Source organism: Eurypyga helias, unplaced genomic scaffold, assembly GCF_000690775.1.
Source record: "Eurypyga helias isolate BGI_N326 unplaced genomic scaffold, ASM69077v1 scaffold2062, whole genome shotgun sequence".
NCBI classification, from domain to species: domain Eukaryota; kingdom Metazoa; phylum Chordata; class Aves; order Eurypygiformes; family Eurypygidae; genus Eurypyga; species Eurypyga helias.
In genome coordinates, this window is record NW_010237610.1 from 2,281 (window position 1) to 60,343 (window position 58,063).

The 58,063-nt window shown below is 41.5% G+C and overlaps 2 protein-coding genes across 3 annotated transcripts; one reads left to right on the forward strand and one right to left on the reverse strand.

Annotated features, from left to right (window-relative positions):
* The first annotated feature begins 6,826 nt into the window (after positions 1–6,826).
* FAM13B (family with sequence similarity 13, member B) lies at positions 6,827–43,056 on the forward strand. Of its 2 annotated transcripts, none has more exons than XM_010147495.1 (23): positions 6,827–6,994; positions 7,954–8,144; positions 8,571–8,783; positions 12,482–12,659; positions 13,283–13,427; positions 19,251–19,354; positions 22,269–22,310; positions 23,316–23,471; positions 25,386–25,521; positions 25,754–25,777; positions 27,934–28,001; positions 28,756–28,810; positions 29,201–29,348; positions 33,076–33,286; positions 35,050–35,179; positions 35,631–35,712; positions 35,992–36,221; positions 36,578–36,661; positions 38,058–38,153; positions 40,483–40,566; positions 40,663–40,835; positions 41,238–41,339; positions 42,555–43,056. In XM_010147495.1, the coding sequence occupies exons 2-23, from the start codon at positions 7,988–7,990 to the stop codon at positions 42,676–42,678; spliced, it is 2,742 nt and encodes a 913-aa protein (XP_010145797.1). In that variant the 5' UTR covers positions 6,827–6,994; positions 7,954–7,987; the 3' UTR covers positions 42,679–43,056. The 2 variants fall into 2 exon arrangements, with proteins under 2 accessions (XP_010145797.1, XP_010145796.1); XM_010147494.1 differs by lacking the exon at positions 19,251–19,354 and adding an exon at positions 15,738–15,895 and having other exon boundaries at positions 6,828–6,994.
* Positions 43,057–47,593: 4,537 nt separating this feature from the next.
* Positions 47,594–57,986, reverse strand: PKD2L2 (polycystic kidney disease 2-like 2; the record flags this gene model as incomplete). The annotated part of the gene is made up of 11 exons (XM_010147496.1): positions 47,594–47,675; positions 49,205–49,284; positions 50,427–50,528; positions 51,074–51,194; positions 51,549–51,730; positions 53,186–53,356; positions 53,860–54,088; positions 54,686–54,907; positions 55,652–55,908; positions 57,522–57,652; positions 57,885–57,986. Coding segments are annotated over 11 exons (1,679 nt in total), but the record flags the coding sequence as incomplete, so codon positions are not given.
* Between the last annotated feature and the right edge of the window lie 77 nt (positions 57,987–58,063).

The window sequence follows — 58,063 nt, forward strand, 5'->3', positions numbered from 1 at the left end:
GCTGTATGTCTCAAGTCCAGACTGTATTCAGGCAGAGAATACAAGAATTTTGCACTGCTCCCTGGAAAGGTAGTAAAATTGGGCAATTCATTTTTGAGTCTCTTGTTGTTATTTTCTGTAAATTATAAATTTTACCTGAAAAACTTTTTTAACTGTGTCAGGGCTTTGCTAAATTCAGATTCAGCTTTGTAGTTTTTGTACTGGCTTCATAGCCAAATGCTGGGATTTGTGACAGTTCAGTCAATTCAGATGAATTATGTTCTTACAGCCTGAATGTAATGTATTTGTTACTGCATCTTCTACCAGGCTTTTTTTTTTTTTTAGGAGCTGATTTGTTTTGAAATCTTAAAAAGCCCTGTAGTTTACAGTGCTGAAAACCTGCTATGTTTGCAACTTATGGGTGGAGTCATTCAGTACAAGGAAAGGGTAGTATTTTGCAGCTGGTTCTAGGACCATATTCTTATTATAGTGAAACGAATAGTGCTGTTGTGATAGTAACAAACAATTCTGTTCTTACCGTCTCTTACCTGTGAATGTGAGAAATTTTATCCTGTATATTTGTCTTAAAACAAGAGAAATATGACAAAATTGAGCTTAAAATAAAGATACTGCATTACATTTGTGTTCAAACAGCTTGTAACAAAGACCGTGGTTGCAGAGGCGCTTTTTTTTAAAAAAAAAAAAATTGAGATGTGTAAATGGTTTATTTTCCTCGCTATCTAGACCTTTGTGAGGGCTTTTGGGTGGGGCAGCTGCTGGATGGTAACAGTGTCTGCTGGGAACCCCGCACTGGTTGTCCAGGTTCCAGTCCTGCTGGCTGCTCTCTCCGTTCATCCCTGCTCTTCCATGTTCCCTGCAGGGTGTTCAGGATTAAAGGTTGTGCTCAGCTGTGTGGGATAATAATACTTGAACAAAATTGAAAAGATGAGGGCTGGAATGTTACCAATGTGGTTCTTTTTTCCTTCATACTTTTTTTAAACGTGTATATTGAAAGGTTTTCTGTTTTCCCCTTTTTTCTGAACTTAACATTTCATTAGATCTTTTGCTGCCGCTCTTTCAGTGTCATCAGTTTACCTAATTTTAGTCTGCAGTATCTAACCTTGTGATTTCTGGTGGCATCATCAGAATCGGTCATGATAGAGATGTGGCAGGAATTGGCTGTGGAGGAGCCCTCCCTGGCAGTCCTCTCTTTTTCTTTCCCCTCCTTGCCCCTGAAATTCAAAGAGTCATTGCTGCAGAATTGGACTCTTCACTGACATGCCTTACCCCTTTGGTGGGGGTGCCAAGACTGCCCTTTATTTTGGTGGCACGTGCTCATCGTTATGACAGGGGCAGTGTTTCTGCAGTGAATGGCCTCCTATTAACATTCTGTAATGTTTTCAGTTCCACTGTGTGTTTCTACCTACCTGTTTGGGAGGGGGAGAAGCAACCTGATGATAAATGTATGTAATAGGATAACTTATGTATAATAAATTAAATGCATTATATATTTATAGTTTGCTTTTTTGGTGTCTCTGAGGTAGCTTGACTTCTGTTCCAAAGTCAGCCTTAACTGCAGTGACAGTTGTTAAACTGCTTTGCTTTTATAACGTGAACCTCTCAGGTTGCATAGTTTTACTGACAATTTCTTCCTGTCCGTGACTTCTTCCATAATGCCATTGCACTTAAGTTCCGTATGGTCTGATGTCGTGGCAGTTACACATGTGTGGTTGGTGGAGTACAGCTTCACTTTGGGGGGGAGGCAAGTAGGATGAATATAGCTAGCTGTTATACAAGATACAAAAGCCTTTTTATTTATTAACTACTGTTGTTAAGAATGTGATGGGATCTGTGCGAGCAGGAAGTTCCTTTATAATTCTGCACATGTGCACTGGCAGCAGCTGAGAGCAAATCTGGCAGTGTTCAGTGTGGGTGTGAAGCAGTGAGCAAACATCTACATTCTGCTGTCGCTGATGGCTTTATTTAATTCCTCTTGCTACAATATAGTTGTAGAAGGGTCATGAGTTGCTGTAATGCTGTTTAAAAAGCCTTTGGATTTTATCTAGTAAGTGCATATAAAATGTTATCTTTGCCTATAAAAATAAAATCAGCTAAAATATTTTGGTGATCTCTTGGGTTGCTCTGTTAAAATATATTTTTTTTTTTACAGTTGCTTAAATCAGTCACTGTCTTTTGAGGCTTTACTAGTGTTATTGTAATACTGTTGCTAAATGCTTTTCATTTGTTGCTTCAAATACGAAGTTTTGTAAGGTTTTTTTCCTAAATTTGACATTTAGCCTACCTAAAACATGTCTACTTTTCTGGGTGTTGGACATGCCTCTCAAAGATCTGTAGATGATGATAATGATGGGCTTTTTCAGAGAAAGAGTAATCAAGTGCTGTCTGCTGAAATTGTAGACTGATGGCTGGAAAGTAACTACTGATCAAAACTATGGTTTCTTGTAAATTTTAAAAATAAAATCCAAAATTCTATTAATTTTGGTAATATCTTTTTCAGAGAAGCTTTCATGCATTATTTTGGTGCTTCCTTCCACGGTAAGGACATAAAGGCTTAATTTGAATTGGTAGAATATATAAATTGAAGGCTTGCTCCTGCATTTCCTGGAAACAAAAATTGCATTATTATTGCATTCTACTTAATCTGACTTATTTCTGGTGCTTTTATTTGCTTTGTTAGTATAACTAGTATTTTGTCAGTTGAGTATTTTTCTGAGGGTGTCTCAGAAGTGCAAGTGGCAGATGATGGAGAATTTCAGCTAATTTAATAGAGGTCGTGTGCGTGAGTGCACATGGGAAGGCATATACGTGCAAATAGCAAGCTTATTAATTAAAGAGCGGGTGGTGTATGTTGCTTCTGACTCTCTGATTGTGTGCAAAACTGCAAGCTTTTTCCTTTTGATTCCCATTTAATGAGGAAAAAAACTTATCGGTGGAGAGTTAATAACCAGACTGAGGAACAAGGGGAGCAGAAAAGTTGCATCTGCTTGAACAGAGATTTGTTCTACATGGTTTCTGTCAACATTGCAAGCTAAATTCTGTAGTTACGCTTATTTTAAGACGTTATGCCTTTATGGGGATGGGGAATGTATTCTTAAGAAGACCAGCTTGTTAAATTTAAAATAATACCTGAACCCCATTGTCTGAATTGCCAATCCAGACTTTTGGCTAAAATGCCTTTCAAAAGCTGATTTCACTGACAGTCAGAAAGAGGAAATCTTGCTTTAAGAATCTATTTTAAGCTAATCTTGCTGGGTTTAACTTCTTTCCTTAAATAATTTTTGCTTTGACTACTCAAATATATTAATGAGTTCTTAAATGTAGTTTTAAAATTACTATTCTTTTTGCATAGAGGATATTCTGTGTCTCATCATACCCACACCCTTGCAGAGCTCTGCGTGCATTTAACTCTGCTCTTGAGACAAGTATCGTTTGTCCTTTCCTCTCTCCTGAGTTTGGTGGTCTGTTTGCTTAAAGCTTGGGGCTGGGTTTTTTCAGTTTTGGGGATTTTTTTTATTTTCCTCCAAGCTGTGTCCCCCTCCCCAACCCAGCCATCTTTTCAGTTTTGACTGGGTTAATTCAAATGAGCAAAATATTCTATTTTTAATTGTTAACTGAACAAAAGCTGAGAATCTGGTGAGAAAAGGCTCTTCTGCCCAAAAGCATTTAATCCTTTGGGAGTGCTAACAGTAACTTGAGTATACAATGCCATAAAAGTCATCAGTTAGTGTCGGTTCTTATGATCATGAAATTACATTCAAAAAAAAAAATCATTCCTTTTGTCTCGTTAAGACTTAGGAGCAAAGAGAAGAGTCCTGGTTGCCATTTTTTAGACCGCCCATGAATTAAATAGTAGGTAGTACAGCGGTTGCCAAGTAGGCCTGCAGGTTCTCCAGCGAGCTCCTACACACAAGTTCCCCGTGCAAGCCTTGCTCATGCTCACACCCGGCAGCTGACTCTGGATGATGTCGTTACGTGAGGGAAGTTTCTGTGATTCTACTTTGGAAATTCTGCTTACTATTGCTTAGCATTGTAAAAGACTAGAAATAATTCTGAAGGTTATATATTGTCATAGTTTTTACACGTGTCTACACTGAAGTGGTGTATATCCTGAGTCGGCGAGGACAAGTGGGAAAGTTGTAGAACAGTGTAAAAAGTGGAGATATAATAATTAAATATTAACAGATTCTGAGCCTCTACTTCAGTTTTACAGTGTTGGAATTAACAGGAAATAAAACTTGCTGGAAGTCAGATAACTTTAGGAAAAGGTAGAAACTCTTTTTTGACTTGGTAAATATCAGATGCATTTTATCACAGCCTTTGAAGATCACACCAAAGCCTGGACTGAATGACAAAAGACTGAAATGCACTGAAAAGAGACTATAGTGTCTATAATGATCTATTGAAATGTGTGTATCTGATATGGTGAAAATTAGCCTTTCTCATATCTTCTAGGTGATGATAAGCCATATAAAACTTTGTTTAAAGTGTAAGCTTGGGTTGTAAATCCGGTTTTGCCCTAACAATGAGACAACCAGGCTGTTTCAGCTGCATTGTTACATTGCCAAGCTAGTTAAAATAAGAGTCTGTCTCTTTTTGTTTTCCCCATAGCTCCTGAATGAAATTAATATTCAGGTAGCTGAATTGTCGGCAGCACCTGGAAAAACGGCTGTGCTTTTATGTCAGCTGACTACACACAAAGTTATCTTTGCTAAGAAAGCTGGACTTCAAGGTTGTTCATTTGATGCTGAATTATGAAGAAGTGGTTGCTTCTAATTTGCTCTTTTTATTAGGTGATGTTTGTTTGTTTGTTTGTTTTAGCAAGGCAGCCTGAAGCGTTGTGGCAGATCCAGCAAAGGCTTTTTTCCCCCAGCTGCCATTAACCCGGCGGTGGGCAATCATGGGTCTGTCTGGTTCATCGTGGACAGGTTGACTTCAGTAGCTCTTGTGAAATTAAACCGTGTGCGTCATCACATTTTAAAAACTGCATGATATATTGGGATTAGCTCAAATCTACTTGCATGCAAAGATTCTGTTGACTATCAATACGCTAAAATAATAAGAAAAATGGCTGGGCAGTGTCTTCATAGGTGAGTCATGAAGTGCGACTGCTTCGTTGCTGGAATCTGGCACGACCTTTTAGTAACCAAGAATATGCAATGACAGATTTGAACATGATTGGTAAAAAAACCCCAAAAAACCCTAGAGGCTGCTGACTGGAGTATAACCCTTTACTTTCTGTTGTCAGCTCACCTGGAGTCCTGATCTCAGACTAGGATCCACTTGTGTGAGACACGTAACACTTACAGCCTGTGTGTAATACAAGGTGGTAGAGACAGATGACAAAGAACATGAAAGAATATTGGTCAGTATTGCTTACATCAATAGGCAGATTTAAACACTTTTAGGCCGGGAATACTTTTTCCTCGAGGTCTCAATGCAAGAAAATTGTGAGGAGGAGGAAGCAGTCTTGTACAAGAGCTTATAGCCAACTCCCTTAACACATAGGTGCAGTTTGGAGAGAATTTGGAGCAGGGAAACATTATTTATCAAACTGTTGGAAGGACTCTGGATTCCTGGTGTCATAGGCTAACAAAAGGTTTGGCATTTTGATACTGAAATGGGAGTAGTAGGTTGTCAGGACTTGGAAAGTGAGAATGAAATTGGTTTGTTCTGATGTGGAATAGAAGTAAGAGCCAACGTGGGGGAACAAGGAGAGGGGAGGTACTTTCCTTGAGTCTGCCAGCAGAATTCTCATATTGATCTCAGATTATGAAACAGAATGTTTCAGTATGCATACTTTAAAGCCAGGGAAAGCCTTTTTATTGTCTGGTTTTCACGGTGTGTGTTGTGTTTGTGTGTGTACATGTGTGTCACGTGCTGTTTTGCCCAGTTACATTTGCTTGGGTGTAATTAGAACAGGTAATGGGTGAGATGAGGGGACTGAGCTGACCCTTTGACTGTATCTGGACATTAAATCAGCTCCACTGGGTCATGAAACTGCAATTTAAATTTTTAGTACCACAGGAAACCTAAAAGGATATTGCTGTGGTTCATAGCTCTTTTGACTGCTGAGAACATGAAAAATATCCAGATAAATCTGGATTCTAAAAGGTGGCAAAAAAGTGGGTGGTTCTAGGGAATCTGATTTTGGGAAGACTGCTTCCTGTATCCAGATTTGATGATAACTTGGACTTTGAACTGCCTGTTTAGGACACATAATCAACTTCATAGAAAAGATGATCTGTACCACTGAAAACTGGTTGACTCTCTGTGTTCCTTGGTTAGGGCTTTCGTTTTGGTTGTGACATTTGAAGATGGTGGTGTTAGAAGGATCTCAGGTGCTCGTTTAAAAATTTTATAGTCATTAGATGTTTTAGTGTGGAAGGTACTATAAAACACTTCTGTCTACCCTACTTTGTGTTCTTTGGAAGAAGAATGAATGAGTATGAAAAATATTTCTTAATTGTTAAGACTTAGATGTCCCATACTAAGTTTCTCTGAGTTTCATAGAATCATAGAATGGTTAGGGTTGGAAGGGACCTTAAAGACCATCTAGTTCCAACCCCCCTGCCATGGGCAGGGACACCTTCCACTAGACCAGGTTGCTCAAAGCCATCAAAGTTTGATTAACTCCTAAGTGGAAAAAGGAATTTACTTTTTTGCATGCTCTCCCGTGAGCCATGCTAATATGGTCTTCATGCTTTCTTCTTCATAACAAGAAACTGACGATTGACAAAGAGAATTCCTCAGACATGATGTTTAGACTTGTGACTGAGTTTAAAAATGGTGAAAACTGTATGGTCTAATAATATTTTCTTTATTTTCAGATTAACTGCTGAAGTACTGATCGAGTTCTGCTATTCTTCAATGAGGAACTACAGGCTGATCTTTTGCCATAATCTTAAACAACCATAAATGACAAAAGAATGCTTGGTCAGTGAGGGCAGCTGGCGCAGAAAACGTTTTTCAAACTCGGCTGTTTAAGTACTCTGAGGTAGGCTTCTTAAACTACTTTATTTGGGTTAAAAAAAAAAAACCAAGAGGAAGTTAAGATTTCAGAATGTCTAATCTAGAATTCATCAATCCATTAGTAAACAGAGAATTAAGTTTGGTTGCAGTGCTTTGACTAACAGTATGTACTTCATGTTTGGTGTGCCATCTTCTGTGACAGCGATTGCATTTAAGCAAATCTGTGTTTTTATTATTTACTTTAAAAAGACTTTTTTTTCTTTACTAGAAGAAATATTTTGGTTTTGAGAGGACAACAGTTTAACTGAGTGCCTTACACTGCCTTTGGCAATACCTTTGTTATCTAGATCTTTTATCAAGCAAAAACTTGCAAGTAAAGCTTGAGCTTCTGCTTGATAAGAAGAATGGTATCACTGAGCATCTAGAAACTAGTTTTGGAGGTTTTATGGTCAGTAAAATTTTTAATTTGATGCAGGTGTTGAAAATTTTGTTGGGTAAACCAGAAAATGCCAAATATGTTAGAAGCTGATTGCAGTACAGTTGCATATCACAAAGCACTTAATCATTTCCTCTAGCTAAAATGGGAGTTTTGGTTTGGTAGTATCCACCAGTTTAATTTCCTCTTGAGAGGCTTTTGTATTGGATTTTTGAAGCCTGACTGATAAATACTGTCAGAAAATGTACTGAAGAATCTAGCTCTCCCAAAGTACTTTAGAACCAAAGTAACAATGCCGTAACTGGAATTTTCTGATTTTTCTTTGCTGTTCTCTGGGGATTGAGCAGAGCACCTTGATGTTAATAGTCATTTATTTGGTTAGCTGCATCTGGGGTCTTTACAGAACTCTCTGTTAAACGGTGAGCTGGTTGAGAGAGACTGGAAAGGATTTGCATTAACACAATTAAAACGCATTGTGTTACAGATCAATACGTTCCCCAGTGTGCACTGAAGTATGATTTTTGGTTTTAATTCCCCTTCTTTGACAGAAAAGACAGCTTTGATTTTTGGCCGCAAAAAGATATGAGGAAGAGCTCCTCCCCTTCCTTGAGTAACTGCAACTCTGTTCTTGCTAACAAAATATTTGGAATTCCACTTGATGAGCTGCAGCAAGAAGGGCAACCAGACAATGAGGTTCCGTTCATAGTCCGCCATGTCGTGGACTATATTGAGGAACATGGTATGTACTTGCTGTTCTTACAGAATAATTGTGGTTTTTTGAAGAGTGCTTGTGTTCTGAAGTTGCTTATATTTAATTGGATGTGGTTTAGTGGTTTTTTTTATTTGGTGATACACACCTATTTTCTTTGTTCTGTCTGTCATGTTTGATTGTCACTGTTTTCTAGATAACACTGACGCAGTCAGCTCAGCAGGGTACTTCATAGGAAATGGTGTGATTTAGGTACTGCTAACATTTACCTTATTAGTGTATCGTTAGCTGGGCATAAGAATGTGTTTGCTGGGAAAGGACTACTCGAAGTCTTGCAAAACTGTTGTCCAGAAAGTGTTTCATTCCGTATGTGAATTGTGTGTATCTGATTATTTTCTGATATATTTGGCCATGCTAGATCTAAAAGTTGATTTCTGCAATTTCTTTCTAACTCAGGAGGTCTGGAACAAGAAGGACTTTTTCAAGTCAATGGGAATGCTGAGACAGTGGAGTGGCTTCGGCAACGATACGATAATGGAGAAGATGTGGACCTGGTTAAAGAAGCAGATGTACCCTCAGCTATTAGCCTTCTTAGGTTTTTTCTTCAAGAACTTCCAGAGCCAGTTATCCCAGGCAGTTTGCACATACATTTGATGCAACTTTCTCAAGGTAATAATTATTTTTGTTTCTGTGTTTTTACTTTATTATTTAAGAGTGAAAACCAGTATTTAGTTAAAGTTTGTAGTGGTACTAGGGTGTCTTTGGTGTTCTCTGTGATGATGTGTGTATCAGCAGGCATTCAAAATACACCTTTTCCTAACACAAAACCCAAACAAATAGCTCTTTTTTTAGGAAACTCAGTCTGGGTTCCAAGAAAGCTTTTTCCTGCATGGGGGATATAGTGAAGCTCCCACATATTATGCTGATTAGTTCTGAATAGTCCATGTTATTGTCCATGAATACTGAGACACTGGTCAAAGCCACTGGAATCAGTTGCTTGACAATTTCCCACCACTGATGGTTTAAAAGTGCTAGGGAATGCTTTTGTCTGTTTTTGTCTTATTTCCTCTGAATTTCACTTACTCTGCCTATGCTTTTGTGGCACTTTTGTGGAAGCCTTTGTATACTAGTATACTAGAGAAGAGATCTGAAGCCCTATACTCGTGTCGTATTTGCTGTCCTACTGTGGATTTTTTCAGTTTAAAATACATTTGTAGGAGGAAAACAAACACTTCAGCATATTGTTGTTGCTAAGTATGTTTCTTCATGTACTGCAAAACCTTGCCCTTTCAAATTGACAACCATATGCTGGCACACTGTTGTCTTTACCAGTTCCCAACTTGTCTGTCTGTATCCACTCTCCTGTGTCTTTTGGCCTGTGCTGTGTTGAGTGGTGTTGGAGTTGATTCATAACTTGAGTAGTAAAAACGCTTGTTTTACAACTCTGCGTGTGGTGGTTTAACCCCAGCTGGCAACTCGGCACCACACAGCCGGTCGCTCACCCACCAACCTCCAGGTGGGATGGTAACGAGATTCAGAAGAGTAAAAATGAGAACTCATGGGTTGAAAGCGGGACAGTTTAAGAAGTAGAGCAAAAGCTGTGCACACAAGCAAAGCAAAACAATGAATGCCTTCCCACTTCCCATCTCAGGCAGATGTTCAACCATCTCTAGGAAAGCAGGGCTCCATCACGCCTAATGGTTATTTTGGGAAGACAAACACCATCAATCTGAGTGTTCTCCCCTTCCTACTTCTTCCTCAGCTTTATTTGCTGAGCATGAGTCATATGGTCTGGAATATCCCTTTGGTCAGTTGGGTCAGCTGTCCTGTGTCCCCTCCCAGCTTCTTGTCCCCCCTATCCCAGCCCACTGGGGGGTGGGGCGAGTGGCAGAAGAGGCCTTGACTCTGTAAGCACTGCTCAGCAGTAACAAAGTCACCTCTGTGCTATTGACATTGTTTTCAGCACAAATCCAAAACAGAGCCCCTTCCTAGGTACTACAAAGAAAATGAACTCTACCCGGCCCAAAGCAGCACAGCACATCAGCAATGTCCTCAAAGGATGCGTTGATGTTGGAGCGCCGCATCCTGTGACACAGCTGAGGGTTTTGCTGGTTGTCACTCTGCAGGAGTGTTGCTTGTTTTCATTACAGTTTGTACTTCTCTTCAAGTGCTGGGCTTGTTTTGCTTTGTAAGATGCACATTTTTGTTTGAATTAATTTTCTGTTGTTGAATTGTAAAATAAGGTGGTTTCAGAAAGATTTAAAGTTATCTGTACCAAGGAAATAAAAAGATAGAAACTTTAAACGTTGTTTCCTGATACTAAAATTAGAGTTTCGATTTCCTCTTCTCAGGTTTTGGCTTTTGATATTTTGACTGTCTGACAGACATAGCTCAGTTACTTTCCAGAACTCCAGTATCAGCTGCATTTTATGCAAAGGAATTGCTTACAGAAGTGCAGAAGGTTGTAGTCATTTTGGATCCATGTGCCACTTCCAGTATTTTCCCTCTTTAGCAGACCTTCTGTGTAGTCATATTAAGCTTAGTTCTCAAAACAACTTGGTTATACAACAAGGGGTGGCCTATTGCATCTTTTGGCCTCGTTCTGTGCTGGCCTAAGGGTGGTTCTTCAAATGCAACTGATTTTGATCCCAGTGTGCTAGGTCATATGTCCCAGAAGTGTGTATCCTTTGTGTACTGTCAGGGGACTTCAGTTGCGAGTAGGAAGGTTCTCACTTCAGGTCTCTGGCTGTTGTTTTAGAACCTAAATTTTATGACAGTTTGCTTAGAGAAGACATCTATCTGTGTGTGTGCGAGGTGCTGTCATTATCACCTTTCTCTTACTGAAGGTCTATTTTGTGAAAGTATGTTTTAAGTTCTCCTTTGCTGTTTTGTTTCCTAAATGCATTTTTACAGCAAAAAACAACAATAATACATTCATTTTATTGTGTTACTGTGTTGGGAGAGCTATTTTTCTGGTTACCTGTATTCAGGTGCTGTAGATGTGACGGTGTCTGAGCAAATGAAGTCCTGCACAGTTACTGTTTGGTGTTACTGTACAGACCCAACAGGGAATTTACTCGCTGCTTTGATTTGCTGTTAAAGGAGTAGGATGTCAGCTCTCATCTAGAGGGGCAGAGTGATTGCTCATCATCTTCAAACATCCTTTTCCCTTTCTAACTGATCTAAGAAGAGTTTTCAAATGCCTGAGATAGAAGGGGTGGCCTGTTAGTATCAATTTTTCTCCCATTTTGCTGTCCTGACATGTCCTTTTTATGGGATTTCTCTGTTAGGTACAAACAATTGCACCTTCTCTGAACCTTGTTGCCTGTAAGGCTGATAATGTAACAAATGAGATTTATGGGGAGATATTTGGATGAAGGATATAGTTAAATGTGGGGTGAGAATGAGGAAGTTTTATGGTGACCCTTTTTCAGGTCGGAAATTGAGTCAGCAACCTTCAAGCAAGTATGTGTTAAGATGATTGCGTTGAGATTACTTCCTTTTATAATACTTAACTGATGAATACAGGCAGAGTGTTGAGAATGGGATGCTTGTAGTGGAAAAATTGTTGAAGTAGCTTGTCTGAAAAGGGAGACTGACTAGCTTTTAGCTCACTATTTCTGGAGCTGTTGCTGTCTCTAGAGCTCTTCTGTAACACAATTGTTCTAACAGTGGTAAAATGACAGGATACGGAGAAGCTAGCCTTGTGTAATCAGAAACTTGAGTGAGCATTAATTGTGGAGAACATGCTGAAAACTACTGATTGGACTCGGAGAAGAGAATGTGGTGGAAACCATTGGTTTAGGTTATCCATTTCTGCTTCATGTAAGAAATTAAATTTATAGTTTAAATTTATTATTAGGGAAAGTAATCTGATAGTACTGTGCTATGGAAACCAGACTGGGGGCGGTTTATTCTATGTTCCTCTGCCCCTTCACCACCCCTCCAAACCTCTGACATCATTGAAGAAGAGTGACAGGATAGGAAATGAGTTGTCAGCCTCTTGGAGACCTCAGAGAGGAAGAGACTAATCCAGAGAGTGAAGTGAGAGAATGAGATGCTGGGACAGGTAGAGGGTTATGAAGTACAACCACTATAAATGCTTTTCAGATATGTGGGCTGAGTCCTCAGTTCTTGGGTTTGGTGTTTTTTTTTTTCTTTTCACTTTTTCCATGGGGGAATTTAGTATGAGAATCTCAGACTGAACAACTGCAAGTCAAATTCTGACATTTTAGGCTCTGCTCTGACCAAAGTAGTTGCACTTCAGAAGTAAGTGGTGATTGTTGTTAGTGAAAATGTTGATGAATATCAAATTTGTAAAAGATATTTTATTTTTGTGATTAAAATATTTTTATTACATTTTTCAGATTATAATAATGAAGATGAATTTGGAAGAAAGTTGAGGTTCCTCTTGCAGCAGCTTCCACCTGTTAATTACAGTTTGTTAAAGTTTCTGTGTAAATTTTTAGCTAACGTAGCATCGCATCATGAAGAAATCTGGTCGGCAAGTTCTTTAGCTGCAGTCTTTGGCCCGGATGTTTTTCAGTGAGTTACTTATAAAGGTTCCTGTGGTGTTTTTATGTGAATTTGACAGTGCACATCTGTGGTCTAAAGTCTTTCCTAGTCTGTGAGTGACAGTAGCAAGCACACAGTTTGTTTTGGGCAGTATCTCCTTGTTCCCCTCCCTTGAGTCCCTCACCCCAGTTTTGTCCTACGTGTTTGCTCCAATTTAAACAACAGCTTGTCTATGAGCTGTGGCATTAGAAACCACTGATTTGATTGTTGCCTTATTGTAATTATGCTGAGGGTCAACATTTTTTAGAGCTAGTGTGTGAGATCATTATTTGTAGCAAGAAAGCAGTTCTGGGAGAAGGCTGTTGAAGTACAGATGTGCACTGGAGTTTCCTCTCTGCAGGAAAATGATTTTAAATGTTCCTCATGAAAAGTTAATTGACTAAATGGTTGTTACGTCATTACTTTAAATATAAACTAACATAAATCTTTATACTGCTGTAGTGGGAAGGTATGCTTGAAGTTCTGTATGTTCAGAATGAGTTAGGGAGAACACTGTGAAGTGTAGCCCTTAGTCATAGAAGTAGTTCACAGGAGTTCTTTGGGAAAACAGGTGGATTTAGATTTTTAAACTAAAATAGTGTTGTAATCCTTAGCATTTACACAGATGTGGAGGATCTGAAAGAACAAGAAATAGTTAGCAGAATAATGGCAGGACTTCTGGAGAACTACTATGAATTCTTTGAAAATGAAGAGGAAGATTTTTCATCTACTAATGATTTAAGCTCAATAACCGAGCAGGTAAGAGTATTTTAAGTGTCACTGTTATCACTGAACTGTTAAACACATTTGTGCTTATGAAAGATATGTTGAAATAGTTTCCTTTAGTATGTCTTTCGGCAGTTTCTTTTAAACTGACAAAACTTGGTGTTTCCTTAGATGCGTTTTCTTAACATAGGCATGCTTGTGAAATTGTTGCTTTGTAGTAAGCATAGCTGTGCTACATAGGAAACACGAAAGAACTAAGCCAACGATGATGATGTACTACATAAACAGTGTAACTGTTTGATTACCTTTTTAGGAAAGGAGAACTGTCTAGGCAAATGCAGATCCATGCTGTTGTTGGTCTTGGTCAATAATATTTCTAGGTGTGTCTTACAGAAACATGCAGGGTCTCGCACTCCACTTCATGATACTATCAGGGGTGGTTTCCTATGCCAGAAGTTTGGAGTGGTGTTTCTGATTCCGAGACTTCAAAATACCATCTTGGCATTAGTGAGGAGAAGTGTTGAAATTAAAGAAACAAAGTTGAATAGAATAGAAATACTCTGGGTCCTAGGATTCAACTGCCAGGTCTGGCAGGTTCACCTGTCTAGGTGACATTATCACTGTTACACCCTTCCTCACAATGAATTTAAGTTTGTGAAGTAAACTACCATGTCATGCCTTGATAACCAGAGATGGAGAGTTGTTAGGGAAATGAAAATGTTGTATTGTGATACAACCGTCTTCTCTTGGCAGACATTTTTAATTCTAACAAGTCATGGTTTATTAATGATAATGCACGGAAGAAATAGTTCTATCATCAAAGCCAGGTTAATTAATAAAATCTTGGCTCAAACCCTCAAATATGGAAAGCTATAAGCTGAATTTTCTCATGTTCAGTTGGCTTAACAGATGATATATTTTCTTTAAAGAGGAAAAACAGTAAACAACCAGCAGTTGCTAAGGAAAGTAACAACAAATATTGATTTTTGGATCTTAAATATCTCACAAACCCCTCCTCTAGCAAGACAGGTAAGGCAAGTATTAGGGCAGCTGCTTGCTTCCTCTTCACTGCAGTAGACACCTCACCCATTGGTCTGGTCTGCCAAGCGTGGGCAGCAAGTTCTGGAGCGAGCTGCTTGTGCACGGCTCGCTCCTCCAGCAAAGCGCTGCAGCCTTGCAATGTCTGCCGTCTCTTCAGCTCTCTGCGGAATATGTCTCGCGCTGGGAACTGACGCAGCCCTGCTGCAGGCAGGAAGCTGTGAGGTAAGGCTGGGCTGTAACTTCTGCAACCCGAGGCTGAGCACTGCTGTCGCAGGCTGGATGAGCGCTCTTTGAAGTACAGTTAGTTCATCTATACTCTCATTCTTTAAAATTAGTGACTTGTCTGTGGGTCATGATACGCTTTCCCAAGCATAACAGCCTGTGTGTTGTGTTTGGGGATTTTTCCCGGTTTGAGGCTTGGGGGGGTGTCTCTCTTTAATTTCGTGGTGTCTCCAGCAGATGTCAACAGTGCACTTCTGTTGGGTCCTGCTCCCTCCTGGGCTGATGCGTGGGGGGTACAGAGAGGCCGCTGTCCCCAGTGGGGACATGTGGCAGGCATTATAAAGTATATTTTCTTGAGGCTGTTGCTGCTGCTACTTTATTTTTTGGGTTTGCAGGTTTGGGAGGTCAGTAATCAATCACAGAGGGGCTTTGTGAATCAAACAATCATGTTGTGTTCACCTCTTTGTTTTAGACATAAGTGCTTTTTGAAAAATGAAGGTGGCTGTATTGAGTTGTCAGTTGGCTATATTGTTTCACTTTTTAAACTGGCTGTATTTTACTGCTTCAGTAAAAACACCTGTGTTTGAAAACAAAGAAACAAAAATAGACAAGAGGCTTCACAGAAAGTTCTCAGTACTCTTGCTCTCACACTTGCCTTTAAGTATTCAGTACTGTGAAGTTTGGATTCTTAGACTTACGTATTGCCTTCCATAGAAGGGTTTGAAAAGGCTTCTCTTTTATGGATACGACTGCCTGTGGAATAGAGGAGAATTACCTGTTTTGTATGTAGAGGAAGAAAGGTTCTGTGCCTCATGAATTCAGTGTGGCTAGGGTTTTGTTGTTTCTTGATTCTGCTTGTGTTCCTTTACTGCATCAAAGGTGCTTCTCATTTTCAGTTTTTGTCCAGTGTTTCAAAAGGGCTATGTAGCTTTTTAATGATGTGGAATGTAATATTTTAAAAGCAAGTCAAGTGCCTGTTTTTCTACAATTGAAAAAATTTTATACCTGTCATGCTCTTAATGCCCTGGACCTCTTAAAAGGCCTTTTCAAGCCATTAACTGTGAATAAATCTTTTTTTAGATCAATGATCTCTTGGAAGAGGAAGAAGATGTAAAGCTTGAGCAGTCTGAAGAACTTCCAGAAGATGGTACAGAGAAACCGGTTGAAAGGCCAGCTGTGGTGCATCTAGATGTGACAGGGAGTCTCTCGGATTCCAGGAGTGTTACAGCATCAACAAGGTAGCTTGTTTCTGCCTTGGAGTTTGGATTTCAAGTTTGGAGTATAGTCTGTTTTGTCTGGGAGGGAGAAGCTGTCAGGCTTTGAGGTAGATAAATGGTGGTGTCTACAAACTGAAGCTTTAGAAGTAGGTGCAGTTCTTGTAGTAAAATACAGGATAACTGTTCCCAAATTCAGAAGAGGAATGCCTGTAGAACTCAGTTTGGATTAAATATGGTGATTTCTGCAGAGAAAAGGGGAAAAGGGCATATTTTCGTGAAACTGTAAAGTGGTATTTAAACAGTAAATTTTGTAGCAGAAACAAAAGGTATCTGAATATTGGTAGATGCAAGCCCATCCTGTGCATCTGTCCACCACTTCCTTTCAGTGGGAAATCTTAGGACTATTGCTTGTCACGTGCTAGCGAGCAGAGATGTGTCCTTACATGACTCGAATTCATTTCTAAACCTGCGAGAATTTGTTTGTCCAGGTTTGTTTTGTGCCCAGATTGGTCAGGTGTTAAATGAGGGAAGTACTTCCTTACTTCACTGGAGTACAGTTGAATATTAAACAATTGTAATGAAGACTGGGTAGAGTGATTACTTCATGAAAATATGCTAGAGAGACAGAACACCAGGGATGAAGAGAACTGCATATGACCAAAAGAATAGTGGAGAGCAAGTGGGATAATAATGACCATTACTGATTTTTAGTTGCAATTTAGACGTTCAAGAAAGGCCTTTAGTAGGAGCAGTGTGGAGGAAATTTGGAGTGCCTGAAAGATGGCATTTTGTAAAGTTACATATAACTTTGTAGAGTGGTTGCTTGCAAAAACACTTGATTTGAGGGTCCAGAAACTCTCCTTAACTTGAGTTGAAATGAAGGTTTAAGATTCTGTGCTTTGGGCAAGTTGACTTGCTAATATATTAATTAGAAGAATGCTTAGAAAGCCAAGGTGTCCTGTTGTTCAGACAGGTGTAACAGCTGCTGAAGCTTGGAGGGACCTGTGTTACCTGCCCAAGAGCCAGACTCTGTGGAGGCATCTGTTTGGATAGGCTCTGCTGGTAGAGAGCTGTGAGCAAGAGGGGAAGCTGCAAGTGTAATACAGGCAGGAGTATTGCTATGAGACAGCTTTTAATTAAAAGGAGCTGCATAAACTTAAAATTGTACTTCCATTTGAGAGCTTATTTGCAGTTGCTTGTAATATGCAGGTTTATATTTTACTTGCTTGTAGTACACAAGTTTTTATTTGTAAATCTGCTTTACTTAGAGTTTACATTTTACAGATAGTGAATTTTACCTTTTCCCCTCTACAGCATATGTTTTGGTATGGGCATTGCATGTAAGAACTTGTAGGGAGGAATGAGGAAGAATCTGTAATAAAAGTGTGACTAAAAGCAGAAGAAATGCAGGGAAAATCACAAGTAAGTTTACTGCCTAAGGCTGAGTAGTCTCAAGAATGTGGATTTCAGGTGGAAATCTGTTCAGCTGCTTGGCTACACACTTCTTCCTACTTCATTACAAGAATTTCAGATACAAAAAACAATGACAGAAGTATAAGTCTGGTTTGTAATTGAAATTATACTGTAATAGTTAATTATCCTTGTCAGCAATAGAGCTGTTTAAATTTAATTTGAGTTAAATAAACAAAGTTGCTGCACTTGGAATTTTTACAAAAATGCTGCTTCTTCCAATTAGTTTTAAAGCAGTTTAACTATTCACAGGTATTTAATTGCTTGTGGGATGTGTAAAGGCAGCAGTAGTGACAAACTCGACGTGTTTGAGAGTTTGAATTTGGTAGCCTGAAGAAAAAAACATTTTTACTCAATGTTTAGGGTTGATTAAAAATTAATAGGCATTAATTATGGTTGGCGTTTTATGTAGTTTGTGGGGAAGGATAAGGAGAGATCCTGTAGAAGAAGAAAGAGAATTTTGGTTGTAAAACCAGAACTGCAGGACACATTAAAATGAAAAAATTAGAGAATGAGAAATTATGCTTTATTAAACTTTTAACTACTGTAAATATTTTTCCAACCGTAAAGGCTTCCATAGTATGCATTTAATGGGCTTTTTTTTTTTTAGTGTCTTGCTGTACAAAAAAAAAGGCAAGCAAATGTTAATGCAGGTTTATTGCGATGTTTGTCTGACACGGGGCTTGTAAAGCAGCTTATAAAGGAAGGAGGAGGAGGGTGAAGTAGATCTTAAACATCATTCTAGCGGTTCCTTTACCTGGAGTTTTGTTGCCTCTTTGCTGTTGTCAGATTGTGGGAATTGAGTGTCTGTCTCTGGGGAGAGAGGGGAAAGAATGCTGAGGCTGCATGTTACACATGATACCCTTGTTATCTTGATTGATACGGTGGGGTATATGACCTTCCTTCGAGTTACTTGGACTGTAACTTCCTTATAATTTTGCTCACTACCTTTTTTCTTTACCCCTTCTGTTTGTTCTTTCTGAAACATGTGACCTTCACTCACTGCATGGCGTTAATTTGAGTTAGAGCTGGTGAGCATGTGGGTAATCATTAATGCAGCTTGAGTTGGTGACTGGTTGAAAATGGTATTTGAAATAAACCTGTTGAGTGATCTTTAAACTTGTTGCCCAACCAAGGAGTATTTGTTGCACGGAAGTTGACGTTGTGCATGCAAAGGCAACATCATGTTCTCCCTTATCGGAAGTCTCTTCACCATGGCCCTTTCGGGTTTGCTGTCCTGACTTTCAGAGAAAGGAATTACTGAGTCAGCATTGCAGCTGACTTTTAAGACGCTCTGTTGAAATAATCACTTTCGAATCCTTCTCTGTTGTCATTCCCAATTTTTTCATCACTGTGCTTTGCCCAGGAGTGTTTGCTTTATTTTTGCAGTACATCTCAAATATTGTTGGTCAAAAGCCTAATATAAAAACTCTTGATACCTTCTTTGGGCTTTTGCAAATTCTAGGTGTAAAAATATGAGGTATGACAAGTAAGAAGCTCTGTAAACAGTTTGCTTTGCCTGTATTAAATGCAGTAACAAGGGCAAGCTGCTCACTGTTTGTGTGATATTTTTGTTAACCCTTTTTTGGTTTAATTAGCTCAGATCTGTGAGAAAGAGGCAATGTAAACCTAACCAAATGCAACTGCCTATGTTTCTAGAAAATATGTTATTGTTTTAGTTCAGGGCTCTTTTTACCATCCAGGTACTTGTCCCTACTTCCCTGCTAGAAAATCTGTGAACAACATGTTCGGAAAGCTTTCAAGTGTTGATTGGGCAGCTTATTGTCAGGAGTGACCTCATGTTGCAGTCTATTTCTATTTAGACTGCAGGGTTTAGTGCAGCACTTCAGAAGTGCCGGCTGACAGCACCCAGCGAATCCCAGCAAGCAGTATGCATAACCAGCAGCCAACATCACGCTTTGCTGGTTTTCAAATGAAACAATTTTACATGAAGTGCTCATTTGGGATAGCAAAAATAATCAGAATGGCCTGTAAAGTTCTGCTGCACAGGTAAGTATATATGAAAGGAAAATGTTGCTTGGATAGGCTTGCAATTAAGACCTTTTTTAATTTAAAACTGGGAGATTAAATGTGTTTTGGAGATACTGTGAAACGAAATAATGTGACAGTTGTTTTTTTTAATGAGAAATAAGAACCTCTGTGCACTCAGTAAATTGCCAAGCAAAACTTTTATATGTTTTCTCTCTACGTATTGTATTTTTTTTATCTCAAGGTATGTTTTTACCGGGACTTGTTATCGGTAGGGAGACAGTGCAAAAGGGCTTCTCGGGAGAGGGTTAGCATTATGAAACAAAGATGTTTACCTTTCTGTGTCTTGCTGTGTCATGCTGCGTTAAGACTCTCTGTAGCAGTATAAATTAGAGCTTTTAAAAAGTATCCCTGAGCTGTGGTACCTCAGTTTGGAAGTTGTATTTTCAGCTAAAGTGATTGACACCTTTCTTTCAAAAAGTGATTAATTGCTGAAGTGATTTATTGAAGACCTAAGGTATCCTTCATGTAGTAAGAGGATTCTTCAGGCTTTGCAAAAGTGCTGATTTATGCACATCTTTTGCTGAGTCCCTCTAATGCATGAAAGGTGTTTACTAACGGCGCTGGTGAACGAGCCTGCACTGGGGCTGAAGGTTACGGAGGAAGATGGAAAATTTTGTTGTGAACCGTGTCTGAAATCTTTTGTATTCTTGGGAGACGAGTCTCCCCACTCTTGACACAGTTCCTCATTGTCTCAAGGGGTAGAATAAAAGGATTCCAGGTCATCGGTCTCCTATAAATAGTATTTGTACTTGTGCCCTTGGCTGTGGTTTTTTTCTCTTTTACAACTGGTGTTGCAGTGTTTGCTGCTCGGATAGACCACCCCACCCCACACCCCCCAGTTTATCCTAGGAGTAGCTGTTTTAATAGTAGATTGGTTTCAGTGTGTACGGCTGCTTTCAGAAAGTAAGCACTTTTATACTGCAGCTTTTGTAGAATTTACTGAAAATACTGAGATCAGATACCTAAACCAGAAAAACTGTTTTCAAAACCTTTGAAATCTGTTTTATTTTTCTCTGAGGTTCTTGCTCACACTCCTCCTCTCTTACCTTGTTCATGGGGCTGAACTTATTCACAGCTTTGTGTCTTCATTTTTGTCGTTTCAAGCATTGTCAGAACAAAAACCGTTTTTCAGAAAACGTAAACGCTTTCTACAAGTAGTAGGGCTGTGCTGAACTGTGCACAGAAATATCAATGAAATGTAAATAGTGTCAGTTGTAATCTATTTCTTAAAGTTTCTTTGTTTGAAAGAAATCACATGCCAGTGTGTTCACCCTGGTGTTTGATCCAGCAGCTTTGAAATTAGCGGCTACAGGATCTGCCTTCTGCATCAGGTGTTTTAATTTTCCGAACCTACGTGGCAACACCTGTTTTGAAATAGTATTTTAGAGCTGCCTGTTCTGTCAGCGTGTTTGGAATAGATGTGCGTTGGCTTTTCACCTAGGCAAACAACCACACAAATCATGAACTGAGCTTGATTCAAAATCAAGTTTCCATTAAAAAAGAAAAAGGAAATTCAAAACTTGTCTGTGCACCTGCTTGTTCACTTGTTAGATGGTGGTGTTTGCACTTTGCTATTGACCCAGTACAAGTTGTCTAAGGCAAAAGGACATAATTATTTTGAAATAAATACTTTAAGCACTTTCCTTATCAGCTGGTGTTTAATTGATGTCCTTCGTTGCTTCTGTTTCATCTACTTTGAGGAATAAAAAATAGAAATTCTGCTTGAGGTGGTTGAGTCATCTTACCTCTCTGGTGGTGGAACTACTGATAAACTTGATATTCCTTGCTATATTAAACGTATTCTTGGGTAAGCAGGGAGGCTCTTACATGTTTTAGCACAAGCAAGCCTAATATCAGTCAAAACTCTCTTGCAGAGATAGTACCTGTTCAGTTCTCCAGTGGAGTGGCGAGCTCCCTCATAAAGAGTAAACTACACTTTTATTTTTCAGCTTTTTGATCTTAGTTGTATGTATAATGGGAAGAAAAGGCATTTTTTTACCCACTCTCCCCACCCTCCAGTTGAAATGAAGTTAATATTTGGGATTTTTTCTGAATAAGACATGTAAGTTGCAAGTCATTACTGTTTACAGTAGTTTCCTCCTTATTTCATTCTCTATGAATTTATTCAGTATTTACCATCACTTTGTCTAAAATGTAGATGTTCTGTTTATAATGACAGAATTTGGATCATATTAATGGACAGTTGAAAGGGGAGCGCGTACCTGTGAGTTAACTTACTTCGTTACACTGATTTCCACCCCCCCCCGGACAGTTCAGTATTCCGGGGTGAAATGGCTTGTGCTGGGAGATTTCCGAGGGCTAGCTCGTATCTCCAAACCTCGGGAAGGTAACTGCCTTGCATGTGAAATGTAGCTGTCCTTGGGGAGCGCTGCAGATCTGTTGAACATTGCAGGGTAACATTATGCAACAGTCTGACAGGCAGGAAGAACCTCTCTGAACTGCAGCTGTGGAGGGGAGCAGTGGTTTGGGATTTGCTTTAGGCAGCGAGGTTAAAATCTGTGTTCTTAAGCAAGGTGTCAGGAAATCTTTGGAGACAACATGGTTGGTATTTCCCATGGGAAAGACCGTACACCTGAGAGCTTATAGCTTCATAATACCCTGAGTATTGGCTCGTGAGAGACAGAAATCTGCATTGCTACTACTACAGCTGCCTGTCTTATGATGGCATTAAGATTTCTTCATCTAAATAATAAAGGGAGTGTGACTCAATGTTTTTGTTACATATTTATTCTACTTTTATTAACTGCCATTACATGCTGTCTTGAAGTATTTTGAGTTGCTTTCTGTTGACTTCAAGACTTTTTAGTGTGTTAAGTTCTTGCATTTCATTGGTGTTTCTTCTTTATTGCAGTGCTCATATCTCTCCCATAAGTATCTTGCCAGCCTCTGCAGAGTAAGTATAATGAAAATATAAAAAGTCTTGAGTTGTGCTGTTATTAGAATGTTTAGAGGAGGTATGTCGTCTCTCAGGGAAAAGAAACGCAGTAGGTTTGATAATTACAGTTATGAATGAACATATTTTAGTGTGAAGTATTTCACTTACGGCATTGAACACCAATGCAGGAAAAACCTCATGTCTGTCAGTGTTGTTGACTGCAGAAGCATGAGAGCACAGTGGGGTCAAATCTAGATTTCAAAACGCTGTAGTTCTAGACTTCGATACATCTTAGGTGTTTGACTTGAAAACTGTTATAGCATTCATATTGTATTTTTAGCAGCAATTCTAGTTGTTAATAATGAGTACAGTTCAGTGGAATTGCATGTGCAGAGCAAGAGGAAGAATAAATGCGCAATTCCAGAGTTAAAACCGGGGTAAAATAGCTTAAGATTCTTAAAGGAGGTTTTCTAATAGGCCTGATTGCATGGTTTAGATGAGCTGGCTAAGAAACACTCAAGAGAGCGTCTGGTTTTAAAGAATGTTCTTGGTGTATGTTTGGATATATCTTCTGTCCTTCGCCATTGTCTCTGCTACTTGTTGGCTCTTTAAGATTACAGCCCCGTTCGGGAGGGGTTCCAACCCGCTCTGCTGCAGCGGTTGGGACCTGCTCCTTGGTTGACTCTGACCTGTTACAGATAGCGGATTGTACTGTCACATCAATATATTAAACTTTTATAAGGTTTTGTTTATAATTAAAAAAATAGGTTAGTCATCATAATGGGTTGATTGGTCTAAAAATACTGTTATAGACTTAATGTGTGTAAATACGATGAAATAAATATGATGCAGTGCAGTAATTTCCACTGCCTTTGTGGAAAAGTTCATCTCTTTTTGCCTTGACGTACCTGTCAAAGGTTCCTGTCGTTGTAAAGTTTGTTACCTATCTCTGCCTTTCTGCATAGTTCATCTGTGCAAAAGGAGAGTTCTTAGTATGAATTTTCTGTCTTTTTTTCTTTTTAGCATTTTAGAAAGAACAATTAGAGCAGCTGTGGAACAGCACCTTTTCGACCTGCAGAGCAGCTTAGATAACGATCTTAAGCATATACAGCAACACAGGCTGGGCTGTGACAGTGATGCAAAAAATCCCATCGGGGATGAGGAAGGATCTAACAACCAGTAAGATTTTGTTGTATCTCTAGTGAATTCTGTAGGGTTGTATATCTTAACTCTTCTAAAACAAACTACCCCAATCCCCCACCTCAACCCAAAGCAAAAATTACGACTCACTATTAACTTCAGTTTATCTCATATTTTAAATCAACTTCCATCAGTTGCCAGTAATGAACAGCTCTTTAAGCAAATATTTTAATTTGATCATAATGCTAAGAATGTTGTGAAGTATATCTGCTTCACTATTTTCTGTGCAAGTAGCACAAAACTTAAATTGCTTTAAAGGGCTTTAGTTGCTGTCTCATTGATGTTACTTGTGACACCGTTTTACCATATAAAAGCTACTGTACATGCCATTTCAGTTTCTTTACCCTATCTTTCCACGTCAGCATTGCTGTTTTACTGCTCTGGCTGCCAGGGTCAGTGCAACAGCTAAAAATGGGTAGAACGAGCACAGTGGGTCTATTTGCGTAGAGTTTCAGCCTCATTTGTTCAGCTTTTATTTGTATAGTAAATCTTGCCATGTTACCAGTGTAGCGATTGCCATGGCAGCTCTGAGAAGCTGGTACGTTTTGGTGCTTTATTAAAAATGTAGTCGTGATTAATACCCAAACTACAAACATGTAGCTCAGTAGGACTTCAGTCCCTGAATTCCTGTGTTACTCAGAGCCTGAAACCCATGAAGTATTCAGACACTCGGATGCTGTTTTCTAAATTGTTCAATTTTTGCTGTTTTTAGAAGTCTTTCTGTGACAAGAGGTCAGACTAAAGGTAGAATTTGATTATAAAAGTAATAGTCATTGCTGGTAATGATCAATTAAAGCTGAGTTTTAGTGTTAGAGATCTAATGTCTTTGAAGTAATTTATAAGTAAGCGGGTGATAGCCTGAAAGACCCGTTGTAGGCGAATTCCATTGGTTACAGCACAAGCACTTTAACGGCTGGCTGACTTCACAGGAGTGGAGGCTGAAAGTACCATCACTGCAGGTTTGAAACTGATACAGTCTTCTGGCACAGGGACTCTTTCAAATGCTTCTGATCATCGTTCCACTGTGGATTAACCGTAATGGAGGATACATGATAGCGTTCTTGGAAGAGGTCGCCTGGGTCCTTTAAAACAGTGCTGCCAGCAGACTGCAGTGAAATGAGTGACTAAAAGTTGCAGTGATCCAGTGCAGATTTCTTACAACTAACTTAAAATAATTGCTGGAATTGAGACAATTACAATGTTAAATTCCAAACCACACTCTTTAGTTAGTATCTGTGTATCTGATGGAGGAGGAGCATTTTTAAAAGTAGTTTGGAATTCTTTGTGAGGGGTGAGAAGGAAGGCAAAGGAGGTCAAAGGCTTGCGATGAGTTACAGAATCATGCAGTAAGGGAAGCTGGCACGTAAAGAATATATGGATATAAATACAGTATAAGTTAGTTTTAATCTGGTTGTGCTATTACCTTTCTTAAGTCGAATTCTAGGAAGATTAAATGTTAGAAATAATGGGATTTCTTACGGGAGGAGAACGTGGTGATAGTAGCTGTAAACTAGCTGGCTTTGTTGTTGAGAGGAGCGTGGCCATAGCAACTTCATCTAGCCACGGGAGTTTCAGTATGTCATTTCTTCTGGCTGTTGGCACTTTTATTCCTTAAGCCAGCACAGTGAGTGGGGATGTATGCCTGATCATTAATAAAAGAATCAAATTAATACATTTTATTACATCTATCACCTACCGTTGTAGAAAACCTCAGAGGTTTATACAAACTACATAAATAGTTAAATTTGCATACCAGTTACTGAAATTGTAGATATGACCAGTGTCTTTGGTCAGAAGAATTTGTTGAAAAAAGCCTGATGGTTGATATTGTGTGGGTTTTTCTTTTAAAGGTAGAACAACAGGTTGCTAAAGTCTTTCTGTTCTTCTCGTTAGGAATGATGTTATTGAAGATAATGACACTGGTAGCAGTGAGAACACAGGAGGCTGCTCTGGAGTATTGATTTGCACTGATTTAGACAGTGAAGCTATGAAACACGATACTGTAACTGAGGAAGAAGAAAGCGTTCAGGTGAGAGGAAAAGCCTCCTGTATATGAGAATCATAAATTACTGTGATTTCAGATGCTTTAGAGATCCAGGTTTTCCTGATAGCTCTGATGCAGCCTTGCATGGCACTCTTGCTCTGTGCAGTTAATTGTCGTCTCTGCTGCCCACGTTTCGCAGAGGTGCACAGAGAAGTTTTTGTGCTTTAGTGCAACTTCGTTGGACCCTGACTGATGTTTCTCTCTTGGTCTTTCACAGGTACCATCCCCTCCTTCTGCTGAGGTAAGTCAGCGTACCAGCAATGATAGCTCTGATGCAGCCTTGCATGGCACTCTTGCTCTGTGCAGTTAATTGTCGTCTCTGCTGCCCACGTTTCGCAGAGGTGCACAGAGAAGTTTTTGTGCTTTAGTGCAACTTCGTTGGACCCTGACTGATGTTTCTCTCTTGGTCTTTCACAGGTACCATCCCCTCCTTCTGCTGAGGTAAGTCAGCGTACCAGCAAACACAGCACAGGTTAGAATAGCATCTGTATTAGTAAAGGCCTCCGGAGGGGCAGATCTAGAGCTGTGATTGTAGGGCAGTACAGTTAGTTGCACCGTTTACTGTATCAGGAAAGGGTTGAAGCAGCAGTGACCTGGAGGCTCTGCATCCTCTTGACTAGGCTTCTGATAGGAAAGTGTGCTTTTGTAATTAGGCTGTTGAGAAGGAAAAAAAAAACCAAACCCAAACTTGCTGCTTAGCATTTTCTCACTGTTTCTGGTTTCTTCTGTGGTAGGCATAGATGTCCTGTTCTATTCAACACATCTTCATCTCCTTTCTAGTTGAAACAGGTTCTGTTTGACCTTTTTGCTTAAATATTTGACTTTCACTGTGCTGAAAGCTCATCTTCTGTCATACCGATGTGTGCACTTAGGCTTTGTACACTTGTGTTCAGCAAAAGAAAAATGACAGAAAACTAGACTTGTTACCTCCTGAAGAAGCTCAACACTCACATGGTTTTCATGTTGAAAAGTATCAGGATTGACTCTTTGTATTCCAAAGCAGAAAAATCTGCCTAGAGTTCTGCATGAGCACATACTAGGATGTGATGCGTGCATGCTTGTAAAAATCCTTTCTTGTATTTTTTAAAACGGTTTTGCTCATTGTTAATGATACTTGAAGTTGCGGCTAAAGTTCAGAAAACAGCTGAAAATGTAAACAACAGCCCACAGGATAATCAGGCGTCAAAGATTTAACTGGCTTTGCTGTTGTTTTATATTCTTTAATTTAACAGCTTCATGACGCTGAAAGAAGCAGTATTGTATGAGGTTTGAATGGAAGCCTGGTATTGTAGCAACTGCAAATGTTGGAATAAGTGTTTGCTCTGTACAGCAAACATGCCACAGCTTGGCTTTGAGCTGCAAATTCTTGGATCTCCACGCACAATCGAATGTGAGGTTTTGTAGTAGGTGTGCCCTGAACTGCACTAGCACTTTTTATTAGCGAGCAGACATCAGTCTCTCATTCAGGGTTATGCGATCAAGCCACGCTATGAAATGTGCTGGAATAGGACAGATGCACTGCAGTTAAAAATTGTTTCTCCACATGGGGATTTGAATTGAGGACTGAAATACTGTAAAAAGACTAATGGAGTTCTGTCTGATAAGGGCAAATATTACTGTCAGCAGTGTAAAGCTGGCAACTGTGATATATATTTGAACTCTACAGGCAACTTCATTTTATATTCAGACATTTTAAAGAGCATTTGTGGGAACTTCTTGAAGTCTGCAACCAAATGTAGTATGTTGTTTTAAAATGACACTTTTAATATTTCAAATTCCTTACATTCCCGCCAAAAAAGACACGTTTTGAAGAAATCGAGAACTGGGCTTTGGCATAAATACGAAGTCGTCCGTCTTCTGTGCCAAATTTAGTGAACAAAATGGTGACATGTATTCATCTGAACTTGTTTTGTGAGATGGTGTCATAGAAATGCCAACATTTCTTCATACCCTTCCAGTTCTGTTCCTGCTTTATTTAGTAACAGGGATTACTATCTCCTTTTAGAAAGTCTGTCAGACTTGTTTCATTTCATATATGCTGAGCACAAGTCTACATCCAACTCAGTTATTTCAAGACCAGGCTATACTTACCGCCGTGGTTTTAGTCACCCCAAACTTCATTCTGTGATTAACAATTTGCAGTAGAACTGTTGGTGTTAAAAGAAATAATAGAAAATGTTTTGTCTGAAGATGGAAAGTTATCTTCTAATGATTAAAACACTTGTTACTGGCTGTACTTCAGATAAAGAATATTGCAGGGTTAAAAAGTATGGTTTCCACCCCCACAAAAGCAGTGCTTCTAGTTCTTGAGGGTCTTGTGATCGGTGATGATTACAGAAACGTGTTCAGCTGAGAATGCCATTCTCAAATCTTTCTAAACATACTTTTTGCCAACAGACTGCAGACATATTATTGAAACCATGTCATAAAGATGCAGATGTTGATGGAGAAAATAATAGTGAAAGGTGTGTACTTTTCTTTTGTTTTCTTTCGTTCTCTATGGGAGAATATGTAACTTCAGTTTTGACAAGTATTTGTACCAAACGGGTGATTTGTGGCAACACAGTGTAACATAAGGGAGGTGAAACCAAACATACAACTTTTCACATGGGAAAACAGACAGAATAAGAGAGAGTTGCCTTTTTATGATGATGATATAAAGGCATGGAGCTTTATGTGCTTAGAAGATAAAATAAGTACAGTATATGATTTTTTTTGGTGAATAATCCTGCGTTCTGGGCAATGGAAATAGAAGAAGAAAATGTTATTTTCTTTAAAATATTTTGGCATGTTTTTATTGCTCTCAATGATTGAAGAAGGAACGCCAGTAATAGTGGCTAGCTGGAAGACTTGAAGGTCATTTGCAGTTTGAGTTCAGCAGACTGAAAGTTCACTTTGAGCTCAATAGAGTTTCAAAATATTTACTCCTAGTTTGAGATGAAAGGTCTGAGCTGTTTTTATTTTCACCGTGGTTCAAGCCAGTTGTTGTTTACGTGTTTCAGCTTGAAATTTTGTGTGAAGGACAAAGGTTGGGCGGGGGGGGAAGGCAATGTATCTTGCTCCCAGGACTTTTAATTACCACTTTAAGGAAATACATTGCCTGTCTGCTAAAACTGGGCTAGAGTATGCAAGAATAAAATGTAAAGGGAATGTGTAGTATTTATTGTCCCGTAAGAACTTGTATTTAAAATGATGACTAGGTCTGTGTCTTCTTTTTAGGCAAAACAGTATATTGCTTGGTGGCAATGATAGGATATCTTCAGAGATGTGTCTGGTAAGATTATGACTTCATTTATATACAGGTGCATGGCAACATGAAATACAGATATGAAGAAAACCAATAAATTTAGCTTTTAAAAAACTTACGGTCATTGACCTGCTTCAGGGTTTGCAGAATCTGTCTTAGAGATCTCATTATCTCGTTTCTCAGAAACTTTTGGCAGCAGAGCAAGATTATACTTAGGCATCTCGTGTAAGGAATGCTTTGTAATGCAAATAACTGCCAACTGTTGGGATGTGGGGAAGCTTGTTTATAATTTCTGGAGTTCGGAAAGAAGAACGTATGTTTTCAGAAAACTTCCACAAGTGCTGTCACTGGCACTGATTAGGTACCTGATTTCCAGTTGCTAAATAATGATTGTTCTGTGATGTTACTTAAATACAGGATTCGAGTAGCAAGACTTGTGATCTTAATGCAAATACTGAGTCAGAGGTGTCAGAGGATGGTAACATTAATGTTTCTGAGGAAGCTCTGGGTGTCCAAGTACCACGTCTGGATCTGAAGAATGTATCTGATGGTGACAAATGGGAAGGTAATTTTTCACCCTTTAGCTCACAATATCGTGATAAGTGCAACATTTTACAAAGCAGAAGCAGCAGACAACTTACACCTTTCTTACTTAGTTCTGAGTAATGTGTTCCTATACGCACGGAAGGATCGACCACGTCATGCTGTAGGCCCCCTCTTGTTTCAGAGCTATCTGCAACTTAATTAAGGACCTTAAACTGTAAAATAAAATAAATAAAAAAACCTCACAGGGGCAACTAAAGAAAGCAAAAAAGCCGAAGTTTCATACTAGAGGTTTGTGTATTTTTTTAAATTGTTTGTGGGGTGGTTTTTTTTTTGTTAGTTTATTGGGTTTTTTTAAAGTGACTTATGGTTCCCAGGACCCTGACTCTGCCACCCGAGTCCTTAAAAGCAGTTTCTCAGATTATGTCATGTCGTTAATATTCACACCCTGTCTTGGTTTGTTTTTTAATGTAAGCTACTGAAGTTCCAATACTAGCTGAATTAGACTTAAAATCACTAAACTACTGAACACAGCCATTTATATTTAATTTATTCTGAAACATCTGTTGGATGTCTTGTTTTATATGTCAGGAATGTCAGATGTTAGTTTTCATGTTGTTAGGCAACTTGAAGTGGCTCTGGATTTTCAAGTGAAGGCTGAAGTTGCAGATGGGTATTATTTCTGTGCCCCTTCTCCCTCCATTGTGTAGATACTAGGAAAAGCAAAATGTTTAAAACGGTTTTCTCTCAGACTGGATTCGTTTTGTTTGTGACCTTATTGTTGATGGCCTTCCAGGCAAGCCCCTAAGCTTGTGACTTTACTGAACTTTGTTGCTCTAATGTCTGGTAATAACTGTTTAGACTCTTGTTTTACTTGTCTAAAACAAATAACCCCTTTGTAACCAGAGCAAAACACTCTTGTCAAGATCGTGTTTTCAAAGTACTTATCTTTTTACATGTTCCTTATCCTGTTTCCTCTGCCTAGTGTTGATATTCTGAATCATCACACCTTCAAAAATGCAAGGGATACAGTGTGCTAAAATACTGTGAACTGTCACTCACAATGCAGTGGCCACAGTCCACTTCTTTCCAATTTTAAAAACTTGATAATACAACTTGGTAGATCAGTACAGATTTACAAGGCAGGGATGAGGTTTTAACTTCCGACAAGCTGGTCCAGTGACAGCTGGTTTTTGAGGTGCTTCGAAGTGTCACAGTCAAATGTTGTAAGACACTGGTAGCAACAAATGGCTGCACTTAACTGCTGGTTGGTGTGTTAAAAATGCTGATTAGTGCTGTATACCTGGACTGTGTGTAGTTTAACCGTTCAGCATATACTTGTAGCATGTCAGCACGCGAAGCTTTGTCCTGAAGCTGAAATGGTGATAATTTACTGTTAACTTGCCATCAGTGTTGACTGTTTTCCAAATTAGTTGCCTGTATGATCCATCCTTCCCCTTTAATCCTTTTCCAAATGGTGAGGTTTGCAATTTGTGATTGGCTTGCTCATATTCAAAATATTTGCTGGTTGGCCCCCTTGAGCCCTAGCAAATTACATTAAGAGTACGTCATTTCGTACAGGCGTGTTGATTTGCAGGCATCTGAAGACACCAAGTCCAGATTTTCATTCTTGTTGCCCGAATTAATAACTCTGTAAAGTTTAAAAAAAAAAATATTCCTGCTTATGTTCTCAGTATTTTATCTACGTTAATTGCTTTACTTGCACATTATGTTTTGTTGCATCCTCTGTTTGCGTTAATCTGATTTAATACGTATTTTCAGAAGGTTTGTGGCTTCCATTTTTCATTATTTCCTTAAATCTGCTCATGAAAGTTGCCTTGGTTGTACTTACCCAAATAGCTTTATGAGCCTTTGAAAAGAAAGCAGCATATCTGTGTATAAACTTAAGGTATAAGCTTCTCAGTAGTAAAATCATGGTATTTTGCAAGAGGTGTTATTTCATTGCGAAGTATTATAACTTTGGCTGTTCTTTGGTCCGGTTTGGGATGGCTGTTACGATCTCAGCCTCCCAAGGCACTGCAAGGCCTTGTAGCATTCTGCTGAAGTAGATTTGCTTTGAAAAGAAATCTATACTAGTCCAAATCTTGATACAAAGCCTATTTAATAGACACCTTAAAGGCCTGTAGCCAGTGGTTCTGAGATGAACATCAAACGCTTGCTGGCTTAAGGCAAAAATGCAGGTGAGTTAATGTATATTTCTGAGGATTTTTTCCTGCATTTGCCCTGCTTTTTGGAAATCATCACCATCTCTAGTATTTACAAACTGTGAGCAAAAGCATATGTAGAACTTGTCTCTTGTTAATGTGAGGATGCATGAGACTCCTATTAAGCTACAATAAGTCTTTACTATTCCTGTGTCAGTTCTCTGTAAACCTTCTCAGTAAAGAGTTCAAGTTCACCAGGGGCTGAGCATTCTTACCTGCCATGGAGACTGCTTGGAAGCTGAGAGTGCTCAGGGCCTGGCCCAAAAGATGGGATGTTTTTCCCTGGTACTGTATCTTCCTGCTTTACATGTTATGTATAGTTTGTTCTGACTGTGCTGTGTGTTCACTTTAGTATTTTTGCCATTCTTTTTCATTTTATTAGCGCCATGCCCTATCACTTTTCCCCTCATTGATTTCAAAACAATGCATCTGCAGAGAGAAGGGGAGGGTAAGTATGGTTCGCCATACATTCAGTTATCTGCCTTTTGATAGTTTATGGTTTGCTTTCTAACTAACCCTTCACCTGCTGTCCCTTATGTCTTGGGAATATTCCGATCTGCCATTTTTTTTGTTTTACTTTTTTCTAAAAGATCCCCTTCTTGTATCTTGCACTGTGCAAACAGGCAAGACTGTAGCCTAAAAAAAAAGAAAAATCCCAATAATACTTAGTAAATGCACAATGGAAAGCAGGTACAAGGGTTATTTTTTTTAAAGATTGTGGGGTTTATTGTTGTTCTGCACACTTTGAACCCAGTTTTCAAATTTCTGATTTGAACTGGAAAAACAGAGGCAACTCTTTGAAAGGAGAAGGGGGGGTGGGATTTTAAAGTGCTTGGAAGGCCATGTCAGTTTTTTGTTAGACAGCAAGAAAACCATATCTGAGAGTTGTAGGGGGTGTTAGCAACTAACGTTTTAGAGGGATTTAAAAAAAAATTGGTTGTTTTGGAATCCCCTACCTGAAAGAAATCACGTTCCACAAAATAAGAAATCTCTTTTTCTCAGTGGTGTCAAGATGGGTTTAAACTTCAAAACCCAACAACACGCCTTTAAAAAGACTTAAGCAAATGGGTATTGTACCTGAAGAGGTATTGTCAGGTTTACCTTCTTCAAAACCAAGAGGACAGTCTTTCAAAGTACACGCGTAAGGCATGAAAATTGGTTTTCCACAGCAAATTATTGCAACAGACAATAAATACATTTCTCTAACATTGGATTTCTGATAAGTAAATAAGGCTGTTTTACACTGTTGAACTGTTCAGAAATGCATACTCCCAAGATACGCTTTGAAAAAGGGATCCTAGTGTGCATCCTTCATTTCAGTACCTTTTTTCTTTCAATTGTTACATGACAGAATTTGTAGCTTTCTCATGTCTTTCAGTGTTTTTATTCCCTTTGTGTATGACACCACATCCTTTATAGCATACAAGACTAAGCATTGGGTACACATTTTTGTTTCCTTTTGACTCTTGTTTATAATTCTGTTAACAGAAAAGTACCATTTTCTGTCCCTTTTTTATCTTGTAGATCCGTTTCCTGCTTTCAAATCATGGCAGGAGGACAGTGAATCTGGAGAAGCTCAGCTTTCCCCACAGGCTGGGAGGATGACTAATCACCCGTTGGAAGAGGACTGTCATCCGATATTGTCACATCGTAGTTTGGATTTTGGGCAAAGCCAACGTTTCTTACATGATCCAGAAACGTTAGATTCATCATCCAAAGCACTTTCTTTCGTTAGGTATGTATTTTGATGCAATGTGGTGGGTGTTGGGGCAGGAGATGTTACTGCCAGTGTGAAAATGCAGCTGTTGAGGAACCTCACGGGTTTTCATGAGATGAATTAATTGAAGACCAAGGTCAAGTGGAGCGTTATATTGCCATTTGGCTGTTCTGTCTATCCAGAACCTGCCACAGTGAGTCAGACCAGAGGTTCATTTGGGATGGTATCGTGTCTCTCAAAGTGGCCACTGGCAGATGCTGAGGGAAAGGGTACAAAAATAGGGTGAGCGTGCACAGATTTCCCTGGCATTTAGTCAGAGCTTCTGACAACCTGCTGTGGTGGCACTTCCTGGGCTGAAGATAGTATTTATATCCTTTGTTTACCAGCCTTTACTGGACTGCTGCTTTATGTTTTTAGGTATGTTTTGGCTGCTTTTTTTTTTTTCCCAGTACCATCAATATCTATTTTCCTGGTGCATGATTTTGGATTTTTGTGTAGCATATTGTCCACTGCCAGTAAGGAGAGCTGGGTTATACAGACCACTGGTACTGAAGTGTGCAGTAATGGTCTGGGCAGATCCTTCAGCTGGGCTGTGGAAAGCCTTTATTCAGAAGGGTTATAGGAAAGTAGCAGCCCTTAGAAGGAGAGGTGTGGGTAGCAGCACAGTGAAGAGACAGGTGTCTTGATAGATGTCTTCTCTGGCAGATTTGGAGGATCAAACATGTTTAACCCAGTGTATGAACATATTCTAGAGTTGTAACTAAACAAGCTGAAAGTCATTTACGTGATACTAGGGAGTAGGACCCTCCAAAACTGTAGATGACCTGTGACCTGTACTGTCATCTGCTGTTATTATGACATGGAATTTAAGATTTCCCATGCTTGTTAGGGAAGAAACAATCTGGGAAAAATGAGAAAATCTGGAACAGGAAAGACCGAGTTTAGAATCTTCAATTCTCTGTCTGACACAGATTTGTTGAAGCAGAAGATAGTTGACAGGTACTGTTAGAAGGATACAGGAGACTGACCTGCAGGAAAGTGCTGATTGCAGTAGCTGTTCTCATTCTGAAGCTAATAAGGATCTACACCAGTAGATTATTAGATTAGCATTTCTAATACCTTGAACTACGTAAACGTCTACCTACTCTGAGGGATCTTTCAGGCACCTTGTGTATTAAGTACTAGAAAATTCTCATGGTCAGTCTTGAAATAAAGAGACTTTTCACAGGCAGCAAACGTCAAGGAGCTGAACAAGTGCAAAAGGTAATTCAAAACTAGAATTGCATACTCTAGAAATACATTAGTAAAACCAACAGATCAGGTGATGTAGGTGTTTTTTAGGTAAGTAATAACTGAGACAGTTAAGTGGAGCTGTCTAATTCCCATGGATTGTTCAGTGGTAGCTTTTAGCATTGGCTTTATTCTGCACCCAGTATTTCAAGAAGTACTGCATATCTAGTGACTTAGGTAGCCTAGCCGCCAGGAAGATCTGAACTGTTTTAATGACTACGTAATTAACAGTACATTAGTTTATTACACTTGAATTTTAAATGCTGTTTTTCTGTTAGGAGTATTACTGAAATTAGAGAGGAAAAAATATCACATTCTGAAGTCAGCAGATCAAAGCATTTTCATTCTAAGTAAATAGCTGCAACTGAAAGACTGAAAAGAAGATTATGAACTGGAGAAAAAAATTGAAATTGGTCATGTTACTCAAATATACACGTTGTTTGGACTTATTTAATTATTTAAATGTAATTTTGAAAATGTTTTTAATATAGAACACGAAGAGCATCCTTTAGCTCAAAAGATGACAAAAGGGAAGACAAGACACCTTATCAGCTTGTCAAAAAATTACAGAAAAAAATAAAACAATTTGAAGAACAATTTGAAAAAGAGAAGAACAGTAAGGTAGGTTACCAGTTGACTCAGGATAAATGACTGCATGGCAGAGCTAAGTTACTTCCTGTACTTCATCACCGAATAACTGACGGGGGGATCACAAATGATTAAAATACTGCTGCGCACAGCTGTCTGCAGAAGTGAACTGACAGCAGCAGTGCTAGAAAGTGTGCCATGATGCCTGAGCTCAAAGGGCAGGCAGTGACATTTATGCAGTGAGACTGGGGGGGTATCAGATGAGACATGTGGAGAGACAGAAACATCTTACCACTCTGGCGCAGCTTCTGTCCTGTTTCAAGTTCAGTTTCTCAAGTGTTGGCCATTACGTTGGCACTGAGATCTGATCTGGTAGTAAGGGGCATCCATGTTACTAGTCACATTCACTGTCATAAATATTACCAAATCTTGAAAGAAATGTTTATAAACAGGCTTTAGTGTGTTTGTTTCTGTTACTTTTCAGCCCTGCTATAGTGATATTGCAGCCAATCCAAAAGTTTTAAAATGGATGACTGAACTCACCAAATTGAGAAAGCAAATAAAAGGTAAGGGATGCTACAGTTTCTGGTTTTCTACAAACACAAATTATCTACATGACTAAAATGGCAAAATCATTCAGTACAATTCCATGGCACTATAAAACCATGTCATTTGTAGATTCTGAACTATTAAAAAGTTCAAAATATTTTCTTCTTGTGGCTTTGTTTTTTCAGTTCATTAGAAGAGAAACTTGGCCTATGCAAACTGTTAAGTTCTTTTATTTGAAGTTGAACTCGGAGTTATTTCTTCTAAACCTTTGGATTGAGCAATTTTTCTCATTTCAGATGCAAAGCAGAGGAGCTCAGATGGAGAATTCATACCTCAAACACGTCCACGGAGTAACACTCTTCCAAAAAGCTTTGGTTCCTCTCTTGACCAGGAGGATGAAGAAAATGGGGATGAGATGCGGGTTGTGCAGAAAGAGAAGAAGCCCACCAAGGAAGCTACACTTGAACTCATTTTGAAAAGATTAAAGGAAAAACGCGTGGAGAGATGTTTGCCAGAAGATATTAAAGTAAGCATAAAGTCACGGATAGGCGGTTTCAAAGAGAATAACAGAGGGAAATGGAGCACTGTCAGACACATCAGATATCACCTTTATGGCCAAAATGATGCCTCTGTCTAGCAGCCCTTTACCAAACCTTTATATTTCAGACTCTGGAAATGAAGTTGAACCACATTTTCCTTGCTTATTCTTTATAAAATAGTTACAAGTGTGTGCCGACAATACTGGACAGCTTTAAAGGGATGGAGGTGGGCTGGGTGGTATTAACTAAGCTGAGTTTGGCTGAGGCATCTGTATAGCTGATAATGTAGAAAAACTGTTCAAGTGACTTGTGCTTGATTAAATGTGCGTTATTCTTCTGACAGAAAATGACGAAAGACCATTTGGTAGAAGAGAAAACATCCCTCCAGAAAAGCCTGCTGTATTATGAAAGTCAACATGGCCGGCCGGTAATAATACGTTTACTTCATCAGACTGCATTAGTGTTTGCATAGACAACAGAGACTTCTCTGCAGTAGTAATGACAGCCTTTAATGCTGGTGTGGGGTTTTTTTCTTCTCCAAAACACACAGCTATCTGTTGGTGTCATGGTTTAACCCATGGGGGTCAGCTATCCCGGCTGTGTCCCAAATTTCGGTGCATCCCCAGCCCAGTTGCTGGCAGGGTGGTATGAGGAGCAGCACAAGCCTTGACTCTGTGTCATAATTGCTCAGCAATAACTAAACCACCCCCGTTACCAACACTGCTTCTAACACAAATGCAAAACAGAGCCTTGTACTAGCTCCTTTAAAAAAAACTACCTCTATCCCAGCCCACACCAGCACAATTGGTTTCCATGTTGCTATCAGAGTAAGTTATTGCACTGGCTTTTGAAAAAGTAGTATGTATTAATAGTCCCTTTTCCCACAGGTCAGTAGGTTATTGGAGTTTGCCACATGATTGGTGTGGTTTGGTGCCTTATATGTCTGCGAAGCAAAGAGAAATCATAAAAATAAACAATGCTATTGAATTTGCTGGGAAAAGGCTTGAAATATTATACCGGATTTCAAAAAACAGAAATGAAGAGGCACTTCATCCATCCCCAAGTCTGTGGCATGTGTCTTAAATAATTGGAGATATGAAAGTTAGAGTGTGTGACTAGCAATTAGCACCTGAAGTTCTGGATTGGTTTGCTGGACAGTGATCAGCATCACTGGTCCAGTCACAATATCTTCCCCGTTAGCCTTCTATCCGCCGTCTGGACTCGGTGCTAGCTTTGTAAGCAGCCCTGCCGTGTGAATCTGACCAAGCCTTTCAGTCTGAAAGCCGAGGAAAGATAATGGTCGTGGAGGTTTTGGCACTGGTTCTACAATCCCCTGGGGGAGAAAAGCCAGTTACTGTTCAGGGCAGCCTTTAAGATTCATTGTTAGTGAACACAGTCGCCAAGAATTGAGAGTAAATCAGATCTCAGAATCTCTCTACAGTTTCATCCTTTTCTTTTTTATTCCCTGTCATTTCTGGAGAATCATCATCACTGCTAGACACTCAGTCTTCTCCCCAGGTTCCTAGTCCCTTTTTTCCCTGTTTTCTGTGGGCCTTCAAAGATAGTTTGCTTCTACTGAAGCTGCCCTAACTTTTAGGAAATCTGTAAAACTTCTTCCTGAAAAATGAGAAAAGAGAGGAGGAAAAAGCACCCACGTACTGCCCTTTATCTGCATAAACCCCATTTCATACACACAGTTTAAACTAGTTTTGTACTCCGGACTGGAACAGACGTGGCCTGGCATGAGAAGCATTCCGCTTTGTGTTTGCTTGTGTATTACTGAGTGACTGGTATAATTAATTCTGTGGTTTCTCTGCCTTTAGGTTACTAGAGAAGAAAGACATATTGTGAAGCCACTTTATGACAGATACAGACTTGTAAAACAAATGTTAACTAGAGCAAGCATTACTCCTATTCTTGTGAGTAAAACAAATGCTGTTTTTGTTTTTTTCCCCACTTTTGAACTGCTGGGCTGCCTTTAGAAGAGGTAGTAAAACTGTTCCGCAGAACGCATCTGTCTTGTTGAAGATGTAAGGTGGTGTCGTCAGCCTACTTGAGGCATTGATTTACTGCTGAGAGCAGAGCAGTTCAGAGCTGGCTGTCACCTTGATGGCTCTTGGGAAATAAATGGTTCCCGGGGGAGGTAAATAAGGGTTGTAACTTGCTGTGGCTGAGGTGTCGCCAAGTCCCTGTGCTAGGTATGGATCCGCAGCATGTCCTGTGCTTAGCCCTCCCAAGAACAGTAGCAGCCGTTGCAGTGAAGCTTGCCTCTCCTCTGTGCTGCGGGTTACTGTCACCAGAGGCAGGAGTGACAGCATGGCCACAAGAACCATTTCGTTCCTTCCTGCTTCCCCAGTGTGAGACACATTACCAACATCTGCAGCATCTGTACATCTGCCCTTTTTCATTGTGTTTTCACTTCATTTCCTTGTCCCTTGCAGTGTTTTCCATTCTGTCCTCTCTCTGCAGTCCTGTAAGAGATGAGGAAGAGAAGTTTTCATAGTGTGCAAGGAGTCAGCAACCTTGTTTGTCGTGCCTGTAAAACAGCTGGGCAGTGACACACAGCTGGCTGGCTTTGTTCTTCAGGAGTTGAAGTCCTGCATGCTGACCCAGCCTGGCAACAAAACAGTGTTGACGTTGGGTATCTGACCCTTTAGAAGGAAGGGACTGCAGAGCTGATGTGAGATAATCGCTTTGCCTGCAGAGGGTTCTGCACCAGTTTTACATAGCTGTGCAGGGGCTTACTCAGCAGCCACTTAATCGGCTGTCCCGTTGACTCTGACTGTCCTTAGCTGCCCGCTGTCAGCCGAAGTACGTTGAGATAAAGGGACCAGTTCACAATCGTTCCTTTCTTGCACATACATTTTTGGGTAGCTGCTTTTATAGAGAAGTGTTATTTACGTTGCAGTCGTGTTTCGGTTTAAGGGAACCGGAAGGCTTTAATGTCGCTATCTCTTTCTGAACTCCATAACCACAGCTTGCTCCCAAATGCCTGAGCATTTCTTCATGATGGGCGAGTCGGAGGGTATTTGTGGTGCCCTTGGCCGGTTGAGTTTTATCCCATGTTTCACCTCAAAAACCTGACTCTTCAGCCGAGATGTTGACGGGGCTCTGAGCAACCTGCTCTAGGTGAAGATGGCCCTGCTCATTGCACAGGGGTTGGGCCAGACAACCCTTAAAGGTCCCTTCTCACTCAAACTGTTCTGTGATTATCAGTAGCCTTGTATCATAGTTGCTCTTTTTTTTGGCTGTGGTGGCTAATAGCCAACCAGAAGGCTTTTACATTTAGAACAGATCTTGGTATGTAATTCCTAATCTGTGCTGTAGGCAGTACCTGTAGAATATTTTTCACAGGCCTCTGCTTCTGAAACCTGTAAGACAGATAAGTGGAGCTCTCTGATTCTCAAGGATTGTTCAGTGGTAGCTTCTAGGTGGGACATACCCAGTGCCAGCTGTTTCAAGAATTGGGTTTTGGTTTATATGACACTTGGCTTCCATGAGATCTTTCTTAGGGCATCGCGGTATGGTAACCACATACTCTGAAGCCAGAGTATGCAAATGTCCAAAGCAGCAGGAAGCTATTTCCTGGAACTAAAGTGTTTTGACAGGTCATTGTCTGCATGGCTTTGTGTTCCACCTTCCTCCTGTTCCAAGAGTCCATCTGTTGAAATAGCGTATGCCGTCCAGGGGTAACGGATAAGCAGGGTGTAGTTGCGTGTGTGCAGCTAACTGCTGTTCTGTGCAGCACAGTGGCGCCTGTGCAGGCTGAAGCTCAAAGGGTCTCGACGCTGAGGTGGCAGTGGATAGCACTTCAATTGCCCAACTTCAGAGTAGCCTAGAAAGAGAACCTGGCAGCAAGTAAAAACCAGCTCTGGCCTTGTGTAACTCTGTAGTTTCCTTGTGGTTTGGTCTGGGAGGAACAAGAGTAAATATGAAATGCAGAGGTATCATTGCACGTTAGGAATTTTCTACAAAACATGGAGAGAATGAGTGCTGCTTAAGTCTAAGAGGCATATTTTTACATAGATGATGAACTGCAACATTTACTTCTGTGTGAAGGATACTGCAGGCATCTGAGCTCTTTGGGTTCTGTGGTTATTCTGTGTGTGCTCTGTAAGTATGTTTGCAGCCTATTACTCTTCTGTAAGAAGAACTACCTCTCGGTATTGATGACTTGAACCAAATTCTGACTGCACACAGCATTTCATGTCTGCTTGGAAATAATGAAACAAACTCCAATTTTTGCAGGGCTCACCATCAACCAAGAGGCGGGGGCAGATGTTACAGCCCATTATTGAAGGCGAAACGGCCCATTTTTTTGAAGAAATTAAGGTGTGTACAGTGCATTTTTTTAAAATACTTCTGAGTACTTGTAATAAGGAACTCAAATATTTCATATTTGTTTTGAATTTCTGCTCTGACTTTCAGGAAGAAGAGGAGGAGAGTGATGGTTTGTCTACAGATCTGAACGATATCTTAAAAACTGCTGCCCAAACACAGTCTGTTTTAAGCCCAGTTGAAAACTCAGAGTCTGATGTTGAAGATGGTCAAGAGAAGCTGACCCGGGACCTCAGGCTGTCAAGCACCCGCGCTGCTTCTATGTATGTAAAAAATAAGTGATGAATTGCACTTACAGTCACAGCAAATACGTGATGGTTGGGCGGGAGGGAGTGACGTGGTCAGCCCTTCTCAGAAGGGGTTTGTCTTGCATGAGCGCTCTTTCCTCTGATGTGTCTAAGATCTTTTTGTATTCAGTGAATTGATTAGCAGCTTCTAAACCTGCTTCAGCCTTATTTGAGCTCTGTAGATGGCAGAAAATATATACCCTTTTATCAATGACTAGTTTGCTCTCAGTATTTCACCCCCAGATGAACAGCATATTCTTTATGAGCAAGACAGATTTATTATTGGTGCAGCTAGCTCAGTGGTTTTGGAGTGTGCTTTGAAGAATTTAGATTTTATTGTCCAGCCAACAGTATTTTTCTTTCGCTTGAAATTTTTAGGCCTGAATTATTGGAGCAACTGTGGAAAGCCAGAGCTGAAAAAAAGAAGCTACGTAAGACATTACGAGAATTTGAAGAGGAGTTTTATCAGCAGAACGGAAGGTTTGTTTAGCACAAAACCAGATGCTGGGCAGCGGCCTTGCTCAGTAGCCAAGTGCTTTTTTCAATTTTCTGTATGAACACTGCCAGATGGAACTGATCTGTGCTCATCTCTGCTCTGGATGAGCTCCTGAAGGAGATGACATTCTTGCGTATTTTTTAATAGCAGACAAAGCCTGCTCCTGAGTTTTGTTTCCTCTGTTGCAGTCTGCAAAGTATCATAATAAAAATGGAAGAAGTGGGGTTTTTTCCATTTAAAAAATTTAACATTTAACATATTTATTAAAAACTATTTTTTATATAAACCTCCCACAGATTATCCCTCTGGTTTTAACCCAGGGGAGGGGAGTTTGCCTATTTATCCCTTGTTCCAGTAGGTCAGTCCTGAAAGTGGATGTTTGCTTCACCAGTGAAGGGGTGGATAATTTTTATTCTTTCCTGTATTATTTAGTTCTTTCAGACTTCTTACTTGAATAGATGTTCTTATGAATGTGGTAGAGCTCCTGCCCACTGTGTATACTAGGATGTTTTTTGAGGTGTGTCACCTCATAAACAAAACTTAACACCACTCTGAAGAGGTCAGCTCTTTCTTGACTGGCAGATGTTCTCACTTAGCTGCATGTTGTGCTGTGTTTCTCCTTGACTGTGGATTCCTGGACCACTGGTCACTCAAATTCCCCTAACATGGCTTCATCTCAGTTTGGGTCACAACTCCTTTTGACTTCAGTGGCAAATAATGGGGTTAATAATGAAGGGTTGGCTTAAAAATAAGTCAGGTTAATAGATTAGTTTAGTATAGCCCAGTCTTAAATAAGAGTAATTCTCTGCTATCAGTCTGTGGGTCAGTCTGCAGACAGGGAAGATGCAGATTGGCTTAAATTTATTGGTATTTTTCTGTGATGTGTACACAAGATATGAAATCAAAGTCCCCAGATCCTGTTAATTGTATCTCCTGAAGAATTGAATTTATAGAAATCATGAAGAGAATTACTGATTTATAAACAATGCTGCAACAGTTGTGCTGAATAAATACAGCTTTTTAGGCGATGGCCATTTTAACTGCAGTGAGCTAAAATATAACAGTGTGTCTGTCACTGGTGAACCAGCTGTCAAACCCATTTCTATCTGCCCTTGGACAACTGCCCATCGCTGCTTTTGCACCTGGCTTGCTGCGCTCCGTAGGCTTTTCTTGTGACCGAGGTGTGCTTCTCTTCACAGGAACGTACAGAAAGAAGACCGGGTTCCGATGCTGGATGAGTACAGGGAGTACAAGAAAATTAAAGCCAAACTGAGGCTGTTAGAAGTCCTTATCAGCAAACAGGATTCTTCAAAATCGATTTAAATTGTGTTCCTCCAACCATTGAATAACATGCTGTTTCTGTATTCTGCCGCTGTGCTTGCGGGGTGCGTGTGTTCGTTTGTCATGCACTGTTGAGAGAGTCCAACTTGTGCACTTTATCGTGGTGCCACTAACGCGTGGAGGGTGAGTAGGTGCTCTCTAGAGAGCAAGTAAGATTTCGGAGTTCGAGACTGCGCTATCCAACTTTAGCAAACACAGTTTCCATCGAAGGTTTCCATTACAGACGCATCCACCTTGTTCCCAACAACCATAGGGTGTTTTTTTCTTTAGCATTCAAGAACTTTGAGACTTTTTGTTACTACCAACTTTGGCATTGTTGAAGAAATTCATACCGTAATGCTACACTGAAGTACTGCTCTTGCCTATTTTTTATTATGGGGGAAAAAAATCAGCAAATTAATCAGCTCTTTTTCCTGGAACGTGTAAAATTACAGACTGAAATTCCTTTCAAAGGACTGCTGTGGGACAACTTTAATTTTTGGTATTCTAAATTGCATCTGTAACAGTAATAATTAACATCTGTGGATTTTGCTCATTAGTGGTCACGTTTCCTCCTTGATAACGATGACAATGGACAAACCAGAAAGTGACCTTTCTTAGTGTCTTTTAAAACTGGGAAAACTGAAAAGTTATATCACATGCTGCCTACAGGACTTGCGTTACACTTGTTCATTTGATGGGTTATTGTTTATCAAGTAGTGGTGACACAGTGTTTTGTCTGAATTGGATACTGCATCTCCGCTTTCGGAAGATTTGAGGAACGTAAGGAACATCTCAGTGCATGGGAAATGTGATCGCACTCAGCCTTGCGTAGCTCCGGCAGGAAAGAGCTGGCTTAGGACAGAGAAAATTCCACTGTACCTGAAATAAGTTGGTATCAAGGGCTAAAATCAGGGTAGTTCCTGCGCACCACAGGGTGAACTGTTGGGTTCGAGTGCAGAAATTACTGCTGTTTATCACAGTTTTGTTTTACAGCTGGAGAATCAAAATAAGTTACCTAACCTTTATGATGTAAGCAAAACAGTTTATGGGCCTTGCATGATTTAGCTTCGGAGTTGAAACTACATAACGTTTGGAGTATCACATCTGCTGTGCTGAATGACGATTTAGCTACTAGCTTTATGCTCTGCAACAGCCATCAGCAGCTGGGTTTGAGCTGGCAAAATCGTAAGTGTTAATTTTAACTGGTGCTTTCTCAATTTTGGTTTTTTTTTTTTTCCCTTCAGTGTATCAGTTTGATTGTGGCCACGTTTTGCATGCACCTGCTCTCGCTGCATGGGTCTGTGACTGGCTAATGGCAACACAGCGACTGTTCACACTGCTTTATGAAAGACCAAAATCAAACTTTCTCACAAAGTAAGAAACGGCTAGCGTGTAACCTCATAGACGTGCTCTGTCACGAAGCATACGAGCTAGGTTGAAAGTAGGCTTTTTAGTGCTCAGATTTCATCTGTGTACTGTAGAATACTTCTCGGTTTGTTTTACTCTGCTTGTAGGCATGTAATTTGGGAATTCAGAAAAGAAAAAGCACTAAAACTATTGAGCACTGGTGGTATGCCTTTTTTTTTTTGTTGTTTTTGAAACTGCAAAATGATCCGGGACCTTAGAGAATTATGAGGTTAAACTAGTCTTGAGACCATTTATCAACTTTGTTCAGTTCCGTTGTGCAATGTACACTTCAGTTACTTTTCTATCAGTCTGCAGACACGGGTGTATCCAAACATTGAAACTAATGTGTACTGTATAGTGTTGTACATGAATGTTTGTGTTTTATATACCACATGCAAAATGTCAATATGCACTATTTAAATGTTTTAAATAATATATTCCTCCTTTATAATGCTTAAATCTATATGATTCCAATATTTTTATAAGTGAGTGAGTGATCAGACTGGTTCCAGTTCAGAATTAACAGCTGCTTTGTGTTTGTTAGGCAGTGTTTGGCTGTTTATTCAGTATAGTAGATAAGCATGGCGACAGTTATGCCGAGTGTGTTTTGTGCCATCCTTGTTGAGCAATAAATAAATGGTAGAACTAGGCATTTTGTGATATAACAGTTTTACTTTGGTAAAAGCAAACCCTATATATCTATATGGATATATAGATACGGAGTATATATAACTACACCAGATATAATTGCTTTGCTATGTCTGGTGCTCATTGTATAGACTTTTATAATAAAAGTACCTTAACCTTTATTGTCATACATCTTGGTTTCTCATCATGCTTTCTCCTTCGCTCCTGCCTCTTCACAACAGCCCTTTGCTCTTCCTGCCCATACCGGGGGTTTCGGGGTGTTGCTGGGGCAGGCCCGAGTGCTGCGGCCTGCCCGGTGCTGAGACAGTCCTCGAGGAGGCTGCGGCGGCTCAAGCCTTGTTTTACCTCTGCAGATTGTGCCCTCTCTGCAGAGACAGCAGCAAGCGACCACCTCAGCTCCTGAGCAGCTGGCCTCGGGGCGCGAAGCCGGCTTCGGTTCCTGCTCTGTGGGGACGCAGGAGCAACCCGCGAGTCTCGCTCCTTCCTGCGCCGACAGCAGCAGCTTCGGGAGTAGGTGTGGGCAGAGAGCAGATGTGGCCGTCGCGGGGCTGGTAATTCAGTGCTGGTGAATTCAGCTGATGAGCAGTGTTGGCTGGTGTCTGCAGCCGTAACGATCCCTTGGCCTCAGCAGCAGGCCAGAAAACGCTGTTACTGCCTACGCATCTGTAAACACACGAGGACACTTTTCCTCTGAACCAAAGCGAGGTGTTTTCCCCCTGGTATATTGATGTAAGTTCATATGAGAAGTGACTGAGGTCTTTCAAGCTGACTTTAGTGCTGTATTTTTTGTAAATCCACCTTTCTTCAGCCTAAGGCCTGGCAGGGGATGGAAGACCTGAAGGTGATCCATCTGCTTGTGGATGTGTGGCAGTGCCAGGTAGGTGGGAACAGGAAAAGCAGGAAGTTGAGGGAGCAAGTGAGGAAGAGGAGACAGAAGGCAGCATTCAGCACGTTCTTTACGAGCATCCCTCTGATCACATGGCTTTCCTCTGAGCATGGGGGAACAACAAAGCACAAATCCTTGGGATACTGGCTTGAAGAATGAACAAGGTGGTTCCGGATGTGTTGTTCAGTCCTCCGCCCTTCCTTAGCATGGTTTATTCAACGAAGCTTGCTCGGATCAGGATGCTGCTGAGAAGACAAAAATCCCCTGAGTGGTTTAGTGGGAACTGCTTCGAATCCACGTGCTACAACCAACGAACGAAGATTTTAATGAAGAAAAATAACCCTGTTTGAACCCCAGTAGCCAAAACGGAGTAGGAACAGATCGTTTTAAGGGTGCAAGGAGGTCGGTGATAGCGGGACAGATCTTCCTTGCTGAAGAATTCGTTCTGAGACAACCCAAATCTCTAGTATTTCAAGCTTTACCTCTCCAAAGAGGTTTCCTGGAGCCGTTTGACCGCAGGGCAAGGAGCTAGCTGGGAAAAGTGAGGCAGGCCGTATGGAATTCCCTGTGTCCAGGAGGAACAGAGCGAGGATGAGGAGCACCTGAAAGCTCTTCAGTGAAGTTCTGAGTAAGTAACTGTGTAAAGGTTTTGAGACTTCCTTGTCCAAGAGAGCCTGCCAAGCGGGAGGAAAGGTCGGAGGTGCAGTGTATCTGTTCTCCTGCATGTCAGGCTGTTGAGTAACAGAGACAAACAGGTATCGGTGACCTTTTTTCTTGGACGTGTCCTGGGATACAGTGTAGGAAGAGCCCTGGGGAAGCGAAGTTGGGATTTTACACTGGTCCCTTTCAGGAGCGAGGGGAGAGCATGGCTTGGCCAGACACCTGAAGTGCCACAGTGGTGAACCCCAACAGGCTGGCGCGTGGCTGCGTCCTGGGTCCCCGCGGTGCCACCTGCTCCCCTCTCCCACACAGCTCCTTGGTGTGATTAGATGCAGGGAGACCACGGAGTAGCTGGAGAGCGCTCTGCAGGATGTAGGGCTTTGTAATACCATAAATCCTTGTAGGATTTCTACTTGTTTTGGGGTCCTGTGTGTCTGTACGGCAGCAGAACTTCCCTGGGCGGGGAGTGCCTGGTGCTGCTCTGTGTTCTGATGGCGTTTGGAGATGTGTTTTAGTTCTTCCTGGGGCTGAGTCCCAGCCAAGAGCAAGTATTTACAGCTACCTATGCGCAGATAGCGTCTGGCCTGAACGTAACACTTGGTCTTTTGAGGCAACGGGTAGAAACGGATTTAGGAATAAAAAGGATGTTCCCCAAGTCCAGGCTGGCGCAAGGGTGAAGCAACTCGCCCTCTAGTGATTCCAGCTCTTAGGGCCTGGTCAAAATAAAAGAATTTGGGGTTTTTTTCCTGAAATAATAACAATTTTCTTTGCCTCTGAAGGCAACTGTAACCTGGTTTGGAAGCAGTGAGTTCCTGGAACAAGAATTGTTGCGAAATAAGCATTAACCTCAGCAGCCGATGTCCTAGAAAAGGAAGCAGACCCGGGAAGTGAGGGTGAACGAACCGTGTGCTGGACGGTGCTCGGTATGTGAGGGCTGTGCAGGGCTACCCAGGGCTGGAGATCGAGAGGCGGGTATGGAGCAGGCCCAGGATGCTGCTGTTGCTCTCTCTGCAGCCCCAAAGCCAGGCAGAGGGATAAAGGCCGCTCAGGCAGTTGTAGGGATGCCCACCCACAGCTCTAGCACAGTTGGGCAGTTCTCAGAGTTGAAGAAACCCCTGAAACCAAGACAAGACCCAGAAGCAACAACTGTACACAGTTTATTAACATTCCTGTTTCTGTTACCAAAAAAACAGGAAAAATTAAGGGGGTGGGGGTGAGGAGACTTTGGATTTAAACTCTGTGAAGTCAGGCATCCGTTACCAGGCGAGCTCGTGTATTTTTCTGTGCCATCTTGCCCCAAGTGTTCTTCAGTTGTCACATGTTTTTCTTAACTTTCCGGAGCCTTGCACTGATTTTATTTACTTTCTTCTCCAGCTGGATTGTGTAGCTGACGAGCCTGGAGCACACACACACACAGTGACACATCCTTCAGCTGACACTGCCCTGAACTCGCGTGCGCAACCTGCCTCCCACGCGCTTGTGTCGGCTGCCAAGGGTCTAACTCCCAAAATGCCCCTTCGAGCACAGGGTCTTACAGTCTGTGCCCCTCCCTGCGCAGCCACAAGCTGTTCTGGAAGATGGACGCTATTTTAAATTCCTGTCCCACCTTATTCTTGATTAACATCCTTACACGCTGCTCTACTGAATTCTTTTGCTTCCTCCTTCCCTCCCTGAGGGCAGCTGTTGTCAGCCAGCGTAAGAGCACTTGAAGTATCTTCAGCTGAGCGACGTGGTGTTGCTCAGGGTTTGTGCATAGAGCTGCAGCTGCCTGGGGACGGGAATAAGCCTGCAGGACACTTACCACCAAAATTCTGCAGCGAGGATGTCACTCTGAGCTCCGGCTGGGTCCATGTCCTCAGGAGGTGGATACATCTGATGAAGTTCTTTCTTTTCCTGTACCTTGGATGACTCCAGATGGCTCTGTTCAGCACCCGAGGGATTAGAAACAAGAAATCTCAGAAGAAGCCAGCATAGAATCGTGGAACAGTTTGGGTTGGAAGGGACCTTAAAGATCATCTAGTTCCAACCCCCCTGCCATGGGCAGGGACACTCTCCTCTAGACTGGGACACCTGTAACGTGTCACTGGTGCAGGGAGGGAGCATGCATGTAGGAAAAAATAGCTGCAGCTTTGGGGAGAAAAATGTTCTCCACCTGAAAGTACGTTTTCCTTCTGGCCCTTCCCAAAAGGCAGGATCTAGGAACACAGGGATTGCAAGTGTTGTGCGTCGCAGTGTTTACAGCCTGCCAAGAGGCTTCTTCCTCTCCTGTAGAAGGGATTTTAATAAATACACTTTACAAGTACTTGCACTGCCTTACCCCAGGCATGGAACTAAAGACTGCTGGAAACCTTTGTGTAAAGCGAAAGGCAGCTCCAGCAACCTTTCTTCTTCCCTGTGACCCACTGACTGCTCTAGAACTTGTTTTCTGGGCATCTGCTTCTGTTTTTAACGTTTGGGCAAATGCCCAGCTCGCAGCTTTGTACCCTCGCTGAGACGCTGACCTCACCCTGCTGCCAGCTCCGCTCGGGTAGTGCGTGACCTTGCCCCAAGCAGCTTTCTTTTGAAGTTTTGGGCATAATTAGTGATTTGTATTTATTTATAGGCCTAGCTTTTGCTATCCCTGTGATGTTAAAAATAGTATCCTGTGGAGAAAGAGCTTTTGTAAGTAACAGTGGGGACAACTGTGACTCCTTTTGTATTACTCACCTTTTGAAATATACTCATCGGTTCCTAAGAATACAGGAAAGCACAAAGCCTACCTTCTCATCAGCACTGTCTCCAGTGGAAGGCTGAGAAATATCCTTTCCTCGAGTGGCTGACAATTCCTTGCTTGTCATTCACACAAATGAGAAGAGACAGAAGTCCTGTGAGAACAGGCCCGTGCTCCGTGCAGGGGGTAACAGCAAATGCCGAGCTCCTTCCTACCTTTCCAAGCTTTCAGCAGCTGGATTTGTATCCATCTCTGGTTTCTTCAGCTTGAGCTTGACAAGGGCCTTATTGTAACTCTGAGCATAGACAGGGAAAGTCGGGCATGTTAACTGGCTTGTGTTTAACCACAGACACTTTTGCACAAGGACTTGAATGCGAGGAACAAACCGCTGGTATGTCGTCTTGGCAAATCAGCAGCAATCCTCCCAGCCTGTCACTTTGTTCCCTTGGCTCAGCTCAGAGAACTTGCCCTGCTGTATCTCAGATTTGTCAGGAAACCCCTGACATTAACAGCCAACTAAATCCCGTAAGAGTTTGTTTCCAGGAATACTCAGTTCAATCTTAACTGTAGTCTAGGGTAAGTAGGGGAATGAGCTTGGGTGGGGGAATCTTAAGCTGTGCTGCTGTTGCTGCCCAAACTGACTGTATCCTGGCCAGGAATTCCCCTTTCCCCATCCTTAGTGCAAGGTACGCTCTGCAGGAGCAAGGTACCTTGTCTGTGTCACCCATCAAATCCTACAGGAAACCTTCAGGCGGATACGCAGGGCTGCCGGCATGCCCTGCGGAGCGGTCAGGGTAGGCCGGCTTGGGGAAACAGCCTGCCTGCGCAGGTCTGTCACCCCACATCCATCTCAGTCTGATTTGTCTCGCTGGTGACGCTGACTTGTCCCAGCAGCAGAAGTGTGTGCGCTCGCCCTGGCTTCAGTGTCTGCATTTGGTGGGATAGGAGGCTGTAATTTCAAGTTGAACTGAAAGGCTGGGGAAAGATGTGTTCCCCTTTTGTATTCATGTCTGGCACATAGAAATGGTCAGAACTTGGTGACAGAGTTTTAAAGGTACGTATTTCTACTTGTCTTCCCATGCAGAGAAGACCTTTTGTTTCTCAGACTGGAAGAGCAGCAGCAATAACCTCAGAAGAAAGCTGATGACGGGCTGTGTCACAAACCAGGGTGGTCTTAAATGTTGCTTTTAGAAGGATGAAATAAAGGTAGGCTCCTTGCACCCGCGCTCATATGCTGCTCCAGCCACTAGGAGCTCCTGTGGGTTTGATGGAAGGATGTCCCTGTATCTGCCAAATGTTTATTTAGAGTGAAAAATCAAACACTGGCTGTTCTTACATGGTTATGGCCTAGCTGTTCCAGGCTATCTGCTAGTGATGCAGCTTAGAATTCCTCCTTACCTGGCATTAAATGTGGTAATTAGAGGCGTGTTTACTTACCTCTCTAATGAAGTCTCTGATCCGAAGTTCCTGACTGCGTATTACTTCAAAGTCTGCTTTGACTTCTGAATAGGTGTCATTTATAATAGCCAAAACCATGTTCTGCACAGGAAGGATGCAGTTAGATACTTGTTTCTGGAACCGCATTTGTATTATGCTGGGGCTGTTCTGGGGGCACATACTAAGGGAACTGAAAAGCTTCACTGGGTGCAGACCTGCTCCTACTGCAGTTCAGCTACCTGATAAACTTAGGGTCTTAGGGAATATTTATGGGAGACAAGTCACGTTTCCCATGTGCAGTATCAGCTAAAGGGCCCAGTTCCTTGGAGGTAACAGATTTCCTGTTGCACATCTGAAGCTTTTTCAGATGCTGTTTCAATCTGACCTTCACAGTAGTGAAAGGTGCGTTGTTTTGTGGTGCTAAAGTCCCTTTTGTGACTGTCTGGAGGAAGGGAGAGCTGTGAAATGTCTTGCCTGCTGGCCAACTCCTGCAAGACTCCGCCTGTCTCCCTGCCCAGGTGTATGGAGGGGCAGCCGGGACAAGCCCACCGTTATTTTGGGGTGGAAAACACCATCTTGGAGCACTGCGCAACCGTTCGTCTCTGCTGCTTACACAAAAGGATAAGCATTTTTAAGATCGTACCTACCAGCAGTATGAAGAACACAAAGAATACAAATGTCATGAAGTAAATAGGTCCAAGGATTCTGTTTGCTGCTTCTATGGTTTCAAAATCAAAATCTCCCAGCACAATACGAAACTGTGTAAAGCTGGGAGTAAAAAAATACAAGAATGAGGTTGACTGGCTTCTCCTAAATAGAAGTACTGTAAGCATTATTAGAAAAAGAGTGCAGTAGATAGAACTGAGACTGAATCACTATTACCTTAGTCACTGAAATCAAAAGGCAAGCCAGGACAATACTGCAGTGGTAAACTGGGCTTTTAGCATCTCTTTGAGAATTTGAAACTACAGAGGAATTTTTAAATGGCTTCTAGGAGAGAGAAAATTTCATTCTGGATAAATGACCTGGTTTTGTTTTTTAAAATTACTTCCCCTCTGTTCTAGCTTCGTGATCCCTTATCTCCTCTCAGTACATAAGGTAAGAGTATAGAAAGTAGCATACATGCAGTTTTGGAAAGTGGAAAAGTCTTCAACTTGCGACCCGAAGACCAGATAGCTGAACTGGGCATAGGCAAAGAAGATGATGAAGAACATGATGGCAAATCCAAAGACGTCTTCGGCACAGCGAGATAAGGTGGAGGACAGCTGCATCATGGTTTTGTTAAATCTCATGTATTTAAATGTCTGCAAGAGAACAGAACAGGTTGGTTTTGGGGGATCGCAATACATTGCAACTTCTTAATGGCATTTCTGGAATGTTTTCTATAATCATAATTTACAGGCTAAGTCATAGCTAGAAATAAGGTGCGTGGTATGTATCTGTAAGGAGAACTAGGACTGGGGGTGTTTCTGGAGAGGATTAATATCCTGCAGGACAAAGATGCTTAGGTGCTGGAGCTAACAGTGCCTAGACAGGCCTTTGCCGGGGGTGTGGAATCAGTGCTGGCAGACATGCACCCCCTGCTCAAGGGCGTTGCAAGCCACACCACCCTCCTGCATCTGAGAATTCTCTGATGGGCTGTTACTGAGGAGCTCTCTTTCACTTTGGGTGTGAAACAAGGCCTCAACAAAAGCCTTCTGCGACGACAGTCATTAATTACAAACCCAGTCGCGCTACTAAATTAACAGTAACCGGTCTGAGGGAGGATGATGCAGGAGGAATGTGCAGCCAGGGAACAGAATGGATGTAGCAAGGAAGACTGCCCGCAGAACTGTGCTCCCAAACAGCTGCTTCCTGCAGCCTGGGCAGCAGCCGAGGCCAAAACCCTGTTTATTTTAAAAGGATGTGACCTTTCTTGATAGATTACGCTCAGGTACTTGGGGCATGACTGTAAAGATGTGAACACCTCCCCTGCCTGTCTCACAGTTGCTTTGTGCTGGGCGTTTCACACGTGCCTTAGGGGCCAAAGGCCCTGTAAGCAGCCTGGGATCAGGCAGAGCTTTCAGAAATTTCATCCAGTAGCTGGAACACCAAGACCACCCAAACCAAAGTCACTGACGTCTGCTGGGTGCAGACCCCATTCAGAACCAGGAGGGTTGCTAGATTAGGGGCAGTGGCATGCCAACGTGCAGAACTGGTTTGGCCCCAGAGCACCTGGTTATGCACAAAAGTAGTCCTTAATTTTAGAGGTTTGCTGCTCTGTCTGGAGATCACCAAATCTACTTGCAAGTAATGATGAAATTAAAGGTGTCCTGGCACAAAGCCCCTTCTGAGCCAAGTTCAGACACATCTTGCCTTCCTCTGCAGTTGTTTTTATAGCTGTTGTAGCCAAAAGCTATGAAGAGCTTCATCTATTACAGCCATGCCATTGGTATAGGTCAGGCTGTGACCTGGATAATATTGGCTCTAGGAAAAGACTGAGTCTGAGGAGGCTGTTTGGCTATGGTAACTTCCCAGCTGCTGCAATGGAGACAGCTGCCCATGTGCAAAATGTTTTTATAGATGGGCTTGGAATTTGTGTGACCCGTGTTTATGAGAAGGGGGTAATTTTAAACTCTTCTGGAATCTTACAAAGTTCTCCCTTTTAGCTCCACCTTTGCAGTTCACCCATGAGAAGGTAAATGTGAATTTTTATGCCATGCTTAGAAACACCATAATTCTTGATTCTTGAGGGAAAAAAAAGGGAACAAACCCAATACCTTTATCCAAGCAAAGAAGATGTTGACAGCAATCATGTTGTTGTAAAGAACTTGCCAGTACGCAAGGAAATAGAAGTTTGGATATACTTGGGCATCAGACAGCAGCTCTTCCATTAGCTGGGACACTTTCACAGTGCGGTAGATATTGAAGGCAATGGCCAGGATGGATACCTAAAGGAAAGCAGATGCCAGTGAAACAGAAGTCCAGCTACACCCCCTCTCTTCAGGCTTGTCACTTTGCACAGGAAAGACTTCAAAAGGCACTTGGTTTGATTTGGAGAGCCTGAGCTTTTTAGGTATTTTGTCATAAACTGTATATATGAGACTTTATTGGCCAAATCAGTTGTCATTGTACTGCAATAATTTTGGGTTTGGGCTACTGCATACATTCTAATTTTACTGTGTTAGCTCTGTTAGGCACTAGCGCTTTGCTGCTCCACAAAGATTAAGGCCAAAAATAGGTGAATAATGAGAGGATGTGGAGTCACAGCAAGTTGACTAGAGAAGAGTTCAGGTGTGTTGAACTGTTCTGGGCCATGTGGGCGCTTCAGTGTAGGACAGTGGGTGACTGGCTCCAACCGGGAACAGACTTGGGCTGTTCTGGCTCATTGGCTGTCTATCCAGGGCTGGCCAAGGCTGGCAAGCACAGAGGTGAAAGTCAAGGCGTAGCTCACCACCAGCAGCAGCAAATCCAGCCAGTTCCAGGCACTTCTGAAATACTCCTTTTTCAGTTTTCCTATTTTTATAGCTCCCTGGATTATGAATGTAACGATAAAGAGGCAAAAGATGATTTCGCAAGATGCCAGGAAGTAATCGTAATACGTGATGTATCTGAGGAGCTTCACAGAGTAGATGTGTGAGGAGGTGAGAGCACCCCCGGTAGCAGGGAACTCCACAACCAACCTGAAAAAAATTGGGGACTGATGTTAGTTACCATCCCTTTAAACCACCTCAGCCCTTAATTTTCTCATATTAATTATGGCTACATTAATAATACCTTACTGGGACTCCTACGTCTGTAAGCTTTTGTAAGGGTTACGCTCGGTCCCTCGTGAAGAGTACTGCATGGTAGGGAAGGCCGAGGGGAAAACAAGGAGCTCTTGGGTTACCCAAGCTATGGTGTTTGGTTAAAGGCCTTTAAAGAAACTGTGTCAGGAAAGCAGATGTTCACCCTATCCTGAGGCTTTTCCCTCTGCTAGCTGACAACAGAACTCATAACCCAGGCTTTGACCTTGCAAAAGGCTGTGAAATCTATTCCAACAGAGCAGCAACCAGTTGTACGGACCAGACACCAGCTAGTCAAAAAAAGGGAAGGGGCAGCTCCGAGTCTGCTCCTTGCACTAGCTGAATTTCTGCATTTTGAATGAATTGCCATCTTGCCAGCCGCCACCTGAGAAATGTGGCTACGGTGCCTGAGATGACCAGCCTTTCCTTGTGTCCTTACGGAATCATCGTGCCCTGGCAGAAGGGGTTTCACAGGCAGCAAAGGTAAGGACTCACCTGACTACACAGAACAGGTTTATGTTAGCGTTATATGTTGAAAAGTCGATAAATACAACCCTGGTTCCTCTAGTCAGCCAGCCGTTCCGCCGGAGAAACACCAACTTCTCCACGCTCTCCTGCTTCGATTTAGGTAAAGTGAACATATATCCCCCGCCGCTGTACAAGCCTATAGCTCCCCAGTACCATGGGGATAGCGAGGAGACTGAGGTGTATTTCCATCTGTCAGAAACAGGAAAACAAAGCAGCTCAGCTGATGGGAACTGGACTGAAGTAAGCTTTACCTTTTCTTTTACACAGTCCTTGCTAGTTCTTGTGGTGTTCTGTACCCATAGCTGACCATCTAAGCCAGACCTTTTAGACTTTACATGAAGCCTGAGTGAGGCACATGGCCTTAAAACACTCCCATTCCTCTTATTTGCTAACTCAGTAGATTCACCAAACAGCAATTGCTGATGAATCTGGATTTCACTCAACGTCGGCCAATTTGTTACCTTAAAAGCTTTATAGGCAAATGGAGTCTCTCTGGTTTACGTGGTTCATTGTTCCTGTGGCATGTTCTTTCTTTGGGTTAAATCATGCTAAAGCAAGGGTGTGAAGCAGGCCTTTGGCTTGGGGTTGTCAGCATTTTAGCATGATCCCCATTCATGAACAAATGACTTAATTTCAGGTCTTGTATAGCTGAGCATTTCTCCAGAGATGTTAGTAGAGGCAGCCCATTTAAAATGTGCTTTTGCTGAACTGGGCTTGCTGTTTGCAGTTCTTCCTGTCTCCACGCTATAAATTTCCCAAGCCAAATTCCCGTCTATAATGTTGGCACAAAACCAAATTCATGACTTATCGCAGTGTAAACAAGAGACCAACTCAGCTAATTGCACGTACAGTTGTTACTGAGGGAAGAAGAGTGCCATTAAGAATTACGTTAGGTATTCAAGAACAGTTCTGTGCTGAAGCAGGATGACTTACTCCGACTCGTTCTTCAGACCGAAGTCAGACCTGTCTTCAGCTCGGTAACGATACTCACTGTAGCAGTCTTCTATAAAAGTATGGAAATATGGGTAGACGGAGCAAGTGTTGTTGCGTACTTTCAGCTGGCGAATCTGTGCTACTCCTAAGAGCAAATTCTCATAGTAAATATGGCTGTTGTTGTTCCGGAGGGTTAACGTCGTGTTGTTATACCATTTATCCCAGTAGAGTCCATCCAATAGAGGCCCTTCTGCAAACTAAATGTGCAAGTGAGTTTCAAAAGAACGTCTGAAGACCACTGTTACCCCACTTTTTAGCATACAAATCTCCAGAGGGTTCTCGGGTTACTTACAGCTACAGTCTAAGCTAGAATACAAACAATTCCCACCTATAGAGTCTAATAAATAAGATATATTTACATCTCTCCTCTTTTTTATTTCCCTATGAGTCAATTTTATTCCTTATGCAATTCCATCAGAGACATGTGATGGGATTATTCAGAGTAAGACTAACACATACATCTGCTTGGGGCTTCACTGAACAGTGCTGCTGAATTCCAAACAGCACTGTTGAAACACAAACGTTATCTGTTGTTCTAACAAAATCTGTTGGCTATCTTACTCTGTTGTGGGGTATGGCTCTGGTTTTTAGTAATCTGAATCTAAAAGACAAGTGTTTATTGCTGAAGGCGCGGGAAAAAAGTAGCTCTTTTTCTCTGGGTGTTTCTTAGATGCAGATAAAGAGCATTAAACTTGGGGAGAGCATTACCCCGAGTGCCACACATGAGCAAGGGTTACAACCATTTCTAGTATGTGAGCACACGCGCTGTATAGCAAGGGCTCACTGTTACATGGACCAGTTCTAACAAAAGCTCTGTGGTAAGAGGGAGGACAATTCTTCCAAATAAATTGTTAAAACCAGGCATTTCCGTTTTTAAGGAAGAGTAGGGTGAGAAACTTTGCCTTCTGCTGTCAGCTGGGCAATGCTAGTAATTCTGGGAAGTCCTCCACTTAGTAGTGAAGAGAGGGATACGTGTTTTGCAGCTGGCACTGCAATATGATGATAATAATTATATAATAATGTAATATCATAATGATGTAATAGCAAACCAGGTGAATCAAGGTGCTATGTTCTGGCTGCCCTAGTGGGAATCATAAATATTCTTTTTAACAGCTGAAAGTCAAAAGACTATAGACCCCAAATATTCCTGGTTTTATTGATGCTTGTTTCACACCAAGCCTAATAATGAGAATACATTGCAGCTATTAATTAGCCTATTGTTTTCCTCAACTGATTATTCAGAAATATCAGCATTATTCTTACGAGGAGCAGCTGAGGGAGCTGGGGTTGTTTAGCCTAAAGAGGAGGAGGCTGAGGGGATCCCTCTCTACAGCTCCCTGAAAGGAGGTTGTAGGGAGGTGGGTGCTGGTCTGTTCTCCTGGGTAACTGGTGACAGGACAAGAGGAAATGGCCTCAAGTTGTGTTTAGGAAGTTTAGATCAGATATTAGGAAAAACTTCTTCCCTGAAAGAGTGGTCAGGCAGTGGAACGGGCTGCCCAGGGCAGTGGTGGAGGCACCATCCCTGAGGTGTCCAAGGAACGTGCAGACGTGGCGCTTGAGGACGTGGTCTAGTGGGTACGGCAGTGCTGGGTGATGGTTGGACTGGAGGATCTTATCAATCCTTTCCAACCTTAGCGACCCTGTGAGATTGTCCCCAGAACTTATCTCAATGCTTTTTAAGCCGTTACTTGCTTTTCTTCAGCTGAAAGCACCCCATCTAGCACATGGCTTTTTGGAGGCTGTATTGCTGTAATACCAGCAGCTTCTTGTTTGCTCTCTTAAGCAACCGTTTTTGCAGCGAAAGCCTTACCCTCCAGAAATCAGCTCTGCTCCCAATGCTCCTGAAGCTACTCCTGTCGTCCTCAGAGGAGGATTCCAGGAAGAGCTGGGCCATGACTTTGTTCAGGTAGTACATGTCCGTGCTCACCATGCCAAACGCCACTGGAAAGAAGGGGCAAAGAGGGGGTGCTCGAGGGCTGAAATCAGAGGATGACAACAGCTTCTGCCCCTGCTTCCGCTGCCAGTCATGCTGCCAGGAAAAGGCAGGCAGAGCCGTCTCCACCCAAGTGGCACTTTAGGGTGGAAGGCAGGTGGAGTAGGGAGGAAATGCTGAGAGGCACAGCGTGCATGTTAACTGCTCCTCAACAGCCCGCTCGGTGGCTGGACGACTTACGTATGGAGAGGTCTGTCAGGAAAACGATGTAGATGAGCAGGTCCCGGAGGGTGGTTTTCAGTTCCAGTTCGGTGCTGCAGCTCACCCGGGGCTCCTGGGCACCTGGTCGGGGAAAGGCCGGCGGGGCAGCGGGCAGTCAGGGCTGGGCCCAGCTCGGCCTGCAGCCCGCTTCCCGCGCT

What these genes read in the sequence shown, in the direction of transcription:
- FAM13B (XM_010147494.1), top strand. Translation starts at nt 7,988, where the DNA reads ATGAGGAAGAGCTCCTCCCCTTCCTTGAGTAACTGCAACTCTGTTCTT. An exon ending in GTTTGCCAGAAGATATTAAA is followed by an intron (nt 36,222 to 36,577) that starts GTAAGCATAAAG and finishes TTCTTCTGACAG; the next exon opens with AAAATGACGAAAGACCATTT. An exon ending in TTTTATCAGCAGAACGGAAG is followed by an intron (nt 41,340 to 42,554) that starts GTTTGTTTAGCA and finishes TTCTCTTCACAG; the next exon opens with GAACGTACAGAAAGAAGACC.